General features: G+C 50.6%; 1 protein-coding gene and 1 long non-coding RNA gene across 10 annotated transcripts; one reads left to right on the top strand and one right to left on the bottom strand.

Moving 5' to 3' along the window:
* Nucleotides 1-17,491: 17,491 nt before the first annotated feature.
* Nucleotides 17,492-21,012, bottom strand: IRX5 (iroquois homeobox 5). The gene is made up of 3 exons (XM_062176418.1): nt 20,700-21,012; nt 19,144-19,549; nt 17,492-18,952 (listed from the first exon to the last, which is right to left on the bottom strand). Exons 1-3 carry the CDS (start codon nt 20,946-20,948, stop codon nt 18,144-18,146), a joined length of 1,464 nt encoding a protein of 487 aa, XP_062032402.1. The 5' UTR covers nt 20,949-21,012; the 3' UTR covers nt 17,492-18,143.
* A 2,234-nt stretch (nt 21,013-23,246) lies between these two features.
* LOC133748803 (uncharacterized) lies at nt 23,247-49,249 on the top strand. Of its 9 annotated transcripts, none has more exons than XR_009864497.1 (8): nt 23,249-23,334; nt 25,862-26,022; nt 26,622-26,743; nt 28,257-28,370; nt 33,055-33,217; nt 34,663-34,753; nt 45,446-47,699; nt 48,351-49,249. It is a non-coding gene; the product is annotated as an uncharacterized LOC133748803 (long non-coding RNA). The 9 variants fall into 9 exon arrangements; XR_009864493.1 differs by having other exon boundaries at nt 45,446-47,739; XR_009864499.1 differs by lacking the exon at nt 48,351-49,249 and having other exon boundaries at nt 45,446-46,754; nt 46,876-48,344.
* The last annotated feature ends 20,942 nt before the right edge of the window (nt 49,250-70,191 follow it).

Genomic DNA, 70,191 nt, shown 5'->3' with positions numbered 1-70,191 from the left:
TGCCATCTGCAGTGCCGCCATCCCTTATGGATACTGGTTCAAGTCCCGGCCGCTCTGCTTCCAATCTAGCTCCCTGCTGGTGGCCTGGAGAAGTAGCAGGAGGATGACCCAAGTCCTTGGGCCCCAGTACCCACATGGGAGACCTGGAAAAAGCTCCTGTCTCCTGGCTTTGGATTGGCCAGCTCCGCTGTTGCAGCCACTTGGAGAGTGAACCAGTACATGGAAGATCTCTCTGTTACTCTTCCAAATAAAATAAATAAATCTTTTTTTTTAAAAAAAAAAAAAGGAAAAAAAATCTGTGTGCCTATGGGCTGACAATATTTGAGAGGTTTCTATGAGCCAGGTCCTCGGCCACACCTCTTTTAATCTTCACAGTCCCTTGGAGACTAGCATGCCCATTTTACGGATGAGAAAATGGAGGCATGGAGTGTTTAAATTCATGCAGAAATCCTCGCACGGAGTAAGAGACAGAGCAAGTCCTCAGAGCTAGTCCTTTCTGATCCAAAAGTGTGACGCCTTGCCTGCTAGGTCACACCGCAGTGATGGGCTTCGGAGCGCTGCTGCCCCCCCCGCCCCCTCCCCCCACAATGTCTGTGCTTCCTGAGACTTGAAGACTGGGTTTCCACATTTCTGGAGAAGTCTCGCCCCGCCCCTTCTTAAACACAGCTGTCTCTGAGAGTGGGGAGGCGGGGTGTTTAAAACAGGAGTTGTTGAACTAATTGCCAATTATCTCTGAATAGGGTGTGGTTTCCATCAGCTGTGGGGGATTTTGGTCCCCGGCCATTGCCTACCGCTGCTGGTACTTGGAGTGCGTTGAGATATTCTTGGCCTCCCCCTTCATTTTTTTTTTTTATTTTTATTTATTTATTCTTTTTGACAGGCAGAGTGGATAGTGCTGCGGCCAGCGCATCTCGCTGATCCGAAACCAAGAGCCAGGTGCTTCTTCTGGTCTCCCATGCGGGTGCAGGGCCCAAGGACTTGGGCCATCCTCCACTGCCTTCCCGGACCATAGCAGAGAGCTGGCCTGGAAGAGGGGCAACCGGGATAGAATCCAGCACCCCAACCGGGACTAGAACCTGGTGTACCGGCGCCACAAGGCAGAGGATTAGCCTGTTAAGCCACGGCACCAGCCGGCCTCCCCCTACAAAGACGCACACCACTGCCTCGCCCTCTGCCATTCCCACACACCGCCGGGCCTGCTTCTGGGCTGACTGGCTGGCTTAGGAGGGCGCGGATCTTCTGATTATACCCAGTTGGGTCAAGACTCTGTCTCTCGGCCTCGCTCTCCCTCTGCGTGCCAGTGCACAGTCGCCATGGGGATAAAATCCTCCCCCAGGCCTCTGCACCGCGATGCTGTGTCCAGTACATTCTGACGTCTCCCTTGAACGTGGAAGGTTCTGGCCCCAACACGAGCCCGAATCCAGCAGAAAGCTCAGAAGAAAACTGTCTAATGTGGGATGCCAAGGAGCCCCCGGCACGGCTGGGCGATGTTAATTGTCCCTTCTAGCTCTGTCTGCCGGATTCCGGGGACGAGGCCGAGGGGCGATGCTTTGTAAATGTTAATCTGCTTCTGCTTAAGATAGCACGCTGTCTTTGATGTTCCCAAACATGTCGACTCCTATCTTGGTGCGAGTGTGTGGCCCAGACAGGCCGATCGCTTGTTTTGTCTGTTGTCTTCCTCCAGGAGAGCTCGCTGCTGATATGCCCACATCCACCTGAAACACGAGCAAGCCCCTCTGTGAAGCCAGGCCGCGGAGGTGCGGGCAAAGGCACAGTGACATTGGGCCACTCGGGGCCACCAAGCCCAGTGCCGGTCACTTTCTCATCCAGGACCCATTGGATTCCTGTCCATCACAAACTCCTCTGCCATGAGAGAAGAGGAAAAGGTAACACGTTCTTAAAAAATCCATTCATATTTTTATTGGTTAAGGTAACGTTCATTGCTGTAACCAACAAAACCAAAACTGCCTATTGGCGCGAACGTGCTGGAAACGTACGTGTTCCTGGATGTCAAGCCCCAGGCTGGTGGCTGCTCCTCTGCAGGGTGATTCAGGAGCCCGTCTCGTGGTCCTTCGGTGGTGAACACGTGTTCGCTGTGCATCGTTGCAAGCAGTGGGAGGCGGGAGACGGGCTGGGGAAGGCACACTCACGTCTTGACTGCTGTTGGCTGGAAATGACACAAAATCGCTGCCTATCCGATTCCGGCGGCACGAGCTGGCCACACAGCTTTATCTGCAAGAGTGGCCGCTTGTAGCTGCTCCCCACCAACGCCCTACAGCATGGAAATGGGGGCGTGAGTTTTCGGGCTAGTGGGAGCAGCTCCGTTGGCAGGTTGACATATGAGCAGACAGCTGTGCACCGCCAGCGGCAGAGAGCAGTCGGCTGGGGGTGAGAGGCACAGACTCGAGTTTCAGAATCTGACTCTGTCCATTTGGAGGAACCACTATTTTAGGAAAAATTTGATCTAGTTGATGATTTCTATGGATTTCAAGTGTGTCTGGAAGAAAATTAGGAGAACAGGCGAGTAGGGGCCTGTGTTCCTCTAATTCCACAATTAGCTGAGGTCAGCGTCCAGGAGGCACCATAGGAAGCCCTTGCACCGGGCCCCCCTCGGCAGGTGAGTATGCGGCCCCTGATCTGTGCGCGTGTGGATGTCCGTGACGATGGTCTGTGCCCAAGCTTCAGGAAATGCCAAACTCCTCTACTCCTCCATGTTCCAAGGTCATTTCCAAACCCCCGCCCCAGCCACGGATTCCTGTGCACTGGCTTCATCACCCATGGAATCCGAGTGAAGAATGTTCTATCCAGACGTGGAGCATTATGCTGTGAGCAACGGGCCCCAGACTGTGGGATCTCGTGAATTTCCATAAGATAATGAGCAGCAATTTCTGGGGGCAGGCTTTGTTTCCCGAGTGCAGAGCCCCGTGCGCGCAGTAATATGATTAGAAAGTTGGCCTGCTGAGGCCAACGCGGGGAAGGATGGATGACGGACAGCTGTAATTGATTGGCACAGGTGGGGATGCCAGGGGCAGGCTGGGTATCTCCTGCCAATGTCCACTTGGACATCGCTGAGAAGGCAGGAGACGAGCAATCACGGATGCCTTTTAATGGTCTGTTGACAGAAGATAAGGTAAGAAATAGACTTTTAAGACTGCTGGCAGAACAAGGCGGTAGGGAGCAGTGAGGGGAGGATTAAGAAGAAAGAGGAGGTGGGAGAAGAGGCAGAGAGGGGGAGGAGGAAGAGAGGAGGAGGGGGAGATGAAGGGTTCGGCAGGGATCAGTCAGGATAAGCTAAGGTCTGACGCTGTAACCAACAACCCAACATCTCGATGGCTTAACACAACAGAAGTTTATTTCTCGCTCACGGTACATGTCTATCGAGGGTCAGCAGAGGTCTCTGCTCCACGCTGTCCTCAATCTGGGACCCAGGCCCCTGGAGCCTCCACCATCTGGAACTTCATGGTGGCAAGGAAAGAGAAAGGGGTAAATCAAACACTGGGTTTGCAGTCACCACCCGGAAGTGAGCTGGGTCACTTCTAATCAATTGTTGGCAAGCAAAGTCACGTGCCATGCCTCACGAAGAAATCCCACCAGGTGCCGGAGAGCAGAAAAACCGGAATTCTGTGGCCAGCCCTGCTGTCTACTTCTCTGAGGATACCAGCATCCTGGAGCTGCAAGAGATCCATTCGAGTGGAAACACTTTGAACTGCAAATAACAGTGGGTGAGACTCAAGCTACTTAAAGGGACTCTTGACTCATAAAACCGCCTGACCAGAGGGTCCATGGACTCCACAGTGTCCAGCTGAGCAGCAGCCTCACGAGCGGGGGACGTGGCAGGGGCCCCAGCCTTTGAGCCCTTGACGGATAGGTGGGTCTTTTTTTTTTTCTTTTTTGACAGGCAGAGTTAGACAGTGAGAGAGAGAAATAGAGAGAAAGGTCTTCCTTTTCCGTTGGTTCACCCCCTAAATGACCACTACAGCCAGTGCACTGCACCGATCCGAAGCCAGGAGCCAGGTGCTTCCTCCCGGTCTCCCATGCGGGTGCAGGGCCCAAGCACTTAGGCCATCCTCCACTGCCTTCTTGGGCCACAGCAGAGAGCTGGACTGGAAGAGGAGCAACCGGGACAGAATCTGGCACCCCAACTGGGACTAGAACCCAGGATGCTGGTGCCGCAGACGGAGGATTAGCCAAGTGAGCCGCGGCGCTGGCCCCAGGTGGGTCTTGACAGGTGACTGGGCTGGCGCCTGGGAGAGGGACTTGAGAAGTGATTGTTCAGCCAGTGTGATGACCACAGCTCAGGATGCCCGGGGACAGGCTGGTGACACCAGAGAGTGGACTCAGCGTGCTGAGGGGCTTTGTGTGATGAAGAGGGAGGGGTTGGGTCTTCGATCTCCTGCAAGTACAAGCTCTGACTGGGTCACTCTCCTCCTCTACAACCTTCCACAGCTCCCCTGCCCCCGACCCATAAGGTAAGGACATGCAGCCAGGACGATGAGGGGGGCGTAGTGGCAGATCTTAGGAGGCTGGAGTCACAGGCCAGCAGAGAGAACAAGGGCCTGGAGGGGAGGGCGGATGACAGTACGCCTCGGGGCAGGGCTCTGTGAGAGACCACCCCTGGCATCCTCCTGCCTCTCTCGCCAGATAACACGCCAAGCAGAGCAAACAGCCAGTCCCTTACTCTACTCACATTGGAACTGAACCGCGGACAGCGAGAAACACGGCTCATGTACTAAGCAGCAAAAGCAGCCACCATCTCTCTCCTGGCCCCTTCTAGGCAAGGAAATGAAAGTCAGACATTCCTAGGCTCATCTCTCACTTCGACACCTACTTGGGCAAGTGAACCTCCTGGGGCCTCAGCTTTTTCATCTCTAAAATGGAGTCATAACAGCAGCCACGCCACAGGGTTTGATGAGGCTCTCGGAGAGCGCGTGGATAAAGCCTTTGGTACAACGACAGGCAGATACTAAGGGCTTAAGGAGGTAGCTATTATTGCTGACAATGAGATAATTGTTGAGGTGACCTGGGAACTCGGCAGCGATGCGATTAGCAGCTTTTAGGTGTTGCCATCCCAGAGTATCATTTATTCCACCCTGGAGGCAGAGACTGGGCTCGCACGACTGAGAAATGTCAGATGAAACAAACTCAGTTCAACTCAAGAAGGTACGCATTGTCATTTTCTCTTGCTATGAAGATCGCTAATTATAGATAGAAAGCCAGATACCACATCTTGAAAAGTAAACACATTTGCCTGTAGGAAAGACTGAACACTATTTAAAAAAAAAGGGGGGGGGGAGAAAAACCCGTTCTTTCTCCACAAGTCCCTGCTTGTGTGACAGAAGTCCATGGTGTCACCTCTAGGAGTTTCCATTATTCAGCAGTTTTAGAAATGAGTGATTGATGTAATTAAAGTTATTGGTAAAGAAAGACTCACTTACCGGGGGACAGATGAGTCAGCAGCAAGTTTAAGTAATGAAATAATGTTCCAAGGAGCGATTCTTAAAATAAGGCTTTTATTTTCCACTCTAGACTTCTTAAACATTGCCGGTCAGCAAAAAGATGTGAAGAAGTTAAGAACGGGGGGACACATTGTATGAGTTCTTCCATTTCTCTTTATTTTAAAATTTTATTTCAAAGGCAAAGAGGCAGAGACAGAGATCTTCCATTGACTGGTTCACTCCCCAAATACCTGCAGCAGCCCAGGCTGAGCCAGGCTGAAGCCATGAGCCTAGAACCCAATCTCCACCTCCCACCGGGTGGCGGGGATCCAGCTACCCGCGCCATCACCCGCTGCCTCCCAAGGAATGCCATAGCAAGAAGCTGCAGTCAGAAGCCGGGCCAGGTCTAAGACCCGGGCCCTCTGACACAGGATGAAGGCATCCCAATCACCATGCCAACCATTGCCCCTGCACAGCACAACTGAAAACTTTGATAAACGTTGTTGACAGGCAGAGGCGAAGGGACATAAAGAGGGAGACAGCGCGCTCCATTCACTGGTTTACTGCCATAGGTTTCAATGACCGGGACAGGGTTGGACCAGCGCCAGGAGCCAGCAACTCAATCCATGTTTCCCAAGTGGTAGCAGAAACCCAGCTCCTGAAGCCATCACCGTTGCCTTGCCAGGGTGTGTGTGTGAGCAGGAGGCTGGAGCAAGGAGCCGAACCTGAACATCAACGCCTGGTTCTCCCATAAGAGACATGGGCAGCTTAAATAAGTCCTGAACACTAGGCTAAATGCTAGCCCGCACACAAGTTCTGGAAATTCTCAGATAGGGGCCGTTGTGGGTATAATAGGTAAAGCCGTCGCCTGTGGCACCGGTATCCTATATAGGCACTGGTTCGAGTCCTGGCTGCTCCACTTCCGATCCAGCTCCCTACTGAGGGCTTGAGAAAGCAGCAGAAGGTGGCCCAAGTGCTTGGGCCCCTGCACCCCTGTGGGAGACCTGGAAGAAGCTCCTGGCTCCTGGCTCCCAGCTTCAGATTGGCCCAGCTCTGGCTGCTGCAGCTACTTGGGGAGTGAACCAGCAGATAAAAGACCTCTCCCTTTCTCTCTCACTCTCTGTAACTCTGCCCTTCAAATAAATAAATAAGTCTTTTTAAAAAAGAAACAAAAGAATTCTCAGATGCAGTCATTTTTCAATGATACGACACAGTCCTCCTCACTGAGTAGGGAAGGTTGGAGCTTACATTTATCAAGGTCAGACTTGTGTCTTGCACACAGCTCTCGCTCCCCCTCCGAGGCTGATACTATCATTATGCCCATTTCACAGGCAAGGACATGGCCATTTGCAGAGGGGAAGGGACTTGCTCAGGGCTCCAGAGCCCACAGTGGCCCAGATGGAGATGGCGGCTATGCAGGTGGCCCACCCTCTCTTCCCCACGGCTCCTGCGCTTCTCGCCTCCCAGTCTCCCAGCGTGTCACCTCTCTTGCTACACCCAGGATAACAGAGGGGGTTCAGGACTTGAACCTCCATCTTTCTGACCCCAGAGCCCATCCTAAAGTCATAGGCAAAGTCTTTGGGAATGCACAAGTGGCTGAAGGTGATTAATTTATCTTCATTTTCACTAACATCTGCTAACCACCCAGGACACACCAGACTCTGGGCTTCCTGGTGCTACACAGAGGACGGGGGCAGGAAGGGAGGGGATTGGAGGAGATCCCTCAGAAGGATCCATGAGACTCAGGGAGGGAGGTATGGGGCAGGGAGGTGTGGGCGGACTCGGAAGTCCCTCCCCTGGGTCCTGGGTGAAGGAGGGCAGGGCCAGCTGACCTGAGGCTGGGGTAAGGAAGGGATGCAGGGGGTGACTGCAGTTTTGGGCACTGTGAGTTTGAGCTGCACATGATCCTTCCAGCTGCAGGTGCACAGTCAGGTGGTTAGACACGTGGCTTAGAGCACAGGGGCGAGCCAGAGTGGGTGTCTTGGCAGGTGTGCCATAGCACTGCCAAGGGGGCATAGCCGAACTTCCAGGCAGAAAAGAGAGGACAAGGGGCGATGTGGGAGGGCCTTGATTTTGAGTGACATTTCAGCTGGGAACCCAACAGCCCCCATTTGTCCACACCACACAGTTGCCCTGAGTCACTGAACCTGGCTTCAGGAAGGAGCAGGCTGGAGCCCCCGACCTGTGAGCAAGGGAGAAAGGGGACATGAGAGGCTCCTAGGGTAGAAGCTCCTCAGAGACCAATGGATCCCTCTCCGAAGCCCACTGTGGCGTCTCCCTAAACACCAGCTCCCCCCAGCCCACTCCCCTTGCCCGGCAGAAAGACAGAAGGACCACGGGGTCCAAAGGCACACTCGGGTGTTTCTCTTGGCCTCTGACCCCAGAGTGATCACAGACGGGCACTGCACAACCAGATAGATGGGCTGTGCAAGTAAGCACCGCCCCCTACCACCCTCAGGTGCAGGGGATTTATTAAGAGTCCCCAGAGGCCACCGGGGAGTAGTGGGGCAGCAGGTGGGAGAGGGGAGGCAGCCGTCCTCAGCTCTGCCAGCACCCAGCTGTGCAACCTGGAGCAGGTTGCTTGATCTCTCTGGACCTCAGTTCCATCCCTTTAAAACAAGCAGTTGCTATTTCCCACAGTGTGGTGGGGACATGGCAGCAGGGACGAGATGATCTAAAGGGACTGCAGGACTCGGGGAGCCTGCAGAGCAGAAAGAAAGGGGTTTAGAGGGGCAGGCGTGGTGACACAGAGGTTGAGCCACTACCTGCAGTGAAATCCCAGATGAGTGCTGGGTGGAGTACCAGGCACTCCACCTCCAATCCAGCTCTCTGCTGTGGCCTGGGAAAGCCGTGGAAGATGGCCCACGTGCTTGGGCCCCTGCACCAGCATGGGAGACCTGGAAGCAGCTTCTGGCTCCTGGCTTTGGCCTGGCCTAGCCCTGGCCATTGTGGCCATTTGGGGGAGTGCAATCAGTAGATGGAGGATCTCTCTCTCTCTCTCTCTCCCTCCTCCTTCTCTTTCTGTATCTCTGTGTTTCAGGTAAATAAATAAATCTTTTAAAAAAATAAAAGTGGGTTGGGGAAGCCTCTGGGAGAAGCCAGACACTGAAATGCGCCGGCTGCCTTCCGAATCCAGGGTCCTGGAACGTCAAGGAGTTCAGTGTCTTAACGATGGTCTCCTGTCTCCATCCCTGCAGCAGGGCAGGTGTTCCTCTCAAATTAAGCCAATGGTGACAACCTTTGAAGAAAGGTATTCTGTAAATAGGAGCTCACCTGGTCAGACTACGACAAGGACCGGGAGGATGGGGCTGGTGTAAGTTTAGAGGAGCACTGAGGCCAACGTCCACACTAGCTCCTCCCACTCTTGGGCTAGCTCCTCCTCTTGAATCAATCCCACGGAACTTTCTGGAACATCCCATCTGTGTGCTCTAGGACTTGTCAGGATTTCACCATGTGGGAAGGGTAAAAAAAAAAAAAATGTTAAGTGAGAAAGAAAAGCCAAAATCTGGAGAGAAAAACAACTCTACCAACCAAAATAAACCAGGCCAACGATTTTTCCACCACCCTCTTTGCGGGTGCAAGGAGGTGCCGGTTATTGCAATCAAGCCCTTCTCGCCAAGTTGCCACTAATCAGCTCTTCTGTGCTCGAGGACAACTGGTCCTCAGCTAGCAATGAACGCTTTGCACATATGAGTACCTGGGGGGAGGGAGAAGGAGCCACCATGACCACAGGGTCTGGATTTAGATCCTGGGTACAAATAGAAGGCAAACAAAACAAACAACAAACAAACAAAAAAACCCTTGTGGTCCAGCCCCTAGAACGGTCTCAGGAACCATGTGTGGTGAGCCTGACGTCCAGCCACGTGAGCAGCGAGGACATCAGGAACATGCTGGAACATACTGGAACACAGAGGGTACTCAGCATCTAGCGGCTTTCAGAAGTGAGTACTTGCTCAAAAGATGCTGAAATGCTGTCCCTCAGGGCCTTTGGGCTCCCTTGGAGACAAAGCCACTGATAGTTTGCAGGGGAAAAGGATACCCAAGCTGACGCCTAGATACACAACACAAAAAGTCAGGAAAAGGATGGAGAAAAAAGAAAGGCAAACAAACAGAAAACACAACCGCCAAGGCTGAGATGTCGAAATGAAAAATTCAGAATCAATGCACAGACGATCCAAGACGTGGGGTCTTGTTCCTGCATGAGAGTTTTATTTGATGGGAGCTGCCCTGTGAAAGGAGTGCCGGCGCTTGCCCACGGGACGTGAGCTAAGTGTAGGTGGGTGGAAGTCACAGGCGGCAGGAGAGACGGGCAAGTGTTGGGGCGGGCACCCGCTCCGGCAGGGGACGGCAGGCGGCCCCACGTCCTCCTCCTCCCCCCCGCCAGCTCTTCCCTCATCTGTACTTCACACACGGAGTCCTGAGGAGGCCGCCATTCCCCCAGCAGTGTTCCAGAAGGGCTAAGATGTTTCCCGGCCCAGCCTAAAAATATCTCCCTTGACAGCCTGTCACAGCGTCTGAGATTCCACCATTATAAATTCATTCCTCTGTGTTGAGGCGTTTTGTTTCCAGGAGTTCTCGATTCAGATACAGGCATCCAGAGAAACTGTAGAGGTGGAGGAGGAAGAGGAGGAGGGGGAGGAAGGGAGGAGGAGGGGGAGGAGGCGGCTGCACAGGCCTTGCGGGGAGGGGGACCCCGGGGTTGGGGAGTGGGCTCCCGGTGAGGGCAGAGGCAAGTCACCTGTGCTGCCTGTACCTCAGCTTCTCCACCAGGAGAGACTGGGAGCAGGAAGTCACCCTCTGAGAATGCTTGACGTGTGTGCCTCCCGGGGCCAGGATGGCTCCACTTCCGACTCCAGCATCAGCCCTGGCCCCCGAACACCCATCCTGTCCACGGGAACAGCCCCTTGGGGTGGAAGGGCTGGGGGGCGGGTCACGGGGTACCTGACTTCCCTCCTCTGTCCCTCCCTCAGCGCCCCCCACTTCAGCAAAGGGCCCCCCTCTGTTTCCTTGGGTGCGAGGACTCCCCTCCTGCCCCACATCCAATCCCGCACCAAAGCCTCCCGATTCTTCCTGCAAAGCCCAGTGCACTTCTCCCCACCTCTCCGGCTCCCACCTGGGCCGAGGGGGCACGCGTGCTCTCTGGATCCTCCCGCAGCCTCCCAGCAGGGCCCGGCTTCCGCTCCCTCTGTCCCTGGAAGCTTGGCTCCTTGCACCTAGGGAAGTCTTTTTCAAGACATCAGTTAAATCCTCTCACTCCCCTCCAGACCCTCCCATGCTTGCCCCTTTTCTCCCTCTCATCCTAAATCCCAAAGATCAGGATCCACAAAGCCCCCTATAACCTAACCTTGGCTTTGCCTCAGCCCCGAGGTGCCCTCGCTGTTGCTCGTGCAGGCTCCTATCTCAGGGTCTCTGCACTGCCTCTTTAGGGCTCCCTTCCCCCACTATTCCCTAACTCCCTTAGGTCTCGGCTCAGACAACACCTCCTCCGAAGGCCTCCCCGACTGTCCTCACTTGAAGGGGCACACACCTTCATTGGTCTCGGAACTGTCATCAGCCGGACACCATGATGTCATTGTCACACTCTCTGGTTGACTTCCTGTCTTCTCTAAAGTGCAAGGCTCTGGAGGGCAGAGACCTTGTGCACAGCTGTGTCACCACCGCCAAGAGCAGCGCACCTGCCGTTTCGTAGTTGCTCAATTAACAGGAGTCAGAGGAAGACAAGGAAACAGTTTGAGCAGAGCTGCACTAGCACGAGGCCAGCATAGGCCCTCCCCTGGAGGGTCCAGGCCAAGGCTTCAGCAAGCCAAGGCGGAGTTCACTGCCGGGGATCTGTAAGAGGCAACATCACAGGGTGCAAGGCAGGCGCCGAAGGAAGGTGCTGCCTGCAGAGAGAAGAACGCAAAGTGAACTGGAGTTCTTGGGCTGCGGGGTCTTGCCTGAGACCAGTGGGAGAAGCCCAGTGCTGCAGGGACCTGCAGACCAAGGGCTTGGGAAGAGCTGGGGGAGCCCTGGACCATTCTGGGCCTAGGCAGAAACCCCAGTCAGTGGCTCACAGCTCAGCTCTGGGTAGGTCCCTCTTGGTCTGCCCACCTTCCGCACCGGGTTCCCCTCAAGCCTACAACCCAGGGAAGCGGGGAGGGTGCTGGCAGTGCTAAAAATAGACCCACTCTGGAAAGGACGCTCCTCCTGACTCAGAACCCAATGTGGTTGTCTCCCACCCTCTACCTTGACCCCCAGGCTGGGCCAGTGTCCCTAAAGAAATCTTAAGAGAGCATGGATGTAATAACCATATTCAAGGGTAAGTGTGTGCCATGTACTCTACTCTGATCCTCACAAAACCCCAGGTGGCATAGGCCCATTTCACAGGTGTGAACACTGAGGCTCCATGAGTTACTGGATCTATTCAAGGGCGCATGGCTATTAAGTGGCAGAGACAAGGCGGAGCCACCAAAGCCCAAGCACCCACGCAATCAGCTACAGTTTCTCTGGACAGCAGCCGATGCCCTCAGCTCCAGGTGGCCTTTGGGGGTGGAAGCTATGGACTGCCCCAGGCTGCCTCCCCTAGGCGTGGGCAGCCGGCACACAGAGAGCGATGGCGATGGCGGGGCGGCTACTGCCTGCAGCCCCCGGATCTGGGGACAGCCAGCAGGCAGCAGCCCGGGTCTGGAGGAAGGGAAAGCGCCCAGGGCCGGGCACTTGGGGACTTGGGGCATTCTTGAGGCGCTTGTCTGCCGTTGTGTTGAGCGCCGCCGCCAGGCCGCGGTGCGGACGCGAGCTCTGAGGCCCTTGTTTGATGAGCAGCGGCCAATAAATTCATTAATCATCATTTTATGCCTCATCAAACCCCCTCCAAGCCCCTCCATGGGAGTTACACAAATTAGCCCCTGAAAAGACAGTAATTTCAGTTTAGCGAGGTAAGTGCTTTCTGATGGGCTTGGCGCACGGAGCTCTCCTGACAAGGCCATCCATCAGCGCGTGGGGACAGGCGCGCTGCCTCCCACCCGGCCTGCCCGGCCTCGCCACGCCCAGTCTGGGGAACGGCGGCGCGATCCGGCAGGGGCTCGAAACCAAGGCCCTGCTCTCCCCTCCCCGCTCCTCCGCACGATCGTCCGCGGGTCCCTCTCTCTCCCGCCCACCCCCCAGCCCCATCCCAGAGCCGCTGGGCAGAAGAGAAACTTCGTGGGAAAAAACGGAGACCCAGCGCCGGGAATCGAACCTATAGACGGGCAGGCAATCAGCTTCTGGACTCTGGCCTGCAGCAGGCAGGAGCCAAACAGCCCTTTCTCCTCCGGGGTGCGTGGCTGTGTGCGACCCCCTGAAATGACCGGAGTGGGGGGTGGAGAGTGCCCACGGCATTTAGCGTGGTGGTGGGGGCGAGTCCATGGCTTGCAGCCCATTAGGGAGGAATCAAGTGCGCCCTCCGGGGACAGGGTAGGGGTGTCCTCCCGTGGTGAGGGCAGCTCCGCCGGACCCTGGTGGCTGCAGGGGCGCCCGAGCCAGATCCTGTTCGTGGCCGTTGCTTCCTTCTTTCGGAAACCGCCACCTGGGGTGGAGGGGACGTGGGGGTGGGGGTGGGGGAGCCGGGAGGAAGACAGGATTTTCTATGGAATTGGACAGTGTGACCCAAGCATAGAAAGGTGGGTAAGAACGGTGACGAGGACAGGCGACAGAAGAGAGGGCTGCGGCGAGGGACGGGTCTATGCCAGCGCGGTGCCCACGCCGCACCTCCTCCCTCTCGCGGCCTGGCGGCCACGGAACAGCCCACGAGGACCCTACCCGGCGTGCGGGGCCGGGGCCCAGCAGGTCGACGGCCGGCCGCAGCCCAGGCGGAGCCCGCGGGCCGGCGCGCCGCGGCTGTCGAGAGCCGGAGGAACGCGAGGGACGCGCGGCTCCGTCATTAGCTTTCCCTCCACGCGGCGCTGCATGCCTCGGAAAATAAGTTAGCAAACGGGGAGCCGTTTATCTCTTTTATCTTGGGGCCTGATCCAATTAAATAAGTGCACATTTACATTTGCATCCATCAGGCGGGAGCGCTGAGGGCCCGGGGTTTGCTCGGAGCAAATAAAAGCAGATTTCACTGGGAAAGTGGCGTTCGGGCGCGCTGGGCTCGTCCAGGCGCCGGGAACCAGCGATTGCCCGGCGGGAGGCCTTGGGGGACACAGGGCTGGGGGCTGCGGCCGACGGGAGCCGCCCCTCGAAAGGCCGGCCAGCGCCAGGAGTGCACCTAGAGCTACAGCCCCGCCCCGGAGACCACAACCTGGGCCCGCCCTAGTACCCCGGACCCAAACCGCATTTAATTGGGGGAAAACGAAATGGAGACCGGCCCTGGCCTGGTGACAAAGCGGGACTCGCGGGGTGGCTTTAGGGATAGTCCCGGAGCGCTGGCCGGTTTGGGGGGAGAGTGGGAGCAAGATTCCAGCCGGGCCCGATTTCCCTCTAGCGGACGGTCGAGCGGCGAGGGATGCGGGGAGCCGGAGGAGGGCGGACCCCGCTTCTCCCCGGTATCCCGCACGCGGACTGGAGCGGCAGATAGGACCCTTTAGAGCTTCTGGCGGGGTGGTGGGACGCTGGCATGGGCCCCCGCACACTTTAACACTCCGACCTCATCCAAGGCGCTTTCGACACAGGAAGTTTCGAAGCCATGGGAGGGTTAGTGTTTCTATAGATGTCCACCCCACAAGCCACACGGTATTTGGGGGTACGGTGGCGTGGTAGGCTCCCGATGCACCGCACTGTAAATCAAGCCCTGCAGCGCGGGGCCGGGGGCCTGGACGTCCCAAGACCGGCCTCAGGCGAGGTGCGCGCACCTGGGCGCAGCGGGAGCACGCGCGCACTGCCCGCGCCGCGCACCCCCGAGGTCCGCGGGACGCACGTTGCAGAGTCGACAGCGCATTTTTAAAACTGACTTCTGCATGCCTAGGTTGCTTGAAACAGCGCCGGAGGCGTGGGAGAAGCCGCGGTTAAAACTGTTTCAGCCTTTTGCGCAGCCCTCCCTCATCCCCAGCGCCCAGGATCGTGGCAAGCTGGGGAGGCGAAGGAGCCCAAGTTCGACCCGCTCTGGATTCAGAGCCAAGGCCGGGCTGCAGGTGGGGGCCCAGCCCTCACTCCCCCTCCCTGCGAACCTCGTGGCGCCGGGGGACCGGTAGGCGGCGCCCTTCCCAAACTGCGTCCGCAACGGCTCTCTGGGGAGCGCACCCGCATTCCTTTCGCTTTGGGCGCCCTGCACTGAGCTGCTCCGCGCCTCTGCCTGCGTGGGCAGCTACTTGTGCGCGACAGGTGGGCTGGGACGCAGGGCTTGGGCCAGAACCGCACTCGCGACCCTCTCTCCCTGCCAACCTTCCCGGCCCCGAGAGACGCGCAGCTCACGCGGAATGAGGGGGTTGCAAAGCAGGAGGCCTCGTGGCAGGCCCCGCACCCGAGCTGTGGGAACCTTTCGGGCTCTGGTACCCGCAGCCCTGGGGCAAGCAAGGAAACGGCTCCTCTCGCAGTTTCTCAAAACCTGCGTCAGCGCCCTGGGGAATGTTCTGGGCTGTTCCCTCCTCCATCCCAAATCCGATGAGGAACTTAATCCGCACAGAACGGGGGAAGGGTCTGAGCCCAATTCCGGGCGCTACCGCAGGGGATTGCTTGAGTAGAGCCCATGAAGGGAACCCACGACCTCTGTTGCTGTGGATCAGCGCCTCCTCTAGCCCTTCGTGGGGTCCGGAACTGGTCCGGCCAGGCGCAGGTGGCAAAGGTTCGCGCAGCCCCAGGTGTCTTATGCGCTGTTCCCCGCAACTCCAGCGCCCCAAAGCCAGGCTGCGAGCAAGCCCTGGTCCTGGCACTCGCTGGCGTCCCCTCGCCCTCCAGAACGGATCTCCTCCCGGACTCAGGGACCACACTGACACGCACCGGTTTCTGGGGTCAAACGTTTTCTAAACGCTTGCAACCCCGACTTGCCCCGCAGGCAACCTCCAGACTGGACAGTCAACATCAGGACACGCTGTGTGCTCCGAAATCCCGGGGGGCCAAGAAGAAAATTTCAGGTTTCCTCGTCGGGGCTTGCCCGCCAACGCGCGAAGAGAACAGCGAAGCCCCAGCAGAGACCAGCGGCGGGATGCGCGCGGGCAGGGGACCGGTCGCGGACCTGCCCGGTGGCGCGCCGCTCCTGAATGCGGAGAAGTGCCGCGTGCGGCTGGTGCGGGGCTCGCGCTCCTAGGCGGCCCCGCGGGCGTCCGTCTCCGGGCCCCGAGCCTCCGCGGGCCGACGCGGGAGCCCCGCTCCTCGGTATTTGCATATTCCCAGGACCACAGGGAGGCCTGCAATTTTCTTTTTAAAATCGCTGGGCAGGGTTTAGGGCGAAGGCTTGCAAAACCCCGCCGAGCTGACGTCTCTCGTGAGAAAGGGCCTGGCCTTTTCCTCTGACTTTTTGAGAAGAGAAGGTGACTCCTGGGGCTGCATTCAACTTGGGGGGCGGGGGGGGGGCGGGGAGCGAGGGCAAGTCATCTTCGGAATTCAATTGTTTTTTTTTTAAATCATCTATAATTAAAGGGACAAAATAAAATACGATCGTCTCATGCATATTTAATCATTCGCACTTCCAGCTTTGAAACCATTTTCCCTGCGTGAATTTGCTCGCTAACTTAACACCCCGAAGTCCACGGCTGCTCCTTACAACACTGGACAAGACAGCTTTCAAAGTTGTGCAAAATCCAAGACACTGAAAGCAGCCCCGTTGCAGGTTCATAACAACAACAACAACAAAAAAGCCAAGCATCAACTCTGGGGAAACTTTTGGGGTGTATTAAAAAAAAAACAAACCGGTAGGGTTTTAATACATCTTGAGCAGAGCTGCAAATATGTGCGTTTTGATGTAACCTAATTAAATCGGTGTTGTGTGCAAACACATTCTCTACACTGGGGCTCCAGTGTAACAGGGCAGATTAATTCCTCTCGCCGGGGTCTCTCTGGGCTGTGACAGCTCCCCCTCCCCCACCGTCAGGCCCCCGAAAAATTTCCCACGGAGCGAAGCGGGTCGGCGGCTCCGCATCTCTGGCGCAAGACGGGAGACGCCAGCACCACCGCGACCGAGCCCGCGTCTGCGGCCGCTCAGCCCCGGGGCGCAGGGCGGTCCCTCTTGGACCTCATCTAGGACTGACACGCGTCGGGACTGGGTCTGGGGACGAAACACGCGGGCTCACAACGCAAATCATTCAGGCTGATGCCGACGCGGCGGAAAACTACTTCGAGTAGCTGCGTGAACTCAGGAGTCCGCGCCGGGCCAAGCGCTCGAGCGACGACACGCCCGATCGTGTCCACAGCGGCCTCGTTTTCCAGGCCAACGGTCTGCGGCTCCCGAAGTCCACGCGTCCGAAACGAGGCCGGGGGTCAGCGCCAGCGGCCCCGGGGTCCCTGCGGGGGCCGCACCGCGTTCCCGCCGTGGCCGCGGCGCCGCCCCCGCCTCCCCGCCCCCTCCCCGCCCCCTCCGCCGGCTCCGGCTCCGCGCGCCGGGCTGGAAACCCAGGACAAGTGTGACACCTACCTGTGAAAGGGGGGAACCGTCCCCTCGCTCGTGCCGCGGCCCCGCGGGCGTCTGTCCACGGACGTGACCGCAAGCGGGGAGGAAGGGGTCGGCGCCCCGAGTGCGGGGGAGCAGAGGAGCCGGCGACGCGGGCAAGCCCTCCCCCTGGCACCCCCTGACGCTCCCCGCCCGGCATTAGCCCGCAGCACCTTTGAAATAGTAATAAGGGCTAAATCCGGCATAAAATCGAACTCATTAGCAGAGTTCACCAGCTGATTGCTTTGCATAAAACACGACACTGATTGGGAGTAATTAGGTTAAGCGCCGGCGCTGGGGTGGTGCGCGTCTCTGGCTGGCTCTGCCATCTTGGGTCCCTTCTGGGCGCGCGCTCTGCTCTCTCGGGTTCCTCCGGGGTCCGGTGCGCCCCAGGCCACCCGCGCCGGTGGTGAGCCCGACGTGCATTCGGGGCAGGGCTCACGGCCCGGTGGCCGTTTTTCCCCTGGCTCCCTGATGCTCCGTAGGACCCCTTCACTCCCCGCTTCGGAAAAAAAAAAGTTGCCAAGTTTGCACCTTTTGACCAAGGCAAAGGACAGTTTATTGAGGCTTCTAAAAAGTAATGAGTGGCTCTGAATATGTTAAAATCTCTTTTAATTAAATAGTTTGCGTTTTACAAAGGCGGCTGCAGTTTATTTTACTTTTTTAAATCTAAGAGTATAACCTGTTTCCTTTCTGTAATAATACTTTAGCTCATACCCAGAAAAATCGATAGGTGTAAAAAATTAAATTAAACTTGTATTTTTTTAAACTATGAAACAGTTTTTTTTTGGGGGGGGCGAGGGCAGAAACACAAATGTATATATTTATATTACAAAAAAAACATTAAATGCCTGTACAGGTGTCTTGATTTCATAATTTACTTCAAAGATATGGAATTATCAATTTAAATACAAAAATGCTACATTAAATATACAGAATAGATTTAATACAAATCCTTTTTTTTTTTTTTTTAGTTTTTCGGTTGGGTAAGACATGTGTGTGTGTGTGTGTGTGTGGAGATTGCGTTTTTATGCCAGCCATCTCCATAGACTATAAACTTTTGATAGGAGGGGTAGTTTATCTCTCTCTCTCTCTTTTTCGGTGATGGAAAAATAACTGCCAAGGCCATGTTTTTAATAAATTAGAGGAGTCCAGGCCCGGAGCAGCCCGCGTTAAATGTCCGACATACCTTTCTTCAGTTCATAGGCAGAGTCTTTGCACAGGTCTAGCTGCGACGCGCTCCGCAACACTTTCGGGTCCTTAGCCAAAGCGTCCGCTCGGTTCAACACCGTCTGGTTTAATCCATTGAAATGCGAGCCCGGGCCGGTGGCGGGGCCTGGCCCGGGCCCCGGGTGGCCGTGGAGGTGTCCGAAGGAGCCATAGTTCGTGTAGCCGGGATAGAAGGGCGCGGTGTAGTAGAGGGGCCGGGACAGCACCGCGCCGCCCGGGAACGGACACTGCGCCGAGGGCGAGCGCGGCGGCGGCGCCGGGGCCGGCGATGCGCGGCTGCCTCCCAGGCCTTGCCCGGCTACGGGCCCGGGGCACGGCGGGCACGGCGAGCCCTCGCCCCCGCCGCCCCCGTCCTTGACCTTGTCCGAGGATGTGGCGATCTCAGCCAGAGACCACAGTTTGGGCTTGGCGAGCACGGCGGGCGGCGGCGGCGGCGGCGGCGGTGGCGGCGAGTGGATGACCGAGGGCCCGCCGGGACCCGGGGGCAGCTCTCCCGCGGCCGGGTGCGGGCCGGGCGCCGGCGCGCCCGCCGGGTAGTGAGGGGCCGGGTCCTCCGCCAGCCGCGCGGCCGCCGGCCCAGCCGGGGAGGGCCCGCCGACGCGGGGGGGCCCCGGCAGGGTGTCGTGGCGGCCCTCGCAGGGCGGCTCCTTAAAATCCGAGTCGCTGAGGCTGCCCTCGGTCTCCTTGCCGGCGGGGGTGGGCGGCCCCTGCAGCCGCTCGCAGCCCGAAGCCGCCTTCTGCTCTGCTCCTCCTGTGGGCGAAATCCGGCTGTCAGAGGCGCCGAGGCCGCGCCGCCCGGGGCCCTGGGGTCCTGCTCGCGGACGCAGAGGCCGCCCCCGGCCTCCCCCAGTCCCCAGCCCCCGGGGCCCCGCGTGCGCCCCCTCCAGGACCCCCTTGTCCTTCTCACGCCCGCTCCCCGTCCTCTCTCCCGTGCGCACCAACCTGCTTCGGGGCCCTCGGGGTCGCCCTTGTCCTCGGCCTTCTGGGGCTCGTCCTCGTCGTTCTTCTCCAGGTCGATGTTCTCCTCTTCCTCTTCGTCCTCGCTGCGGTTCCGCGGCGTCCACGTCATCTTGTTCTCCTTCTTGAGGCGCCGGCGCGCGTTGGCGAACCAGGTGGACACCTGGGTGAGGGTCATCTTGGTGATGATGGCCAGCATGATCTTCTCGCCCTTGGTGGGGTAGGGGTTCTTGCGGTGCTCGTTGAGCCAGGCCTTGAGCGTGGCGGTGGCGTCCCGCGTGGCGTTCTTCCGGTACGCGGGATCCCCGTACGGGTACGAGCCCAGGGGCGCGGCGTACGGGTGGTAGCCCAAGGAGCCCGCCATGCCCGGAGTGTGGTCGTAGGGAGAGCCCTGCGGGGTACGGGCGGAGAGGAGGTGAGTGTCCCCGCGAGATGACGGACTCGCACTTGCACGGCGCCCCCCGGGGTCTCGCGGGCAGCGCGAGGCCGGAGCTCTGGCTACCTCTCCCCCCCCACCACCACGGGGGCAGGGCTCGCCGGGTCCCACACGGGAGAGACCCCTCCCCCTCGCTGGAAGGTCGCGGGGAACCCCAATTCCGGAGTCCAGCCCTTGCCGGGCCCCTGAAGCTGAGCGGGCCTCGGCGCCCCACCCTGCGGGCCCCCGCGTGCCAGGACACGTCCGTAGCCCGGTGCGCAGGGGTGGCCACCGCGGCCCGGTCCTCCGTGCGGACAGAGGCCTGGCCAGCGGCGGAGAATGCGCGGCGCGCCCGGGGAGGCCGCATGTTGGGCGCAGCAGGGGAAGAACAAGGGCAGTCAAGGCATTTTATTATTAATAATTATTCTTTTTAATCGGCAAAAAAACCCTCAAAACCCTCAAACGGAAAGCTGAGCTCTATCCCCGCACTGCCACCTCCAAAACGGCTAACCCCACACGCCGCAGCCACCGCGCTTTTCCAGAAAGTGCACCCGGCCGAAAAATCCCGGATGCACCGCAGCTCGGCCGACTTTTCAGAAATTTAATACCTCCAAATCGGATTGCGAAGATAGGATTACGGATTTGCAACATTTTGGAGGATTAATTAAAGGCGAGGCCAACCACATTTACATAGACTCAGCACGCTCCTGCTCGGGTTTCGGGTCCATTTCTTTGGAGTAACTTTTCCCAAATGGCCAAAAAAAAAAAAAAAACCCACCCAAAATTAATTAATTAATTCCATAAAATTGCAGGGCGGCCTGGAGCTCACGTTAGACCCGAACGCGGCCCTTTAATTGCAAAGACCTCTCCTCCCACCCCCACCCCCACCCCCAAACACCCGCGATCCGAGCGAGACGCGGCTTCTCTCCCTAGCAAGTCCTGAGCCCGAGGCCCGGGCGAGGCCGAGCGAGACAATCGCCCAAGTTTGCTGGGGCCGCGAGGCTCGGCGGGGCAGTTCGGCGGCGGCGGCGCCCAGGCCCGTGTCCCCCGGCGTCCCCGCCGCCCGGCCGCCCTCGTCCGCCGCTGGCCGTCCTCTGCGCCCCGGCGCGGCTCCCCGCTCACTCACCACGTACGAGGAGAAGGCGGCGGCGGCTGCAGCCGCGGGGTCGGCGCCGTACTGGAGGTGCGAGTTGTAGCCCGGCGAGGGCGCCGTGAAGGCAGTGGAGCCGGCGTAGGGCGAGAACGCGGAGCCCGAAGACGAGCGGCCGAGCTCATCCGTGCGGGGCCCCGAGATGACGCTGGTGCTGTACGCCGGGCACGAGTAGAGCGCCAGCGAGGCGGACGGCTGGTACAAGTAGCCCTGCGGATAGGACATGGCCACACACGGGCATGGGGCGCGCCGCGCCGCGGCCGCCAACCAGCCGGGCGGCGCCCTGCGAGGGCGAGCGGGAGGGCACCTGGCCTCTGGCCGCCCCGGGCCGCCGCTCCTCGGGACCCGGCTCTCGGGCCCGCGGCGCCTTCCTCGCTGGCTTCCCGCGCGCCTTCGGCTGCCACCGCCGCGCCCGCTCTGCGCGCCTCGCTCGCCCCGGCTGGGCTTTTTCCCCCTCCCCTCCCTTGCTGCTTTCTCTCTCTCTCTTTTTTTTTTTCTCCCCCCCCCCCTCGCTCTTTGCACCGGGGGGCTCTGCTTTTGGCTTCGCAAAGGTCCTGCCAAGATGCTAAGTTGGAAATTGAGGATTCTGACGCCTTGTGCGCGCTCGAAGCTCCTCCTTCCCGGGGTGTAGTCGGTGGGAGGACTGGCAGGAGCCTCGGGGCGGCCGCAGCCAACCCGGCCGCCAGGCGCGCCTCGCCCTCTCCCTCTTCCTCCCCGGCTCGGTCTCCCGCTCGCTGGCGCGCCCCTCGCCCCTCCCTCGCGCCCGCCTCCCCTCCGCGGCCCCCCTCTCCCCTCCCCCCGGTCTCCCCCCCCCCCTTTTCCCCTCCCCGCTCTCTCCCTCTCTTTTCTCTCAGACTCTCGAGCGCCGGCCCCAGGATGACAATCGCATCCCGGGAGCGCCGAGCCCTTCCAACTTTCCTCCCCTGCTAACTCGAGGCGGAGCGGCGGTCCTGACGCGCGGCCGCGGCTCCCCGAGAGCGGCCCGGGCCGCCCCGGAGCACAAAGGCGCCGCCGAGGCCGCTCGGCGCCCTCCTCGCCTCGGCCAGTCGCCGACTTCGCGGACTGCCGGTTCCCGGGGAGGCCGGGTTCCCGGGAGGTTCGTCGCCCGCCCCTCGCCGGCTTCTCCCCAAGCTGCGGGGCTCGAGGGCGAGCCGGGGACCCGGCACGCAGGTCCCTGGCAGAGACGGATGGATGCCCGCGCCCGGGGCGCAGGGACTCCGCAACGCTTTGCCCTCTGCGCCAGCAGCAGCAGCAGGTGGGCGAGCGCCAGGCCTCGGACGTGGGCACGTCCTCGGCGCGGTCTTCCAGCCCCCGATCCCCACCGGCCGGCCAAGGAGGAGACGCTGGAGGCCCGGGACGGCGGGGTCGCCCGTCTCCGGCGCAGCGGTGGTGGGAACAGGGGCGCTACAGCCCAGAGGTCTCCGGCCGCCCGCGCCCCGACCCGCGCCCCGCAGCCTTTCTTTCTTTCTCTCGGGGCCTGCCTTCGGCGGCTCGCCCCGCCAGGTCGGTGGCGGTGCAGGGTGCGGGCCCCCCGCCCCTTTTGTTCCACGAAGTCGCCTTCCCCTTCGCACGCACCCGCGCACCCGCCCAAGCGCCACGGCAAACACTCGGCCGAGCAGTGCCCAACCCAGCCACTGTTTGCTCAGCGAGGCGCTGGCGAGGCGGAGGCACACACAGCCGAGGCGCAGGCACGGCCCCTGCCCACCACAGAGCCTGGCCCACAAGTCGCCGACGCGCCGGGGTGGGCAGGGGGCGCAGGGGACCCGGCCCCGCGGCGGGCACGCCGCCAGAGCTCCGGGGACCGGGCACTTCGTGGCCTTTCACAGCTGGGGCCGCGCGTGACCCAAGCCAAACTGTACCCGAAGTTCCTCGCAATGACTTCGACGTGCGAGGTTCACTTTATTCGCGGAGCTCCAGCCCCCACGCTCCCACGCACCCACCCAGCCCACTGCCACCCGCTCGGCGCCGCGCCTCCACGCACGCGCGCTGGCCCCTCCCCTCCGCCCGCTCCCGGCTCCCAGGCTCCGCCCCTCACCTTCCCCCGCCCCCCAGCGGACCGAGCCTGGCCGCCTGCATTCCCCAAGAACCTCTCGGGCCGCCCAGCCCCTTTCCTTACACTGCCTCCACCTGTGATTGGACGCTGGCTCCCCTTGGCTCCGCCCCCCCAGCGGCCGGGCCCGCTTCCCTCCCTGTCCCAGCGCCCAACAGGCGGGGCTGGGCGGGGCTTCGGTGGCGCTATTGTCATGGAGACGGGAAGCCGGCCGCAGCGGCGGCGGGGACCTCGCGGGCCTAGGGGGGCTGCTAGCGGGGCCGGGACTGAGGAGAGGCGGAGCGGCCCGGACCGCGGGGACGTGCGGGGACGCGGAGCCGGCTGGTGGCGGCCTCCACGGCGGCACCGTCGCGGGCCCAGTGTAGGCCCCCGCCCTGCTCCCCGCTCTCGGTCGCCCCTCAGTGCCCGCCCTCGGCTCCGCCCGCGGCCGCCGCCGGCGCCGCCGCAGCCCCTCGCGCTAACGGTCGGCGACGGCCCGCGTGCGCCGCCCGCCGGGGGCTCGCGCCTGCCACGAGGGAGCGTCCGCGGCCCGCGCGTCCGCGTCCGCGTCGCGGAGCAGAGGTGAGCCCCCCGACCCGAGCCATGTGCCCCGGGCGGCGCGGGCGCGGCGCGGGTGGACGCCGCGCGATGGGCCCGCGTGGGAGTTGTTGGCCGGGGCCCCCGCGGGCGGGCGGGCGGGCGGGCGCGCGTGGGTCGCTCCGCTGCTCGCGTGCCCCTGGGCTCCGGGGCGGGCCGACCGCTTCCGAAAGGCGGTCTGTGCGGCGGGGACGCGGGGTCTGCCCCGCAGACAGCCTCCTCATTCCCTCGTCCGCCACTGTGGGCCGCGGGCGAGCCCCGCCGGGCTGCCCCGGCCCGCCTTCCCGGAGCCGGGACTGGAGAGCGAAGCGTTTCCAGCGGACGCTTCTGTCGCCGTGGTTGTCACCTCCGCTCTGCGTCAAATTTAGGGCTCATTTCTTAAGGATGTCTCTATTTTCTGCTTTATTTGCACATTGATGGCCGTGCTGCTCGGCTGGCCGCGGCCGCCCGCAGGCTGCGACAGGACGGGGACAGCGCCCGCCGCTGCGGCGGGGGCTCCTCTTTTTTGTTTTTGTTTTTTTTTGGCCGGTGAACACGAGGTCTGAACTTTCTGTATTTTGGCGACGGTGACGTCGCGCCCCCTTTCCCCTGCAGCGTTTCCGTTTGGGAGAGGCGGCCTCACTGCCCGCGCTCTGTCTCCACCAGCAGAGGTGGCATCCCAGGGTGCCCGGGGATCTTTTCTCCTCTTTCTTATCTTTCTGCCGTCTTATCTTTCTCAGTATTTTCACTTACACCAGGGGATCGGCTTGCTCTGATGTTGTTGGTGTTAAAAAAAAAAAAAAGAAAAAAAGAAAACCAAACCACAGGACCATTAAAAATTCATTTGCACACGACCTAAGGGTTTATTGGTTTGTTTGCCCAGATCCGGGGATGCCTACCTGTTAAAATGCAAAGCTCTCCAAAGTGAGACCCGCAGCTGTGCTGCCCGCACGCGGCCAGAGAGCTCGCTGTGCCAGGTTCGGCTGCACAGCTGGCATTGTTTCAGTGCGAAGAGAGGCCGTCCCTGTTGGTTCAGTGTGAAGAGCTGTTTCCAGGCGAAACTTTAAAGGCTCATGAAAGTGGCTGTGCTGTATGTGAAAGATCTCATCATTCTTGTGGGAGAGACACAACACCCACCCCTGGAAAGGCAACAGATTGCTCCTGTCATATCGCCGGGGCTGTGTTGGAGTGTACTTAAAGGATTATGATTGATAAGGCTGTCTTGCCAGCGAATGTTGACACAGGTGTGCATCGTTATCTTAATTAAGATCCCGAGAAAACGGTGTCTGTAAATGGTGACATAAGAAGGGCGGCATATATTTTTTTTTGTACAGTTTTGTTTTTGGAGATTTTTAATAGCACTTGAAGCCTGTCTTTGAGCTCCCAGGGTCTGTGAGCGCTCTGGCAACAGAAGTTTTCGAGAGGAATGATAGTTTAGCGTTAAGTGTTCTGGCATGCACCGAGACTACTTGTGGCTTCTTGGCAGTGCCTCGTGCCGGCTTTCTTTGTGCCCTACCTTTGTGGAATCATGGTGTCCAATTACGAAAGAAAAGCATAAAATAGAGCAGTGCATTAGTAAGTAAACATCTTATTAGTGTTCAGAATGAATCTGTAGAGAAAGGCGAGCTTAATGCGCAGAAACAGGAATAGAATAAAAAGGTAAACACAAGGCAAATTTATGTCACTTCATTTTTTTGAAAAAGAGAAACCGTCTCCTGGAATGTCTTAAGGATCTAAAATCACTTATTTCTCCCCTCATCAGGTACTTAGCTACAGTGTTTACAGAATGCCTTGTTTTTATTTCTAAAAACAGAGGGACATTTTTTATTTCTCCCAAAAGCATTGTTGTGTAAATTGCAGTGGCTGAGCCAAGTGAAGTTGGTACATTTAGCCCCTTGATGACTCAAGGATCTGAGTCACAACCTGGGTGACCTGGGACTGTCACCGTCCTCTACCCCAGCTTTTTGGATGCACAAACAATGACAAGACAGATGCTGTTGACTGTTGTACTCTCGGCTTACCCAGGCCCTGATGCCCTGTACCATAAGTCTTATATTAGCATTCCCACCCCCTCCTCGCAGCTTATGATTTCCTGGAAGCTGGGTGTCGATCATCAGTGTGTGGGTAAGATGTGTGGTTTTCCTTAATAGTAAAACTCGGCGCAGAGAGAGGAAATGAAAGTGGAGGAGCCGCACAGGCAGCTGATGCCAGAAGCCAGGTGTGGAGTCACAGTTCCTTCTTGACTCCGAGGCTAATTAGCTGGTTAGAATTACACGGTAAAGCGAAATCAAAGAAAGACTTATTTAGATTTGTTTGCTGACACTAAAACAAGAGCGTTAATTTTGAGATCGTCGCTGTGCCTCCAGTTCTGTCTCTGGCATCTGTGATCGCCATCCTCACGCTGTTATCCATGTGTATTTTCAGTTTTGATATGTTGTGTGAAAAGGCATGAAATAGGAACATGAACTAAGTACCTGTCACCTATTTGAGGCAACAAAAACAAATCATTATTAGTATATGATTACTTACACAGTCTGGAAATCTTGGAGCAAATTTAAATGTCCTTTGGTTGAGAACATGGAAAGAAACGAGGTGATATAATCCTGAGTGCGTTAAACACACCGCCGAGCTTCGGAACAGTGCTTTAACTCTACAGATCACATCCCTTTTCCGTGGTGGTGGCTCAGTCTGCAGGTTCTCTTCAATTTCTGCATTGTGTTGCCTCCTGTATTTTTTTAAGTATCTTTTTTGTTATATTTGTCAGCTGTTTTGTAGAGAACAATTTGCCTTAATAGAATAGCAGCGGTGCAGCTCTAAGGACATGTAAAAGCTGTAGTTTTTTTTTCCGTATTCAGTACTGACTCTGGGTTGCGTTCACAGCACTGCTCTGAAGTGTGCAAAAGAGGACTTACTTCTGAACAAATATGCAGAGCGGCAGTATAACTAAGCACCAATTTGGCTTGGTATATTAACTTAGATGCTTCAGAATTGAAAACCAGTATATTCTAATGCAGTTCAAGTTTAAGTCTTTATTAGTAAGGATGCGCTTAACATTTGTTCAAGAGAAGGGAATATAATTTTCCCCTGCAGTTGTCATTTATGTAATCCATTTTTCTAGCCTCTTCTCAGGCTAATGATATCCCTTATCTTGATACAGCTTTGACTTGTTTATTTGCCATAATATGGAATGATACCTTGGAGAAAATTAGATTAGATATTCACATCTGATATCCCAAAAGTATTACTATTCATCTGTGTTTCTTTAAACAGAATCATTTCCATTTTCTGTGCAGGTGATAAATACGATGCGTCCATAATACACACGGAGGTGCTCAGCTAAGTTCACTTCTGAACTGTGGGGTTGCTCCAGATGTTGGTGAAATCTGTCCTTACACATCCCAAGTCCCATCTGCAAGTGAGTGTCTGCCCCCGGTGGGTGTGTCGGCAGGTGGAATAACCCTGACACAGGCTTCTGGCCAGAGGGCGAAGTGCAGAGTGTGGAGGATGTCACTCAAGGCCTTTGATTATTAAAATGGTAATATTCGCTTTAAAGAAAGCTGCAGTAAATAGGGACACTTGATTTATGGATGACACAGAATAAGTTATTTATTTTTAGTTATCATTTATCCTGGAGTTACATTAAGTGATTTACCTTTTAACAATATCGATGGATAGTAAAATTTATAAACTTTGTGCTTTTCATAAAAAATCAAAACTAAGGTTATGCTATTTCATAGAAATAGACTTATTTAGGGAAATAATTCAATTATACTAAGTCACAGCTTTAAAATTCTTTTAATTCCCTTGTTCTTTTGAGAATGAATTCAGGGAGGGAGGAAGATTAGGGTAGGTGGTATCACTATGCTTTTAAAATTATATATATGAAATTTGCTCCCTTCATTTAAATTAAAAAAAAAAATTTAAAAAGAATGAACTTAGTGGGAGTATCACCTCCAGTATTGGGTGACAAGCTCTTTTAGTGACAAAGAGTATACAGGCCTATGCAAAACTTGTCATTTCTCATCAAATAGAGGCTGGCGAGAACAGGTGGATAGGAAAAGCCACGGGGAGGAACTCTTGCAGAATGCTGGCGTTGTCTCGTGGGCAGGTCCTGGCAGACCAAGGGCCCAGACTGTGACACAGAACATTTTGTTGAGTAAAAATGATGGTTGCGTGGCCAAAAAAGCAGCCGATTTTACAGAAGGCCACTGTGGGCAGCACGGCCTCCGGTAGAAGCGGTGCTCCGTGCGGGTGCCATGAGCCCCCCAGTGACGGTGCGCAGCGTGACTGGGTGTGCGAGTGTCTGAAGGCCTGTCCCTGCCTTCCTGCGCTGTGGTTGTAACTGCGGGAAGGCGGCCTCGGCTCCCACTGCCCTGCAGCATCCCCGAGAGCTGGAAGACATAGGAGAGAGGGCCAGAAACCCGGACGTGGACGCGGGGAGCAGCCTGCTTTCCCTTTGTTTGCCTTTAAGCTTAGTTTGTTGTTTTGTTTTTAAATCATGTGGAGAGTTGTTGAATTTGAAGTGGAAGAAGATCTGGGTTTTTGTTTTATTTTATTTGTTGGCCTACTAAGGATAAGTACAAGGAAAAGCTAAACATCTATGCAGATGGGTTGACGTTTCCATCTGCTGTCAGCCAAATTGATTATGAAGGTTCGTATTTCATACATGTTGAAAATATTCCAGTGTATTACAGCACTGGTGCTCCTTTTATGTAAAAGTAGATGTTTGTGGGAGAGGCCTCACTCTTGAAAACGTGAAGAAAAGATGTCCTTTTAGCAGTAATGGCTGATGGCTGATTAATTGAGAAGGTTGTAGTAAATGTTCTCTGGTGGAAATAGCTGGAGTGTGCCATTTTGAGAAATGCATTTGAGAAATCCAGGAATAAAATCAATGTAAGTGTTGATAATTAAATTGTGATTCCATGCAGGAAGGACGTGGTGGGAAGCTGAAGCTAACCAGTGTTGTTTCCTCTTTAAGAGCCTGCAGTCGCTAGCAAAGCTGCTGGGCCGGCTGTTGGAGCGGAAGGTTCTGGAGACAGCAGGTAACACTGTCTCTGCTGAGACCGCGCTCTGCTCCTCATGGGCCTGAGCCTTTGTGGCAAACCCCGCTTTGTCCTGCACACAGCGACTTCTTCCGTTTGAGTTGTGGAAAGGCCCTTATTTTCCTCTGCTAAGTTTTTGAGCCTGTTTGTCCCAGGGCTCGGAGCTGCTTTTGGAGAGCTGAGAGATGTCATGTGGGCGTACTCAGCACCCTTAAAATAGCCTCTCTCTGAGAAGGAGGGCCGAGCTGCCATCCTGCACAGCCACAGCGGCTGTCGTGCAGTGTGTGGTGGCTGGGCATGCAGTCCGCACGCTGTGGAACTGTCCTCATTCACCTCGCTTCCTTGTCACCTTCCGCCACCCCCCACCCCCCAGGGGGACATGTGTTCTCTGCCACAGCCACCAGCCACCAGCCACGGGGAAGCCTGGGCTGGCAGCGGGCTCCAGAGCTCGGCCAGGCGGTCACTGGGCCCAGCTTGGGGAGTTCTGGTGAGCCGGGCCGAGAGCGCTCTTGCTGGTTCAGGGCCTTCAGTCCCTTTGCCTTTTCCACATGGTCCTTCCCCCCCCAGAGGTCAGCTTGCTCCTCGCCCTGCAGCTGTTGCAGGCGTTCACGTGGAGTGCTGGACTGGGTGTTCTTCTGGATGACACATCTGTAATGTCCCTGGGAACTTTTTCATTTCCCAAAACCTAGTGCTCATGAGCGTGATGAATGGGTTTGATGTTCTGGAAGAACAAGCTGGGTTCCATTTGTGTCTGCCAGGGAGAATTCTGTCTTCTGATGGTGTATTGGCACGTTGAATATGCAGGTAAAATTAACAACAGCCAAAACTCCTTTGTAGAAGAGTAATTGCGATGTCTGTGAATGCATGTGCAGACTTCAGTTGTGTAATGAGATTTCTGTGTTCCTTTTAAAAAAAAATGTACTTTTCTAGTCATTAAGAATATCTGCCCCTGAACTATATCTGGGGAGGAATAGTAATACAAGAATGGAGGGCTTCATGATGTTTAATTACATAATTAGGAAATCGATAAAAACGTGGTAACAAAACTCAGTTTCTCCCATTAAAGGAACCAGCATACATTTGAAAACAAAAACGTTCAGGCAGAGCACTCTGTAAGTCCAGCAGTGTTTGGGAAATATACTAACCTCAGGGTCACCTGCTCATGCCTGTATAGCTCTGGGGAGGTTATAAGCAGCCGAGGAAGCCACTACAATGTAGAGCAGAAGAAGAGGGTGATAGCAGGAACAATTCAGTGTTGTGACTGTGACCAGCTTTCACCTCTGTGTACTTGACTTACCACTCTGGCTTTATAAATATCAGCGTATGTGGTCTTGACCTCTGGGATACCATGTTTTGTCTTTGTTACATAGAACTATGGGTTGTCTGCAAGCCAACTTATTTATTTTTTGTAATTTTTATTCTCTGTAGGGAACTTTTAAAATAAAAGGTTGACGTGACTTAGAGAGTAAAATTTCAGTCATGCCTCCGAACACAGACATGCGGCCTTGACTAATTGAGAACTGTGGAAGGGGGCAGGTAGAACCTTTTTCGGCTGAAACGCACTAATATGGCAGCCATGGAGAGCCCGTGTTTGTTAACATAATAGCGACGGCGTTTCTCCTCCTCCTCCTTGTGGTTTTGTCCAGCGCGATGTTCGGTGGCAGTTGCGCCGACTGCTAAGTGTTTAAATGATGACACCATTATGTGAAGTGGTTTTGAAATGAGAGACTCCAGCCAAGAATTACATCTGCTCCCATCTCCTTCAAATCATACTCTCTGGCAGTACAGATGATGATTGATTTGTTTGTGACAGATTGCAGGAAACAGTCATTGATTTTTCAATATTTTACCTTAAAATTATTTACAGTTGCAACCATGGGGAGGTATTTCCATGGGCTGTCAGCCCTGAAAGACTAGGATAATATTCCCTGCTCTCTGACAAGACAAATTACCTGTAATGAGTGCAGTAGCTGAAGGGTATACTTTTATTTTAAAATATGTCAATAACCCCAGTGACTAAACGAATATTGATTTAGCATAATGAAGCCTGAGTAATGTGAAAATGAGCTTTTTCAAGGGGCACGGTGGAGACGCTCTTTTCAGCTGGTGGTAGGAAGCTCCCCACTCTCCTCCTCTGGAGCCGGCACGAACGCAGTTTCCTAAGCGAGCGATCAGGAGCCACAGTGGTGTGTGTGATCACCACAGTCTAAATATTTTGCCCTTGCTGTGAGCGGTCTTTTCACGGCTTAGGAGGAGCCTCAGAATGTTCGTGGGAAATGCATACTGTGAAAAAAACTAGGCACAGGTTTCAGAAATCTTTTTGCACCAAAATGAGCTTACCTTTTCATTCCATTTTTTCCCTGAACTTTTTGAAGTACCTTCCAATTTGGAATTTTAATTTTAACCAGAATAGCTACTACTTTGTCTGGTGTTAGTTTTAACCAACTGAATATTTTTACAATTTCAGTACAGGTGTTTTTCATTGGGACCTCTGGTAATGAATATGAAAATGCTGTTAGCTGTGTGTACAGTTATTTGTGGATGAAGTCATAATCGTATTAAGACATTTCACATGGGTTATTGTTGTAGTTAATGTGTCCCATTTTATGGTAGAATAACTCTATTTCTGCACTTCCGATTGCTTTTAGTGGGAATAAAGATTAATTTTCTGACATGCTAATTTTTGAAACAGGGCATATTTTCAGTTTTGTCAGACACTCTCCCCTCTTTGTATGTATTCAGTTTTTTTTTTTATGAATTAAGGTCGCAGTATACAAGATCCTTCACAAAAGCATGACATGTAACAAACAGTGTGTACCTTTCTGTTTATGGTCTATAAGGTGACTGAAGATTTTATGCCTCAGTTAGCATTTCCATACCTAATTTAATAAGGAGCAAATAGGGTAAACAGTACGGACTATATATAGCAGAAAAGTAAGTATTTGAACAAGATGTCAAATTGACATTTCATGGGAACCTAACTCATTTTATGGTAACTAGTGGAAATAAAAACATTAAAATCCATAGGTAAAATCCCTTTAGAAATTAAAAATGAGTTCTGATATGCAGGAAATTCAGCTGACTCTTTGTGGGTGCTAGTTCTCTTGTAGCACAGCATTGGAGATTTTGAAATGAGATGGAAAATGTGAATATATTTTAAGGGAAACATAGGGTAAGCTGTAGGATGCAGAATAATCTTTTTTGTTTTCCTCCAGGAATTTTCCTAAGGGCGTGACACCGAGGATTTCTTGTCGCTTGTCTTAATTGTGTCCTGAAGTAAACTCGGTGCTTTGCAAAATATTGGACCTGTGCTTTGATAAGCCTTAGATTTCATTTCTGTATCCACCTCCTCACCCCAGTTCTTGCCCTTTTTCTATGAAAGGACTTTTGAAATGCAGAACTATAAGGCATATGCCATCACCATAAAGAAACCAGGAGCCCAAAGCCTTCAATCATTAATTCGGATGATAAAATGATTTCAGTATGATCAGTAGTGATCACAAAATATTTTAAAATTTGTAATTAATAATTATATGTATTTGGGATAGAGTGTAACATGCAGTATGTACACACAGTGTATACCGATTAAAATCGGGTAATCAGCACTTCCCCTTCTATGACTTGACTTTGTGTTTAGAGATTTGGAGCTTCGTTCTTCTGTTTGTTCATAAATATATGCTAGTTGACTGTGTACCATAGGCTCCCCATGTGCAATGTAACATAGAGTTGTGTTTTTTTTTAAGTTGATGTAATATCCTTAGAATTATTTATGTTCAGTCAAAAAAAGATATGAATTTTTTTCCTCAATAATTTTTTAAAATCACATTTTCTTCAGACAAACCTTGCTTAAGAAAATCCTATGTTGTTGGTTACTTTATTTTGTTGGAGTAAATAAAATATATAGTTAATACCTCATGACTCCATCATTTAGTTTGAACCTATGTGTTCATTTTACGGTATGTGTGGAAAACTATTTATATGGGTTAAATTTTAAAAAATACGTAGATAAAGCTTTTTCTGGTGAAGTTCTCCTTTGGATACTATGCCTTTCTCCATTGCTTTCCTGCTCCTGTTCTCCTTGGGGAGAAACCATGTAAAGTATTTTTAAATAACGCAAGTCGTTGCCTGGTTAAAACATTTGTTTTTGAAAAGGCTAAATACTCCCACTTTAAAATCTTTCTTGTATTTGTGTCATTTAAGATAAACCGTTCACTTTGATACGGTACTTACCAGTCTACTTAATTTTTTTCCATAATTCACTTGACTGTATTTCGTCTGACCTTCTATAATAACTTAATGAAAGAACAAATCAGCATATAATTCTATTTTCCCTCTGACCTCAGCTGGCTGTAGAATTGCACCACTACTTTTGGGGTGCAATTTGATAGTTTGTGGGGACTGCAGTTTACAAATGTTCAGTGAGTCGTGGCAAATGGGTGATCAAAAATGTTTTGAAGTAAGCAGTTAGAAGAAACACTTCACCCTTATTACTAAGTTATTAAAATGCCTCCTAAGGTAGCATTTTTAATTAGTGTACATAATTGATTAGTGATTTGTCTTCTCCCAAGCATGAAGCAGCATGGCAATGGTGAGTGTGATCAATGAAGTATAAGATCTCAGGGCTGATGGGGACAGTGGTCGTGAATGCTCATGACGGCTGAATGCTGTTTGTTTTTTCTTTTAGATTCAGCTGTCCATCTCTGAGGTTTCCTGTGATCTGTTTCAATCTAGCTGCAAAGGATGTGGAAGGATCAAGTACCCAGGTGGTTGAAACATGTTTTGAAGGTTCCTGTCCATAAACTATTCAATTTTTCCAATTAAAATCCTCAGTTGCCCTGAGGAAGAAGGTGAATCTCTTGTTGATCAGCAGTTTCTTGAAAATGCTTAATAGTGTAAAGTTATTACCAAGTATTTCCTGTTTTACTCAAGGTATAAGAAAAATAAAACAATTTATATGTTGACTTTTTCCCTAAAATGTCTTTATTAGATTGAATGTTTATAGCTAACAAAGAGGATTAAAAAAACCATTTTCTCCATCATAGTAATTCTGGCAATCACATATCATTAGAGCAGGTTTAAAACCACTTGCTACTATGGCTTTATTATATTTATGGGAGAAGAAAGACTAGAAGATTATGTGGATGTATATTTTAATTCTCTATATTAATCTTGTTGGAATAGACCATTTCTCCCTTAAACAGATCTGTTAGCTCAGTTCAGTTACAAGGAAAAGCCACCTTAACTTGGAAGAGCATTTGTTACGTGACTGAACATTTGCTGTATGTAAAGAAGGCTGACATGCAGTTCTGTCACCAAGTTCCAACATTTGGGTAGACTGAGTAATGACAGATGGGCTTGCAGTTAGGAATTCCTTCTTGTGGCCTTTGTAGCAGCTGTGGGGAGCCGGAAGGACTCCCGTGCGCAGGCAGGCCGGGGGCGGGGCGGGGGCCCCTGGTGTGAACACCCGGGAGGCATGTGTCTGACCCCCGCAGCCCCTCAGGAGGGAACCGGGGAGCTACCTGCGTGCTAAGGACACTTGTAGAAATTGCAAGAACATTTATTAGGCTAAAATATTTCCTTTTCCATTTTGATTTTTGATCAAACTGTGTTTTTGGATAACTGTAGGTTCACATCCAGCCGTACACAGTAAGACAGGTGCTCTCCTGACCCTTTACCCAGTTTCCTCCAGTAATGACATCTTCCCTGGCCACGGACGCTGATGCAGTCAAGGGAGGAAGCGTTTGTCCCTTTATAGCCACACCTACTGCCGTCCTCACCCCCACTCCGGGTAACCTCAGCTTCTCTGATCAATGGAATCACAGAGTGCAACCTTCTGGCCTGGCTTTTTCCACTCGGCGTCATTTCCCGGCATCCCTCTGGCGTGTGTCAGTGACCCCTTCTTGTGGGGAGCCTCTATGGCCTGGCCGTTCCACAGTTTGTTTACCCATTTGCCACTTGAGATTTAAGGCTTCTTTTAGCTTTTTGTTTTTTAAATTATTATTGTGACCAAAACTCTTAGAAATATTCATGTAGAGGGTTTTGTGTGTGAATTGTGGGTCATGTGCTAATTATATAGAATATTTCTTTGGAAAACAAGAATTGGTGCGGGGGAGGGCGGGGAGTGGGAGGCAAGGGGGGACATCTAGATTTTTGCAGTATTTTTGCTTTAGATTTGCTTATGATTTTAAAATATACACTATTTTAAATAATTTGTAGCCAGACATAAGAATATCTTCTTTTGAATAAGGATTTTTTTATTTGCTTTTTTATTTGTTTTCATTTCATTTGAAAGGCAGAAAGAAGCAGAGATACAGAGAGAGAACTTCAGCCTGCTGGTTCACTCCCCAAATACATCAGCAAGCGCAAGGCCAGGTGAAGCCCAGGTACCCGGAACTCAATCCAGGTCTCCCACTGGGGTAGAAGGGACCCAAATACTTGAGCTGTCACCTGTTACCTCCCAGTGTGCACATTAGCAGGGAGCTGGATCAGAGGTGGAGGCCTCCATGTGGGCGTCCGAGGCGGCATCGTAACTGCTGTGCCAAAAGCCTACCCCTAGATTCTGTTCTTACTTTAGGGAAACAACATTGGAAAAATTGGCTTTTTTTTTTTTTAGCAAAAACTTTCTATGGAAAGGAATAAAGATACATATATGAAGAGGGGCCTTCAATATATCTGATATGGAGAAAGACATCAGATACAAAAAGAGGCAAATTTACAGTGTGGTCTTTTTGGAATTGGGGTGGAATCTGGTCTTACTAGAATTCTGTGGGGGATCAAAGGGACATGTCACTGCCCGAAAGTATATTTAACATCTTCCTCGTCAGAAATGAGGCATAGAGTTTTAAAAGAGTAATTTGTGAATTTAATATGGCGGTTTGAATGAAAAACAAGTGGGTACGCTTTCTCGTGAAACTGGGAAGAGTCCATGTATGCATGTGTGTGTGTGTGTGTGTGTAGAATGTGTTTTCACCTTTTTATATTTGATAAGAAGGAATATTTTATTATATTTGATAAGAAGGAATAAGATATTTTATGCTTTGCTGTTGTCTTGAATGTGAATCTATAAAACTAATGCTTTTTTAAAAATTTATTTTTGGTTTAAAGTAGCAAAAAACAACTTTTGAAGGGACTTCCAGATTAAAATGAGACAGTGACATATAGATTAAAAAGTTAAATGAGAATACATTTGTAAAGTTACGCAGAGTTAATAGCTTTATTAAGAAGCTATTTTGAGCAAACTAAAAAAAATACAAATATGCCTGTGAGTTCTGTTAGAAGCTCCAAGGTTGTAGGCGAGATCGGAGAGCAACTGTGGGCAGCGCGCATAGGGAGCTTTGACACTGCCGAGGCCCCTTCCACTCGGAGGACAGAGGCCGTGAGTTCCTGTCAGTTTCTTTGCATTTATACATATCATAGATTTTTGTTAAAGGGGTTATAAATGACAAAAATAAAATACTCATGAGTTTCTATGTAATAATATTTTATTGCAATATCCCAGCTATCTGGTGTTGCCAATGACAGGACCAAAATGTGTTTCATCAAAGGGCTGTTTAAGGCCAGGAACTTCAAAGCTGTGCATATACATAATGGCAAAGCATCCTGCCAGCATCTTGTAATGCTGTTTAGGTAGCAGTTAAAAAATAAAAAAAATATGGTATCATTTTAGACACTTTAAAATTTTACAAATACAATCTATCATAGGTTGGTCACCTCTAGACTTCCTGACTGTAGTGATGGCTGTGATGTCTGGGTATTATTTTAAAATATCGGCCGGCGCCGCAGCTCACTAGGCTAATCCTCCGCCTTGCGGCGCTGGCACACCAGGTTCTAGTCCCGGTCGGGGCACCGATCCTGTCCCGGTTGCCCCTCTTCCAGGCCAGCTCTCTACTGTGGCCAGGGAGTGCAGTGGAGGATGGCCCAAGTCCTTGGGCCCTGCACCCCATGGGAGACCAGGAGAAGCACCTGGCTCCTGCCATCGGATCAGCGTGGTACGCCAGCTGCAGCGTGCTACCGCAGCGGCCATTGGAGGGTAAACCAACGGCAAAAGGAAGACCTTTCTCTCTGTCTCTCTCTCTCTCATTGTCCACTCTGCCTGTCAAAAAAAAAAAAAAAACAGGCACTTTATAATTTTGTCTATAATTGTTGACATATTTTCTTCACAAAATGGTTTTGGAGCATCTTAGTGCTAAGTTATTTTAACCATGTGCCATCTTTAAATTCGACGTCATAGATGTTCTCAAGTGTGAGTGGTAAGACACGCTGCCAGGCGGCTTTGTTTTTTTTCCAGGAGCCTCTTTATTCCAACTTCTTCCATACTCAGTGCCTAAAAACAGCAGAGTGGGAGGAGATGTTCTGCTGCTGGGGAGCCAGTCCCGGGAAGCTGAGCCAGCTTGTTAGTAAGTGAGCGTGAGTGTTCAGGCTTCTCTTCCGACCCCAGAGCAAGTGCCGCCGTCTCAGAGGCGCTGGCCCAACTTCTGGAAGTTCACTTTGCAGGTGCTTGTATCACAGCCCTATTCTTAGTCATATTTTATTCTCTACGTGTCAGAAGCAGATGTCTACTTGCCATTTGCCCATGTCATGCAAACACTGTGGCACCAAATATGGACACAAGGAGCAAGCCTCGGCGTGTTAGTCTCAGAACTGGATTTTAGCCAAGAGAATGTCCCACGTAGTCGTGGTTACTCTCGTGTCGCTGCTATGTTTTGTCATTGTAATAAATCCATAAATAAATTCCCTGATTCAGCAAAGTGGTTTTGGGCTCCAGCCAGGAGGTAACATGGTAAGCAGCGTGCTGCCTTTCCCCGTGGGGCATGGGGCTTAGCATGACCGAGGAGACAGAGCCATGAACAGAGCATGTCACGCATGTGATGATAACAGGGGGAGTTCAGGTGCCATGGCAGTCACTCACTGAGCCTGATGGAGGAGAGGCTAGGTCCAGGGACGCTTCTCGGAAGGATAGTCGTGGGGTCGAGGCCTGGCAGGCAGAAGGCTCCAGGCAGAGGGAGCCCAGAGCAGATGCAAGGAACAGTGTCGCCCTGGGAGCCTGGGAGTGGCCCAGCCTGCGAGGAGCAGCAGGAGGTCCGCGGAGACAGGAAAGAGCTTTTCCTGTGCCTGGTGGGGGCACTTGAGGTCGGCCTGCACCTGAGCGGCTCTGCTTTTGCAGATAGCAGTGCGGCCATGGTCACGGGGTTTGGAGGGGCACCCGGGAGAAGCTGGGCTGGAGAGAACTGTACCTGCTCTGTGTGCGCTGAGCACTTGGTCTTCAGGTGGCTCGTGGGACGGCCGCGGGGTTTGGAAGTTGCCGCGTGCTCTTTGATGCTGGCGGACTTTCTCAGGACATGCGTTTTCCTTCATTTCTTTCACGCTGTGTCTTGCTAAGCAATGCCGGGGTCACCGCCTGTGGAAGGCAAGGCTGGAGCCAGGCCGTTGGCTGTTACTGGGCAGAGTTTGTTCTGAAACAAGTGAAAAGGAAGGCAGGAGAAAGGCGGCTCCTGGCTCTAGCTGTCCCCAGCTGAGGGTAGGACATGTCAGCTGTGCCCAGAGGCGGAAAGATACAAGGGGGAAGCGTCGCCGAGCACAGGAGATCTTCGTTTTCAGGAGCTCCGTGCCTTCAGAGCGCAGCGTGGGCTCAAGTGACTCGTTCGTCTTCAGGTGTTCACCTCCGTGGCTTCATCTCGGTCTCACCTCCACCAGCGGTCGTTCCAGAAACACTTGGTACTTCCTGGGTGCTGGAGCGGAGCCACGGGCCGTCCCTCACACAGGTTACAGTCTGGCTGGCGGACGGTACAGCCCCGAGGGAGCTTTTGGATTTTGTTCCTGTCTGTGTATGCTTAATATGATTAAGCTGGCCTGAGGACGACTTGTGTCCAGTCTTAGAATAAGGAGCATTTGTCCTCCAGAGGGCACTGCCATGTTCCCAGGTGTAGGAGAAACAGGAAGCAGGGGCGGGCCAGGCTGCTGTGGCTTCTGCCTGTCGGAGCTCCTGCGGAGCCAGCTGGGCATGGGGAACAGGGACTGCGGAGCGCAGCCAGACTAAGGAACCAGGGCTTTGCTCAACAGGGTGAGCGTGGGAAAGCTACAGACGGCACACGCAGGTCTTAGAGTTAGGTGGAGGGGGTGGGGGTGGGGGGGACCTGGTACTCTTTGGAAATGTTTGCTTCCACTGCCTTGAAATCCACTGAGAAGCTGAACTAAAAGAAGCTTTTAACTGTGAAAACCAAAGGAGACAATTTGTGGAGCACACCACAGAGCAGTGTCCCTGGGTCTGTTGTGTGCCCAGGCGTACCTCTGTCCTGGTTTTTCAGAGAAATGGCGAGCCTGTCTCCTGTCCAGCTGAGCACCTTTTTCCCTTTTCTCCTGATTTCTTACCTCTGTTCTATATCTGAGCATTCTCCCCCTTCACGGACTTTCTTTCCTCGGTTGCTCCATCCTACAATATCCCCTCTAGACCCCTTCTCTCCTTTTCTGCCCCGCTCAGAACGCTTTGCCTGCCTCACTGCTGAGCTCGTGGAAGCTGCGTTTGCAGCGATGCGTTTCCACATCAGATCTCACCACTGGTTCTCCTTCGTCCCCAGGCCCCTGGGAGTCCTGGGTATCTGAAGGCCCCATTGCCGACTGAGGTGGTTTGCGGTTGTGTGCATGGCAGAGTGTCCTAGCTTCTGAGATGCCACTGTGCCTGGGCTCCACCTGGGCCCTGACTGTCGCTTATGCTGGCCACGCCCTTGTGTGCCCCTGGACATGGTGCTCTGCAGGTGCCGCCCTCACCTCCCCGATCCCTGCAGAGCCTGCTCCTTTCTCTGCCCTCCTCCAGTTCTGATCTTGGTCCATGGCATTGCTTCTGCCTCAGTTTCCCAGTCGGTCAGTTTGGGTCAGTTCTATCTCCTAAAGCCTTTCGAAGCTTACTCATACCTTTGTCTGTTTCCACTATCACAGACACTTGGACAGATAGCCGGGGGGACACCGAGCTGTGAACTCAAGGCCTCTACCCACAGTGGCTCTTCAGTGGGGTCCGTGGACTGACAGCCTGCAGACTTCTTCTGAGTGGACTCTCTAAAGCAGCTGTAGTCTTCAGCAAAGCCAAGCAGAGGTGCAGAAATTTCCCAGAATACCCCAGCTCCCCTGCATGCGAAGCCTCTCCCCTTATCAGCCTCCCCACCAGAGTGGCACATTTGTCACAGTGATGAACCTGCACTGACAACGTCACTATCACCCCAAGTCCACGGTGTGCGCTGGGGTCACTCTTGTTGTGCACACACTCTGTGGGGCTAGACAAATGGGCAGTGATGTGCACCTACCATTATAGTGCCATGCCCTAAAACTCTTCTCCGGTCTGCCTGTGCTTCCCGCCCACTCCCTCACTCCTGGCAACTACTGATCTTTGCATTCTGTAGTTCCTCTTCCAGAACGTCATTGAGTGGGAACCTCGTACTGCACGCAGCCTTTTCAGATTGGCTTCTTCACTTAGTGACATGCATTGTTTGCTCTGTGTCCTTCTATGACTTGATAAACTAACTTCCTCCCGGTGCTGGATAAGGTTCCATCTCTGGATGTACCATAGTTTTCTGTTCATTCCCCTGCCTAAGGACATCTTGATCGTTTCCGCATTTTGGCATTGATGATTAAAGCTATAAGAAACATCTGTCTATGGGACCAGCGCTGTGGCATAGTAGGTTAGGCCTCTGCCTGTGGTGCCAGCATCCCATATGGGCACCAGTCCATGTCCAACTGCCCCTCTTCCAATCCAGCTCTCTGCTAATGCACCTGGGAAAGCAGCAGAGAATGGCTCAAGTGCTTAGGCCCCTGCACCTACATGAGAGACCCAGAAAAAGCTACTGGCTCCCAGCTTTGGATTGGCTCAGCTCTGGCTGTTGTGGCCATTTGGGGAGTGAGCCAACAAATGGAAGACCTCTCTGTAACTCTTCCTCTCAAATAAATAAATAAATAAATATTTTTAAAAATCTGTCTACAGGTTTTTTTTTTTTAAGATTTATTTTTCTTTTTATTTGAAAGGCAGAGTTACAGAGAGAGAGAGAGGGAAAGACAGAGAGAAAGGGATCTTCCATCTGCTGGTTTACTCCCCAGATGGCTACAACAGCCAGGGCTGGGCAAGGCCAAAGACAAGAGCTAGGAGCTGCTTCTGGGTCTCCCATGTCAGTGCAGGGGCCCAAGCACTTGGGCCATTCTCTGCTGCTTTCCCAGTTGCATTAGCAGCGAGCTGGGTTGGAAGTGGAGCAGCTGGGACTGGATGAACCGGTATCCACAGGGGATACTGACCTGCACTGGCTTCCGTATGGGATGCTGGCGTTGCAGGCCGCAGCTTAATCCACTACACCACAACATCGGCCCCTGTCTGCAGATTTCTGTGTGGATGTAACTTTTCAGCCTCTTTGGGTAAATACCAGAGTATGAGTGGAAGTCAAACATTGAATGGATATGTAGTTTTGTTAGGGGCTGCTGAACTCTCAATGGCTGCACCATTTTGTGTTTGCAACAGCAATGAAGGAGAGTTCCTGTTGCTCCACATCCTTTTCAGCATTTGATGTTGTCAAGTGTTCTGGCTTTTGACTGTTTTTAAGAGTGGAATCTCTTGTTTTAATTTGCATTTCCCTAAAGACCTGTAATATCTTTTAATATACTATTTTCCTATTCTTTCCAAAATAAATTATTTTTTTAGCCAGGAAAATTTCTTTTTTTTTTTTTTAAGATTTACTTATTTATTTGAAAGAATTACAGAGAGACAGAGAGTAATCTTCTGTCCACTGCTTCACTCTCCAAATGGCCACAATGACTAGAGCTGGGCTGGTCTGAATCCAGTAGCCAGGAGCTTCTTCTGGATCTCCTTTGTGGGTGCAGGAGCCCAAGAAATTGGGCCATCTTCTGCTACTTTCTCAGGCCATTAGCAGGGAGCTAGATTGGAAGTGGAACAGCTGTGACCTGAACCAGCACCCGTATGGAATGCTAGCACTGCAGGTGGTGGCTTAACCTGTTATACCACAATGCTGCCCCCCCCCCCCCAGATTTTATTTTATGATGAGCACTTAACATGAGCTCTGAACTCTTAATTTTAAAATGCACAACATGGCATTGTTAACAGTAGAGACAATATTGTATAAAAAATCTCTAGAACTTGGTCATCTTGGGTAATTGAGACTTGATGCTCAGTGGTTAGCAATTCCTCATTCTCCCTCCCTCTAGCACTGGCCACCACAATTCTCTCTGAGTCTGTGATTTTGAGTATTTTAGGAACCTCACATAATTGGGATCATACAGTATTTGTCCTTCCGTGACTACCTTATTTCACTTAGCATAATGTCCTCCAGGTTCATGCAGGGTTTAGCATGTGCCAGAATTTCCTATTTAGGTTGAGTGATATGCCACTGTATGTGAATATCCCATTTTAATCCATTCAGCTGTATGTGACACATCTTGACTATTGTGACTTGTGCTGCGTTGAAGTGCTGTTATCCTTTGGAAATCTTGGTTTCAATTCGGTAGGATAAATACCCAGAAGTGGAATTGCTGTGTCAGTTTTTCAGGAATCTCCATACTTTTTTCCATACCATTTTGCATTCCCATCAACAATGTACAAGGTTTCCAATTATTTTTCTTTTTTAAAATTTTTATGTATTTACTTGAGAAACAGAGTTGCATATAGAGAAAGGGAAAGACAGAGAGAAAGGTCTTCCGTCTGCTGGTTCATTCCCCCAAATGGCTGCAAGGGCTGGAGCGGTGCCAATCTGAAGCCAGGAACTTCCTCCGGGTCTCCCACATGGGTGCAGAGGCCCAAGCATTTGGGCCATCTTCCACTGCTTTCCCAAGCCATAGCAGAGAACAGGATTGGAAGAGGAGCAGCCAGGACTAGAACCGGCACCCATATAGAATGCTGGTGCTACAAGTGAAGGTTTTAGCCCACTACGCCACAGCGCCAGCCCCCCAATTGTTTTATTAAAGATTTGTTTATTTATTTATTTGAAAGAAAGTTAGAGAGAGGAGAGGCAGAGACAGATCTTTCATCTGCTGGTTCACTCCCCAAATGACTGCAATGGGCAGGGCAGGACCAGGCCTAAACCAGGAGCCAGGAGCTTCATCCAGTTTTTCATGTGAGTACAGAGGCCCAAACACTTAGGCCATCTTCTGATGCTTTCCTAAGTGCATTAGCAGGGAGCTGGATTGGAAGTGGAGCAGCCGGACTTGAACTATGTCCATAGAGGATGCTGGCACTGCAGGCCGGGGCTTAACCTGCTGTGCCACAGCGTCGGCCCCCAAGGTTTTCAGTTCCTTCTTTTCCTCACCAACACTTGTCATTTAGGTATTTTTGAAATAGCTTTCCTAACAGATATGAGGTGATATTTCTTTGTGGTTTAGAGTTTTGTTCCTTTGATGGTTATTGGTATTGAACATCGTTTCAAATACATGTTGGCCATTTGTTGTTTTCTTTGGAAAAATGTCTATTCAATTCTGTAGCCAGTTTTTAAAAGTGGTTATTTTAATTTTTGAGAGACAGAGAGCTCCCATCCACTGGCCCATTCCCTGAATGCCCAGGATGGCTGAGGATGAACCAAGCCAAAGCTGAGATCCCAGAACCGAATCCAGGTCACCTGCTGCCTCCCCAGTGTGTGCACTAGCAGGAAGCTGCCGTCAGGAGCAGAGCTGGGACGTGACCCTGGCGCTCTGGTCGGGGATTCTGGGTGTCCTGAGCGGTGTCTTAGCTGCTGGCAACACCACTCCTAGTCCACTTTTTTACTAGCTAATTTGTTCTTGTTTTTGTTTCTGTTTGCTATATAGCTGTAGGAGTTCCTTACATATTTCTGACGTTCACCTCTATGTAACATATGGCATATAGATATCTCCTCCCACTTTCTGTGCTGTTTTTTTCACTCTTGATTATTATAAAGAACCCTCTTCAGTTTAATAGTCTCATTGTCTAGTTTTGCTGCCTTTCGGTGTCTTCTGTGCAATTGTCGCTGAGACAGTGTCACACAGCTTCCCCCACGTGTTCTCCTAGGAGCTTTAGAGGTCCAAGTCTTACATTTAAGTCTCTACTCCTTTTGAGTTAATCTTTGTTTATGGTGTCATCCTAAGGCCCATATTTTATTCTTTTTCACGTGGATATCCAACACCATTGTCGAAGAGACTATCCTTTACTCATTGTGTGTTCTTGGTGTCTTGTTAAATGTTAGAATATTAGTTGACTCTATTGGCATGATTTGTGTCTGTGTATTTTCTTTGATAAAGTGTCTGTTAATACCTTTGACCCTTTTTTTAAATTGGAGTGCTTATTTTTTTTTTTTGCATTTCAGGACTTCTTTGTTTATTTTAGTTAATAGTCCTTTGTTGTTTGCTCTTCTGGGCCTTTTGGTCTCATATAAAGACCAAATTTGTCATTATTAATAAAATAGCCTACTGGGATTTTGATTGAGATTATGTTGAATCTCTCAATCAAGTTAGGAACAGCTGACATCTGGATGATATTACATCTTCCTATCCATGGTCATGGAATATCTCTCCATTTTTTTCATCAGGGTTTTATATCTTCCCTCATATAGATCTTGTATATAGTTTGTATATCTTTGTATATAGAGATTATACCTAAGTATTTTATTTTGGGGGGGAATTGTGTTTTCAATTCCAAATTTTACTTGTTTATTGTTGGTATGTAGGAAAGCAATTGAATTTTGTGTATTAACCTTATATCCCACTACCTACCTTGCTATAATTTTTGTTATTTTTATACTTATTCTTTTTTATGCTTACTTTGGATTTAATTTGCTCTTATTTTTCTAGCTTCTTAAGGTAGAAATTTGGGTTATTTCTTTTAAATATATATTTTCCAATATATGTATTCAATGCTATACATTTTTCTCTAAGCACTGCTTTCTTTGCATTCTACATTTTTTAAAAGATTTATTTATTTGAAAGGCAGAATTACAGACACAGAAAGGGAGAGACAGAGAGAGGTCTTCCATCCACTGGTTCACTCCTCAAATGGCTGTGACAGCCTGAGCTGGGCCGATCCAGAACCAGGAGCCAGGATCATCTTCTGCGTCTCCCATGGGGTTGCAGGGGCCCAAGGACTTGGGCCGTCTTCCACTGCTTTCCCAGGCCATAAAAAGAGAGCTGGATCAGAAGAGGAGCATCCAGACACAAACTGGCACCCATGTGGGATGCCGCCCCATAGGTGAAAGTTTAGCCTATGACACCACAGCGCTGACCCCTTGCTTTCTACAGTTTTTATAAGCTATGTTTTTATTTTCATTTAGTTCAAAATATTTTAAAGTTTTCCTTATATTTCTTCTTTGACCCATGTTTTATCTAGAAATGCATTGTTTAATGTCCAAGTATTTGAGAAGTTTCTAGATATGTTTCTTTTTTTGACAAGCAGAGTGGATAGTGAGAGAGAGAGGAGAGACAGAGAGAAAGGTCTTCCTTTTTGCCGTTGGTTCACCCTCCAATGGCCGCTGCAGCCAGCGCATTGTGCTGATCCGAAGCCAGGAGCCAGGTGCTTCTCCTGGTCTCCCATGCGGGTGCAGGGCCCAAGCACTTGGGCCATCCTCCACTGCCTTCCCGGGCCATAGCAGAGAGCTGGCCTGGAAGAGGGGCAACCGGGATAGAATCCAGCGCCCCAACCGGGACTAGAACCCGATGTGCCGGTGCCGCAAGGTGGAGGATTAGCCTGTTAAGCCACGGCGCTGGCCTTAGATATGTTTCTGTTAATGATTTCTAGTTTAATCCATTGTGTTCTGAGAGCAAATTCTGTATTATTAAGGTGTGTGTTATGGCCCAGAGTGTTTCTGTCCTGATGAATGTCCCATGGCCGCGTGAGAAGGACGTATGTTCTGCTGGTGTTAGGTGGTCTATAGATGCCTGTATTCTGTTGATTAATGGTGGTGTTGAGTTGTCCTAACTAATTTTATGCCTGCTGGATCCATATATTTGTGAGAGAGAGAGAGCTATTGAAGTCTGTAAGAGACTTCATGTCAGCTGTGAGAGTAGATTCCTCTATTTCTCCTTGCAGTCTGTCAGTTTTCACCTCACATTTTTTTTAAAAAAGATTTATTTATTTATTTGAAAAGCAGAGTGACAGAGAAGCAAAGGCAGAGAGAAAGAGAGGTCTTCCATCCACGGATTCATTCCCCAAATGGCTGCAACAGCCAGAGCTGGGCTGATCTGAAGCCAGGAGCCAGGAGCTTCTTCCAGGTCTCCCAGGAGGGTGCAGGGGCCTAAGGACTTGAGCCACCTTCTACTGCTTTCCAAGGCCATGGCAGAGAATTGGCTTGGAAGTGGAGCAGCTGGGACTTAAACTGGTGCCTATATGGGGTGCCAGCACTACAGGCAGTGGCTTTACCTGCTATGCCACAGCACCGGCCCCCAGCTCACATAGTTTTGATACTGTTTGTTAAACACATACATGTTAAAGATTATTATGTCTTCTTGGAGAACTGACTCCTTTGTGTAATGTTTCTCTCTATAACTTTCTCTGAAATCTACTACATCTGAAACTAATATAGCTACATCTGCTTTCTTTTGATTAGTGTTAGCATGGTATATTTTTATCTATCCATTTATTTTATTGAAGAGACAGAGCTTCTATCCGCTGATTCACCCCCAAATACCCACAATGGCTACCAACTGGGCCAAAGCCATGAGCTAGCCAGCCTGGAAACTGAAGTCCACAGACAGTGTCTGGCAGCCCATGACAAACTGAATGTGGAAAACACGAGACGCTTTTAGAGACTTAGAGAGCAATTTCACATTCTTGTTACCCACATGTATCTTCTGTATTTCCTAAGACAGCACACCACACCAGCAACACATAGCCGGTCTTCCACTGCAGATAGGAGAAGCATGGAATCAATGGTCAACAAAATGAGGATTTGGGGTGGGGACTATACCAAGCTGGGTGGGGGAAACAGAGAAAAGGCTACTGATGGCTGGGGGGTGCAGGGGAGTAGCTTTCCAAGGGTTCCTAACCCCACGGAGAGAACATCTACAGCAGGGGTCAGCCAACTTTCTCTGCCAAGAACCAGAGAGTATTTGGGCTTTGTGGGCCAGAGATCTCTGTCACAGCTGCTTTGTCATCGCAGTGCAAAATCCGTCGTAGACAAGTGGGCACAACTGCCTGCCTGTGAATCTTTCAAGAAAGTGTTCCAGCAGCAGTCAGGAAACAGGCTCAGGCTGCCTTCACGTCGCTGACATGCGCTCGCAAGGAGAGAGAATGTCCTCTCCTTCGTTCTCTAAGCGGGCTCTTGGGGGCCTTGCTGGGTTTCCCTGTAGACTTTCTAAACCCCAGTTCTCTTCTCCCCCAGAAATATAAAGTGAATAATTTGCCTGTACGTGCTGATCAGTTGGTGCAACTTGAAATAGCCTTCCCCAGTGGAGTGCAAGGTGTGTAGCCCATCCCAAGCATACTTTAAATGTTCATCAAATCTTCAACCCTGACCTTTATGAAACAGCGCGGAAGTTTCTTGCTAGTAAACTCTGCCGTGATGTGACTCTGTAATGTCAGCACGTGTTTTGATGGGCCGTGGGTGTCTGGAGCCTGGAGAGGAGAGGTTGGCTGGTCCCAAACTGGCAGAAGGCCTGATGCTTACAAGATGTGCGTGTCCATGCTGTCCATCCTCGCGATTCAGAGACCACCGGGGGACATGCAGACTTTGATACCTAACCGTACAGCACATCAGCTAAGCCGGTAGGCACTGAAGGCAGACATGCATGCCTGTTTCTGTGGCAGTATCATCTATTAGAATGGCCATGTACATTTATCAACGTAAAACAATGGTGTCACTAAAACCCTGCCATGGCCAGTATCAGGGAAACGGGTGAAGAAAGTCTGCTAACAATATGGATAGCTCTTTGTCACCGCTCTCTGTCCCCAGGGGGCTCATCCTTCACTTTTTCCCCAAGGCCACAAATCAGGATAGCCTTTGTTGGCCTGGCTGAATGTGATCACCTAGTAGGAAAGCTGTGACTCTGACGTGCTGGTGCTGCTCTGAGTGTCTTCCCGGTAGCCAGTCTTGTATTCTGAAAGGAAAGCCAAACAGGACAATGTCCACCCAGCAGCCCGTGCTCAGGGGCAGGGGCAGAGCGCGCGTAACAGCATTTGGCAGGTTGCTCTCCTTCAAATTTCCAGTTCTTCTCTTTGACTTTGTTATATTTTGTCTCTAATGACCCCCAAGAAAAGTTGATGTAATTCTTGAACTCATTTCTCGTTTGTCTGACAGCCAAACAACTTGTAAATTGTGTTTCAGTTCAACCTGCTATGTCTTTATGATGCACAGTTGAAAACAGGAGGTGTGGAATACTACTGGCTCCCCCAGTTGTGTGCGTCAGGTTTGTTCCCCTGCACTCACTTCTCATGAGTGCAGTGTGTGTAAGTTAGCACTTTTATGTCTCTTTTCTCAGCCCTTATCTTTGGACATTGAGTTTTTCATTTTGAATAAATTTATTTTCAATTTTGAAGAGCATGAGTTTATCTTAGTTCATTCGAATGTTATGTACTTTTATGCTGAATTGTTTACTATGGGTTTGGTTATTGGCCTATTTTATTTGTCATTTTATGGAATACATATTTTCAGTGGAGACGCTTAGGCTAAGCTATATTTATTTATACCACAGTACATTAACCATAAAACTATCTAACTACAGTAAAACCACAATAATCTGGAACCCTTAGGGAGTGGGTTATTGAGGATAGCCAAGTTTTAAGAAGTAGCATTAACTCTTTGTGATGGCAGTGTTTCCAACGCGTGTCTTGTCTTTCCTTTTTATCCCGCATACGATATGCTGAGTCTCATTCAGTTGTGATAGGAAGACTACTCATCAGTGAGGACTGAACCGTGTACCTCAGTTCTCGTCGAAGGACTCAGGCTTTTTGTTTTGCTTCGCCTTGTTTTAGTTTAGGTTTGGCTTTCGTGTGCTTTGTGTTCAGTTCTAGTTCACGTTGGCATTTCCTAACATTTCTGTTTCTTCCGTTGTTGCCAGCTCTATTTCTCACTGGCCCTACCTGTAGGGCTCCCTCTACCCTTCAGATGGCTGCCTTTACGCGTCTGTGGACTTGGAGACCAGGTAAAGGAGCTCGGTAGAAGAGAGCCAGCGTGAGAAAGGGCTTCCGGAGCCTTCTGGGGGCCAGATGTGCGCTGTGCACCAACTTGCCAGCCGTTCTTGTCTCTGAGAAGCCTTCCTCACCAGCACGTCCGTTCTCTGTGTGCCGAGATGGGGAGATCCGCTCTGCCTCTTCCCCTCAACATTCCTCTGCACTGCTTGGCACTTCACCCGGCTAATCCTGGCCAGGCTGGGGTAGCCGAGGGCCTTGAAGGTGAGGCCTAATGGAGCTAGTTGCACACACCTTAGAATAGAGAAGCAGGTAGGAAGCAGGCCTCATTTTAAGTTAACTGTTTGTTACAGAATGCCCGTATTATGATAACATCTTGCTAATGCCCCTTCTCTTCTTTATCCTATTAATTCTTTTTCCTTTTTAAATTAATAAGCCTTAAACACATGTTCATGTGGCTTGTAATTTACTGGAATTAAAACTAACGCTTAATGGCCGGCACCGCGGCTCAATAGGCTAATCCTCCGCCTTGCAGCGCTGGCACACCGGATTCTAGTCCTGGTCGGGGCGCCAGATTCTGTCCCAGTTGCCCCTCTTCCAGGCCAGCCCTCTGCTGTGGCCTGGGAGTGCAGTGGAGGATGGCCGAAGTGCTTGGGCCCTGCACCCACATGGGAGACCAGGAGAAGCACCTGACTCCTGGCTTCGGATCAACACGATGCGCCAGCCGCAGCATGCCGGCCACGGTGGCCATTGGAGGGTGAAGCAACAGCAAAAGAAGACCTTTCTCTCTGTCTCTCACTGTCCACTCTGCCTGTCAAAAAACAAACAACAACAAAAAAAAACTAATGCTTAGTTTGAAAAGGCATCTCTAGTCAAAACCCAGCACCCTCAGTGATTCATTTTTTTTTTTTTTTTGTTATGCGTGTAATTAGGGCTGCATTGCATGCTTTCTTTACCCAAGGTGCTTTGCGCACTACTGATGACAGGTGCTTGGGTAAAGGTGCTGGCAGATGACCATTAGGCTGCAAGCTCTGGGAGGCTGATGTTTGCGAGCTGCTTCAGCTTCTCCAGCGTGTCCATGGTCGTTTTGCCTTGGATTTCCAGAGCAACCTGGGCATTACAGGGTCCCTCATGTCACAGCCAGGACCCCAGAGGTGCAGAGTTGTGGAGTGTCTCACCCAAGTCCCACTGCTGTCAGCATGCTCAAGTTTGAGCCCAGATCCTCTGCTACCAAGGCCAGTGGAGTTTCCCATTCGTCCTCAGAACTCGTGCTGGTGGGGTAGTGAGTGAACCCTAGCGCTGGCTGTCCAGATTGGGGCTGCCAGCCCCCAGAGGACATGGAGAGCCGGGCCACCCAGAAAGAGAGAAGAGGAGCTCGATGACAGGGCATGTGGCCCCGAGGGGACGACGCCTCATCATCCCCAACAAGCCGGCATCCTGCTGCTGCGCCGCCATCACAGGTGGAGGTGGACACTGCTCACAGGGATCTGACGACCAGCTCCACCTGGCCAGCAAGGTGCACCGATCGGGGGCTGTGGGGCTGCATGCAGTGCTCTGTCACCGTGGGGAGTGCTCGGTGTCCAGGGAGCTTGGCGTGCTTTTGTCTACTGTGTTTGAGAAGCACGTTAGTAGCCAATGAAATTATCATTTTTCAAAACTGTACAGAAGTAGGAATAACTTCTGATCATTTCTTAATACAAACACTATCTGTGCCACTGGCTTCAAAATTTATTTTTTAGATTTTAAAATATAACACTTTTTTTTTTTTTTGGCCTGGATGAAGTCATTGGCAAAAAGAGTCTGTCTAACTGGATTTAATTTGTGATTTATAAATTCTGAGTTACTGTTTTAAGAATTGTTGATTATAGTGGGTTGTATAAAGCCAGTGTTTTTGAAGAGCCATTAAGACCTTATATGCCATATGGATTAATAAATACATTTTAAGCAAATTCATGTTTTCCTTTTCATTTCTGTGTGTGTCTGTGTATTTGGTAGTGGACTGGATTGCTTCCTCAGAAGTCAGCCCAAACCCAGAGTTCTAAAGTACCCTCATTATCCAGTTTAGTTTAAAAAAATCAGAATTTTAGGCTGATCTATTTATATTAACTGACTACTGCTATCAAGTTAATCCTATAATAATATGCATTTCTCAAAGATGTTACCAAAATCTCAGAAAATATTAAAGATTTAAACCCTAAAGATTGGTAGGAGATGATTAAATTTTCCCTCTTACTTCCCCTGTCTCCCGGAGTGATTAGTTTCACTTTCTGCGCCTGACTCCATGGCCGCAATGCTGCTGCTGAGATGGCCTAATTCGCTGAAACCTGTTTCGGGGATCATCTCTGTGAGACAGACAGCTGCCGTGAAGGCATTCTCTCTCCAAGCATGGATTTTAGATTATGGCCAATCAAGACCCGGCGCTGAGGAACACCTGTCAGAGGCGTTTTTCTACAGGAGATGGTCTCTTTCATCGGATTTCATTGTGCTTCAGAAAAAGGTTCCTTGTAAAATGTGGCATCTGCTCTTATGATTCATCCTTTTCAGCTGAAACTCCAATTTGGAGCTTATTTATGACATTGTTCTATGGTGAAACGAGAAACCGCAACAAAGTGTTTAGAAAGGAAGGACTTTCCCAGACTTGGAGTTCCTAACTTTCCCTTGTGAAAAGAAAATCCAAAACTTACTTTTGAACTTTTCTACGTGACCGTAATTAACAGTAAGAATGAGCCTGAACAAGGATTTAAGAAGGGGCAAACTTTCAAAATGTTTAAGCTTAATTGCGAAAACACAGAAGGCAACCCCGGGGAACTTCGCTGTGTTGGAATTTGTTGCATTTATCTGTGAACAGTGCCAAGTATTATTGGTGCTGACTGGTGTTTAGAGAAACTGCACTTGACTTTGAACTCGGCTCTAATTAGAGGCACCGTTAAGTACATAAAACGCAGGTACCTTCTCACATCTGCAGACTATATTGAGTGTAACTATTAGAAGACAAACTTCATCTTGCAAACTGTAATTTAATGGTATAACAGTGTGCAGACCAGAATATCAGTTAATTTTCAAAACATTTTATTCTACACCAATTAGCTCAGGTCCTGGAGGGCAGAATGACAAGAGGTTACCCGTTCACTATGTATTTAATTAATTGAAAAATGCTCAAATTGCTTTTACAGTTGTTATTAAAAAGTAGAATCAGTGTTGCCAGTGCTCAACCATAATTGGAACCCCAGGGAATTAAATATTTAGCATTAGTAATGTAACAGCACTTAGGACACAAATTTCTATTTTCGTAATGAAAGCTATACACTGTGAGTGCAAGCGGCTGAAACGACAGCTGTGACAAGTGAAACGGCCTGGGATATTTCAATAAGACACCTCATTGGACAGCAAGTCTTACCACATTACTCGTTTGTAAAGGATCTGCAAGTTGAATTCCCAGTAGAAACCCGTTACCCAAGTATTTAGATTTCTAATTGCATGCAGGATGAACAGTTGGGCAAATGTCTTGCCATAAGTGGCTGAAACGTATAGCGCTTTCTAAATAATCCTATATAAGTTCAGGCCTTTGTCAATTTAAAAATAGAGGGGCTGTCAGGGAATAAAGATCTTGTTTGTTTTAAGTTTAATTACATTTTAAGCATAAATGCTTCCAGTGCCACAATGAGAAAAGTTGGAGATGGGGCTCATTAGCGCTGCAGTGGTAGACGGCCAGAGGCCTCAGGGATTCACTCTGTAAATTAACTGGATAAAAGTACTTGGTTAGGATATGGTTGATGGCTGAGCTGTTCTTAAAACCCAGCTATAGAGCTGTCTCTCACTCCTGTTTTCATTCTAAACAGGCCCTGTAGAGACTTTACCAGCGCCTGTTACAACTGTTCAACTTGTCAAAATGTATTATGTTACTCCACTAATAAATAGTATTAAAGGGTATTTGACTTCATTTCTCGTTTTCAGAGGGGATCAGGTTGGTAAACACGACTGGCTTAGGTTGGCCTCATTTTAATTTGTTTATGTCATCTAAGGAATATGGAAGGTCTGTGGTTGGAATCTACAAACACTGCCTTCCTGGAGATGTAAAAACGTAAACATTGTATACAATGGAAACAGCTGATGGAGACGGTGGTAGAATTTTTGTCCTTGAAACAGGTATGACTTTGGCATTTTTATCCCACGTTCAAAGTTTTTGAAAACCCCAAAGCTGAACTGATGTTCTTTGAAGCATGACTAGACTAATTCCTTTGCCAGTCACCCCATCTTTCCCTGAACAACAACAACCAAAGGTATAGGGATAAACTGATTTCATAACATCTCTTGTTCACCATTGTGCCTATGTCAATTTCTGGTGGAATTCTGATTGTGAATTATTTTTTGTAGTTTTTAAGAATACACACATGCTCACTTTAAAAGAAAAGAGAGAAAAGAAAAACGTAGTTTCTTTGGTAAACTCTCCCTTTGGTCCTCTCCTCCAGTCATTTCCCTGCCGTCGTGGTCACCTTTGCTGACGCTCTGAAGAAATCCTGTCATAACATTTTCTGAGCATACTGTACTTGTACACACCCGACTGTATTTACACACATGTCTCACACTGGGCATATCTGAAGCGCATGATTCAGATCATTACATAGAAGTCTGTGTTGCTTTTTTTCCTCACTTTGTTCTTTTCCTATTTTGGTGCCTCAGATCATTCTCACCCTTTAAAACAGCTGTTGTTCTCCCACATCTTGAAAGTACAAAATTCATTTGTCTGCTGCCCCTTGATGTCACTAAAGTCACATCCAGCTTTTGCTATGGCACATATTATAGTGAACTTCCGAATGTGTGCTGAGTGTGTGAATTTATAGTGTGTGAGTGGGTGCACCTTTGTGTGTGTGTCTTAGTAAGGCGTTGACCTACCTTTTGTTGAGTGATTGCTCTGTGTCATACACTATTCAGAACACTCTACGAGTATTAACTCACTACTCACCAATAATAAAGAGTTAGGATGTATTATTATCTTTACTTTCCATATAGATACGAAGCAGGCACAGAGAGGTTAACGTGCCCAAGGCCACACAGTGAGTAGTCAGCAGAGCCAGGCTTCAATCACAGCAGAGTTTGAGTTCTTGGCCAGGAGAGTGTGTCTATGGGAATCCCTTTGTTTGTTATTTGCCTTCCCTTACTAGTGCCTTTGGGGGTGGATTTACATGTTTATTACATTTCTTCCTTTGAGGGTGGATCTGTTCATGTTTTTTGCTCATTTTCCTGTAGGGTTGCCTTGTCAAGTTACCAAAGGTCTCAATTACTATGGTCATTGACTCTTTGTTATACTTTATCAGATACTTTTCCTCAGCCTGATTCTCATTTTGTTTTGACTTTAATATTACCATGTTTTGCTTTGTGGATTAGATTTTAGGCAGCCTTTCACCACCCCTAGATTGCAGGTATGTTTTCCTACATCTTTTGTTCTACCACTTTTTTTTTTTTTTTTTTTTTTTGACAGAGTGGACAGTGAGAGAGAGAGACAGAGAGAAAGGTCTTCCTTTGCCGTTGGTTCACCCTCCAATGGCCGCCGCGGCCCGCGTGCTGCGGCCGGCGCACTGCACTAATCCGAAGGCAGGAGCTATGTGCTTCTCCTGGTCTCCCATGGGGTGCAGGGCCCAAGCAAGGCAGAGGATTAGCCTATTGAGCCACGGCGCCGGCTTGTTCTACCACTTTTAATTTTTTTTAAAGTTTTGTTCTTTAACACACATGGGACTTATTTGGTTATGTGACAGGACATAAATATCTCAAAAACATCCACAGCTTTCTCTTGTAAACAATCCATTCTTTTTCCTCCATGGCTTGAAACATGACTTTTGTCTAGCACTATATCCCACCTATCTGTGTCTTCAGAGTGCCAGTTCTTTTAGAATATTGTATTTATGGGCTATTTAGGTCTAATCTTGCAACCTCACATGACAACATTAGAGACGTTTAAATCTTAACTTTTTAAAAATGTTCTTTATCAGGGATCATTAAATTGCAAAAGTAATACATGTTTATAAATTAACAAATACAAATAAATGAAAATAACAAATAGTTTAGAAAGCTAGAAGGTTGTAGCAGCCAGAGTATGTAGTTTTGTCCCTTTACAATCCCTACTGCTTCTACTTTATTCCTCTAATAGAATTTTTGGTTCATGAGGATTAAGGATAATTTGGTTCACAGTATTAAGATTATTATTAGGGGCCAGTGATGTGATATAGTGGGTAAAGCTGCCACCTGTGCTGACATCTCATATGGCCACCAGTTCGAGACCTGGCTATTCCACTTTTGATCCAGCTCTCTGCTATGACTTGGGAAAGTAGTAGAAAAGATGGCCCAAGTCCTTGAGCCCCTGCACCCACATGAGAGACCCGGAAGAAGCTCCTGGCTTCTGGCTTCGGATCAGCCCAGCTCCGGCCATTGTGGCCATTTGGGGAGTGAACCTCTTCTTCTCTGTAGCTCTGACTTTCAAATAAGTAAATAATTCTTTTAAAAAAAAGATTATTATTATACCTGTTAATGTATTTCTAGGAAAAAATAGTAGGTAAACTTGTACTTCATTAATGCTTTAAAAAATTTAAAGCTAACAGTGGCCCAATTTTCATATTTGGTTATTCCATATGCTCCACCAGATCCATTACAGACTCAATATTTTCTAAACAGTTATATTGGGACTCCTCAAAAAGTTAATGGGAAATGTGCATCATGAAAAACATACATGTATTTCAAAAATTTTCTGCATCAAAATTTCTTTTAGTTCTTTATTCCATGAACTCTTTGAAGTATCTTTGTATATATCAGATAATAATAATTCTCCTTTGGTTATTTGGTTTTTCTTTTCCAAAAAACTCTCTCCAGGGAACTTTTCTCCCCTTCTTTAGTTTGGATTTATTGATTTCTTGCTTTATCTCCAGGCCATCATCCTGAAACTTACCTTTGTGTTTTCCTATGTTGGACTCCCTCTCTTCTTAGTTTTACCTCTTTTTTTCTTTCTTTTCATGGAGCGCATCCTCTCATAGCTTTTTCTAAATAATTAGACGTGAAGTACGGTTGGTATCACACTTCTCCAAGAGCTGTCTCTTGCACTCTGTTCCTGATCTGCAATAGCCTGTTCTTATCATAGATAAGGCAGCTCCTTTTACTTCTCTGAGGTTATTAATAATATGACTTTACACACTATTTTCTTTCTCAGTTTCATCCAGCTCCCCATTTTCTCTCTTTAGGTCTGACTGTTTCATATTGGAAGATGTTCTCAAATGTCTTACGGTCATTATAGTAAGTTATAGTAGTTAGGGGAAGGGAGTACCAAAAAGCCGAGTGGAAGCTCTGTGTCCCTGTGGAGTTGCTGGCAGATGAGTTCAGCTGCAGGATGACCAGGAGGCAAGGCACTCTGGCCACAGGGGACTCTTCAGTTTTTAGGGTGTGGAAGTCTGTCTTTAGGGTTCACTCTCAAGAGAAGAACTATACAATCTCCTATTTAAGAGGCACCACTTAGTTGCCCTGTGCTAGAAGCAAGGAAGAAGAGAATCAGCAACCTCACCCTCTGGTGTACTTTCTAATTTCTGAGTCTTGCTCCAGCCCTTTTCTATGCCTGGTCTGTCTGTCTGTCTGTCTGTCTCTCTCTCTCTCTCTCCTTGGTTTCTTTATTTGAAAGAGCTACAGAGAGAGATGGAGAGACAGAGATCTTCCATCCACTGGTTCATTCCCCAGATGGCCAGGAGCCAGGAACTTCTTCCAGGTCTCCCACGTGAGTGCAGGGGCCCAAACACTTGGACCATCTTCCGCTGCTTTCCCTCGCGCACCAGCAGGGAGTTAGACCAGAAGTGGAGCAGCCATATGGGATGCGGGTGCTGCAGATGGGGGCTTAACTTGCTCTGCACCACAACGCCGGCCCTAGCACCTGGTATCTCTGAATCTGGATCCTCTCGTTTCCTCTCTCCTATCCAGATAGTTGCCCGGATGTGTGAGAGGGGCTATCTGGGAGTCTGATAGCCACACACGGCGACCTTCAGCCGCTGTGTTGGCCCTCAGTCCCTGCTCAGCACCGGGCTGACGCCTCCAGTCCCTGCACCTTCTTCAGGTGCCATGGCTTCACTGTCACTGCTGCCCTCTGCTGAAATTCATTTACTCTTTAAAGCTATTTTATTGTTTCTCTACCCACTTTGGCCTGCTAGGGTGGTTTTGATTTCCTTTTTTAAATATATTTTTAAATAAGATTTATTTATTTATTTGAAAGGGAGTCACAGAGAGGCAGAGAGAGAGGGAGAGAGAGGTCTTCCATCTACAGATCCACTCCCCAAATGTCCACAACGGCCGGAACTGGACAGATCCGAAGCTAGGAGCCTGGAGCTTCCTCCGGGTTTCCCATGTGGGTGCAAGGGCCAAAGGAATTGAGCCATCTTCCACTGCTTTCCCAGGCCACAGCACAGAGCTGGATTAGAAGTGGAGCAGTCAGGACTTGAACCAGCACCCATATGGGATGCCAGCACTGCAGGCAGCAGCTTGACATGCTACATCACAGCATCAGCCCCTTAATTTCCTTTAAAAGTACTTTGAGGGCCCAGCACTATGGTGTCATGGGTAAAGCCGCCACCTGCAGCGCTGACATCCCATATGGGCCCTGGTTCAAGTCCCGGCTACTCCACTTCCCATCCAGCTCTCTGCTATGGCCTGGGAAAGCAGTAGAAGATGGCCCAAGTCCTTGGGCCCCTGCACCCATGTGGGAAATCCGGAAGAAGCTCCTGGCTCCTGGCTTCGGATCGGTGCAGTTCCAGCCATTGTGGCTAATTGGGGAATGAACCAGTGGATGGAAAATTTCTCTCTCTCTCTCTTTCTCTCTCTCTTTCTCTCTCTCTTTCTCTCTCTCTCTCTCTCCCTCCCTCCCTCCCTATCCCCCTCTCTCTCTGCCTCTCCATCTCTGTGTAACTTTCAAATAAATAAACAAATCTAAAAAAAAAAAGTACTTTGATATATAGGTGATCTCTTCAGCCATCTCTTTTGCTTTGTGCACTCATAGCCTTCATATGTCTGCATGCTATAGTTTGGACTTGGCTCCCAAAGCCATGTGAACGTTAAGCCCCAAGTCATAAGTTAGTGGTACTAGCAGGGTGTGAACTTAATCTGTGCGGAGGTGGGGGTTGGTGGGAGGTGCTTAGGTCTTTGGGGTCATGCCTTGGGAGGTAGGTAGTCCTCATAAGAGGGTTGGTTATAAAAATCACACTGGACCCAGCTATTCACCCTGCTCCCTGGCTCACCCTGAGATTCTTCCTCTGCGTGCACTTCGCTCATCGGGTGCCAAATCAACAGGGCCATCTGAGCTTGGACCTGAACTTCCAAAGCTGTTAGCGAAATGAACTTTTCTCTTTACACAGTTGTCTCAGATATTTCATGGTGGTAACCCAAGGCTGATGAATATGCTGCATGATAACTGTGGGGGGATTTAGGAAAGAGGAGGTTCAGTGTATACAGTGCATTCTCCGTGGGTAATTTTCAATTAGACACCCTCCATCTGCTCTCCACCTTCCAGAAATGCCCTCAGTGTCTGATTTATCGAGGTTTCCTTTCTTTTTTTTCTTTTTTCTTTTCTTTTTTTTTTTTTTTTTTTTGACAGGCAGAGTGGACAGTGAGAGAAAGAGAGAAAGGTCTTCCTTTGCCGTTGGTTCACCCTCCAATGGCTGCTGCGGCTGGCGCGCTGCGGCTGGCACACCACGCTGATCTGAAGGCAGGAGCCAGGTGCTTCTTCTGGTCTCCCATGGGGTGCAGGGCCCAAGCACTTGGGCCATCCTCCACTGCACTCCCTGGCCACAGCAGAGAGCTGGCCTGGAAGAGGGGCAACCGGGATAGAATCCAGCACCATGACCGGGACTAGAACCCGGTGTGCCGGCGCCGCAAGGTGGAGGATTAGCCTGTTGAGCCACAGCACCGGCCGAGGCTTCCTTTCTTGCACTGCAGTGCTGCCATGGAAGTGTGTGTTTATTTCATCCTTTGGTTTGTTTGTTTCATTCACCATCTGGAATGAAAGTCTGCCATGCTTTCTCACCCCTCCCAGAATAGTGTATTGACTCAAACAGTAGAGAAACATTTCAAAAAACTTTTTGTTTTGAAAATTTTTTATTTATGGAACATTTGCTAGGATAGCTGAGTTCTTTTGTAGTTTTCACTTTGACTACACATTTTGTTACATCCGGTTTCTCCCACTCTGTCTCTTATTGATCTCATGACCTTCCATCCCTGAAAACATTAAAAGTACAACTATGAAATTCAGGAAACGTGAGATTGATGCACCACTGTTGTCCATTCAACTGCTAATGCAGATTTCACTGTTTGTGCAACACTTGGTTTTGGTATTATTTCTTCCAGTGCCTGAGCCACTGAGGCTCACTCTTTACTTGCTGGAGCAGTCCTGGTATTGTTGCTGTTGTTAACTTTCCATGACACCTACATTTATGATGGATCCAGGCCAGCTGTATTTTTTTTAAGATTTATTTATTTATTTGGAAATCAGAGTTACACACAGAGAGAAGGAGAGGCAGAGAAAGAGAGAGAGGTCTTCCATCCGCTGGTTCACTTCCCAGTTGGCCATAATGGCCAGAACTGCGCTGATCCAAAGCCAGGAGCCAGGAGCTTTTTCCGGGTCTTCCACGTGGGTGCAGGGGCCCAAGGACTTGGGCCATCCTCCACTGCTTTCTCAGGCCATAGCAGAGAGCTGGACAGCTGGGACTTGAACCAGTGTCCACATAGGATGCCGGTACTGCAGGCAGCGGCTTTACCCACCATGCCACGGTGCTGGCCCCTGGGCTAGCTGTTTTGTGGAACCTCCTTCTGTATGTGTTTCTCTGATGCTTCCTCAGGATTAGATACAGGAAAACCCCAGAAGTGACTCTGAGTTTTTCTCTCAAAAGCAAATAATGCGCCTGTGTTGCAATTATGATGAGTTTAGTGTTCACCCCTTCCTTAAGGTGGCTCCTATTAGGTTTCTATACTGCAAAGTTTTCTCTTTGCAACGAGTGATAAATCTGTGGATGCATACTTTGAGTCTATGAATATCTATCGTAAAACAATTCAGCTTTAGAGACTCAGCATTTTTAATGAGCACGGAGTCTCAAATTATGTTGGCAGTAGTTAACATGATTGTAGGGGCAGGAGTTCGGCTCAGTGGTTAAAGTGCTGCTTGGGACACCCACATCCCCTATCAGAGTGTGTGGGTTCAAGTCCCAGCTCCGCTTCTGATCCAGTCCCCACCAATGTGCACCCTGGAAGGGGGCAGATAATGGTTTCATTTGTTGGTCCCTGCAAAGCACATTACAGTTTGGTTCTACTGGAGAAATGATGACTCAAACAGGTCCTTTACAGCTAACTGTCTACTACTACCTACATGGTTCCACACCTTGAGGATGGTCCTTCCTGTTACCTTGAGTAAGGAGCCCCTCTCTCGGGCAACAGCACAACGTAGGGTTCTTCAGGGTGTTGTATTTACTGTGGACAGGGTAGACTTTATAAGCTTGTCTCCGTTTTTCAGCAAGTGGAAACAATGCATCTTGAGAAAATAGTCTTTCTAATTTCCACAAAGTTCCCATTGACTTTAGCTGTAGGAAGTGGATTATAATCATTTCTTTCTCTCAATAAAGTAAATGACAATGTTAAGGCAACAGCTGAGAAAAGTCAGTAATGTTAGAGCTACATGACTAAGACCATTAAATAGAAGGGATTTCTCATAGGAACGTGCTGACGGAGGAGGTAAGAAATTAGAAGATTCTCGGTCCGGGATTTAACTAGCATCGTCTAGGACCAGAGAAGAGAAAGAGCGGACATGTGCGTCGGCAATCTCCTTTAGAAGGATTTGGAAGATCATGAATTGGTCTGATGGTTATGGGTGTAACAAGTTTACAGGGAACAAAATTAAGCAGGAAAAAAAAAAACAAAACAAAAAAACAGGCCGGCGCCGCAGCTCACTAGGCTAATCCTCCGCCTTGCGGCACCGGCACACCGGGTTCTAGTCCCGGTTGGGGCGCCGGATTCTGCCCCGGTTGCCCCTCTTCCAGGCCAGTTCTCTGCTGTGGCCAGGGAGTGCAGTGGAGGATGGCCCAAGTGCTTGGTCCCTGCACCCCATGGGAGACCAGGAGAAGCACCTGGCTCCTGCCATTGGATCGGCGCGCTGCGCCGGCCGCAGCACGCCAGCCGCGGCAGCCATTGGAGGGTGAACCAACGGCAAAGGAAGACCTTTCTCTCTGTCTCTCTCTCTCTCACTGTCCACTCTGCCTGTCAAAAAAAAAAAAAAAACAAAACCAGATTAGTACCAGAGTCAGAGAAATTCCTATGGCTAAAGCATCGCAAGAAGCGGCATTGGGGTGCATGAGAAGTGCAGGGTAATGAATGGGTCCGCAAAAAGGAGATGGGGACTGTCTGTAGACACAGCAAGTAGATCTGTAATTTTGGTAACAGCTCACAGTTATTACACGTTTGCTGTTGCCTAGACACCATGCAGTATCATGTACTTCCCATCAAGGGGTAGGTTAGTGTTACAGGTGAGAAAGCCGAGGCTTAGAGAAGATGAGTTGTCACCGGCGTTCATGGAATTTGTGAATGGGGCACCTAGGGCTTGGACCCACCTCTCTCTGATGCCAAAGCTCCCGCCAGAACAGCCATTCAGAACTGGTTTACTGTTTTCTTCCTGTACATTTCAGCCTCACAAAATCATCGTCAGGGCTCGTCGTGGCGTGTCAGAGAGAGACAGGCTCCTGAAGTCCCTCTGGTTCAAGCTGTGCCGACACAGAGCAGGACGTGGAAGCCCAGCGCTTCCAGCCACCCGTCACTTGCGCTGTGAGTTGTCATCTTGCCGGGAACCCTCACAGGAAACAGTAGGACTGGAATCTGCAGCTTACAAAGGCAAAGCAAGCACAAAAGCTGACCCCAAATCACTTTTGGCAAATGCGCACAGCCCTCTGTCCCCAGGGTAAAGGAAGCTGTGTGTTGGAATAACTTAAACACGTCCAACGCTTAGCCTGAGAACGAGACCTAGGGAGGCCTCCTGACATGTGTTTCCTTCTGAGTTACAATTAACTCAAGACAGCTCCTATTCCAGCGGTCAGCTTCCCAAATCCCCTGTGCTCTGAGTTAAACACAATACTCTCGTTGCCCAAGGTTGCCGACTCGCAGAACCACACGGAGTAAAAACAGCAGAACGTGGCTCCGAGACATTTCCAACTAAAGTCACGAGGCACTTCTTCCCAAACCTTCTCTCCAAGTTCGTCTGCTGCCTCCCACAGTTCCTTGGGTTTGACAAGATCTGAGGACGGGGGTGGGGGTGGGTATCCCTGACTTCACATCCTGGTGATGTTTTTGTAGCTGCCCCATGTGGCTCCGGGTTAAGTAGCTGAACATTCCTGCTTGCTGGCAGCCCAAGCCAGCCCTCCCTCCTACAGGGCACCTTCGGACTTCAAAGAGCCTTCCTTGGGGCTGCAGAGAGAGGACATGGCACGTGGGACAGGGCTGCCACAAAGGCTGCTCAATTCGTTCGCTGCGTTTGTGCTTTCTGGTCGTTGGAACCACGCGGGAGACTGCAAGGCAGAGCAATCTGAGAGCTTCCTCCAGAAGAGTTGCTAGAAACCCCGAGATTCGAGTGAGAGATTGCGTTCTTCTCAAAGCCACATTTTTCAAAGCAGAACTTGACACCATTTCAGATGGGAGTGGCCCTGGATCAGACGCACTAGGTGTGCTGACTCGGTGGAAGGAAGTCCTACATAGAAAAGCTCGTCTCTTTGCAGCCTTTTCCATGGTCTGGCAGCTCTAGTGGCGGTGGGCATGGCCGGCCAGAGGAGGCACAGAAATGTGCCATTTACAAACCCACACCGTGTACAGCTGGAGATCATGAGCGAGGCCGCGCTGTCTGTGAGTGGCTGAACTGGGGGCAGCCTGGCGACTTCAGAATTTTTTCCCGAGTTTCCAGAACCGGAAAGAGCCTTTCAGGGCTTCTAGATAGATTCCTATATTGAAAACGAGAGCCACAGAATCCGATTTTGTTTTGTGCAACTTGGATGAACACTTAAAGTAATATTATGATTGACTTTTGTTAAACTTGCACCAGAATTTTTAGCTCAGAACAATAGTTTACCACATGAGCCAGCTTACTAGGGTTGTTAGCAAAGTTTGTTAGGTTGAATGAACAGTAATGGCCTGATTTGTACTTTAAAATGCAGTCAGTCATGTGGGGACCTGAGCTCGAGACCCTGGGCATCACGTGTTGGGACATGGAGGACCCTCCTCCTCCAAGTTCCTTCCGCAGTGGTACATGCTGCGTCTCCCTCTTTTGCATAAAGATTTATTTATTTACTTATTTGAAAGGCAGAGTTACAGAGAGAGAGGGAGAGACAGAGATCTTCCATCTGCAGGTTCACTCCCCAAATGGCTGCAACAACCGGGAGCCAGGAGCTCCTTCCGGGTCTCCCACATGGGTGCAGGGGCCCAAGCACTTGAGCCATTTCCCCTGCTTTCCTGGGCGCTGTGGCAAGGAGCTGGATCAGAAGTGGAGCACCCAGAGCTCCGCCTGGCACCCACGCGGGATGCTGGCGGCTTCACGCACTGTCCCCATACCGAGACTTGGCTGTGACTCACTGTGGCCGTCTCGAGGAGGAACGGGTTAGGGCCTCTCAGCAGCTGCTGCCCTTCGGGGGTTTCTGGGGGGCCTGCTGAGTGGGCTGTGAGTCTGTCTCAGTCGCTGTCCCTGTCTCTCTCCCACTTCTAACCGTGGGCTGGACTGCAGCCCGAGCTGAAAGCTGGAGGTTTCTCTGGGTGACATTGTTCAGTCCACTTAGGGCCAAAGCCAGATTCTCAGACTTCTCCACACCCTTCTTTAGACAACTGCGCAGGACACATTGGAAGCAAATGCACCCCAGTGGTCATCTGCAGGGGCCTTCTCCAGGGGGTCCCCCAGGGTGGGAGCCAGCTCCAGGGGGTCCCCTGGGGGCGGGAGCCAGCTGCTGCCACATTGTCGGCACAGAGGAGAACTGAATCGGGGCATTACAGGGCCAGCGTGTTCCCCCAATGTTCCTGGATACCAGGCGGTGGGCCGCACACCCCATGGCCTACTCCGCTCTGCCGTACGTAATGTGGGTTTTTGAGGGCTGAGTGGTCCCTGCCGATTACAGAACCACTGAGGCAGCAGAGGTGTGGGCCACAGATCTGTTGTTTGGTGGCGAGCAAGAGGCTGCCCCAGCGGCTTTTTGAGGACAGACAGGTCTGCCTCTGAGAACCTGTGGTCCCGTGGATTAGCCAGCTCACGTTTGAGAGCAATCTGGCAAGTGATTCGGCGGATGGTTTCTGTTACCTCAACACACGGGGTCTCCTGCGTCCTTAAGCAACAGCTTAAATCACAAGAACTGCACGTATGAAGAGAAGCATTTACTTCCAGGGGATGCACAGCTGTTAGCAGAGAACTGGAATATACCAGCAGGAGCAGCTGTCTGACTCTCAGACAGGCCTTAAGATTAGCTGAGGATCGGAGGGGCCCGTAGCCCACATGCAGATCCAGGATGGTAAGGACGCAGCCCACTGCTGTCCTCCTCCTGTGTCCAAACAGCAGTGCCTCGCAGACAGGGCCTTGGACCTTCTCCACACCCGATTCCAAGCGACCGGAATTGGCCCTGGAGGTGAAGCTCACCCGCCAGCTCCGATGTGGGGAGCACCGTTCAAGAGTATTTCAGTGCAGTACTGACTTTCCTGTCTACCCCGATTTTGTTGGCAGACTCCCATGCTCCCTCATCACGACCTCGTGTGCTGCTGTCGAATCCGTGTCAATCCGCAGCCCACACTTACTATGTGCACTCTGATAGCTACAAGGAAGGAAAGCAGCTTCTGAAAGACACATGTGGCTCCGGCTCCTCGGTTTGATGCACTACTATAGCTGACTTCTAGCCAGCGATAACTAGACTTGGTTCGTTATAACCCCGACCCCCAGTCAGCCTTTTAAGACCAGGTTCGTGAAAGGCCTAGTGGTTAGAAAGGAAGCACTTGCTTTCCATCATGTTTGAACACTTTCGGACGTGTTTCCTTTGAGCCCAGAGAGCGTAAGTCTGCGTTCACAGCTGAACTGGTGGTTACGTCCACTGTCCGGGCCCTCGGTGTTTCCCGGCAGCACGATGATCACAGCAAGTGTGTGCGTGCTCTCTGGCCGCCAGGCGGGTGGCGGCTGTGTGTTCCCGCACAGTCTTGCAGGCCAGAACCCACGCCTGGGGGGTCAGGTGGTCCTGTCTCCTGTGAGGCCTCTTGCCCTGGCTTGCAGATGACGGCACTCTTGCCGTGTCCTCTGGGCACATGTGTCCCTGGGTCCCTCTCTAAGTCTAGGTGTCCTCTTCTTAGGGCACAGCCATCCTGTCAGTGTGGAGCCCACCCACAGGGCCAGGTCTTAGTTTCCTTGTCTCAGTAAAGGCCCTAGAGGTTAGAATTTCAGCAAACAGAAGCAGGTGGTGGGGTGGGGGTGGGGGAGCGTGATTCAGGCCACGACAGTGCTGACACCTCACAACAATTTTTGTAATAAAGAGGTCATCACCACTTAAAATGTATTTTTAATATTTTATATGTAATATATATTTAATATTTAAATTTTATATACATTATATATTTAATATTAGATTTTGTGATATTGTTTATTTTTATTTGAAAAGCAGAGTGACATCGAGAAAGAGAGAGAGAGATACCTTCCACCCCCTGGTTCACTCCCCAAATGCCCACAGCAGCCAGAACAGGGCCAGGCTGCACAACTGGGTCTCCCAGCTGGGTGGCAGGCACCCAAGTGCTCGAGCCATTATTTGAAGCCTCGCAGTAGGAAGCTGGCTGGGAAGCGGAGGTGAGACTGACATGGTTTGCAGGATCCCAGGCGGCAGCTTCACCCGCCGCATCAGCAGTTTAGAGACAGAGCAACAGGTTCCGAGGGGCCAAGAGACCAAGAGACGTTCCGAGGGGCTAAGAGACGTGCCCGCTGCGGCTGTGAAGCAAGCCTCACCTGCCTTTCCCACGCTGTGCGTCTCAGACTCGGCTCTGAATGTCTGATAACGCTGAGGGCAGGGGCTGAGTTTTTGTGAAAGTTCTCAATTTCCTGCAAGGGCAGCGTGCATGGTAAAGGTGGCAGTGGAGCCCCTGTCCTTTACCCTCTGTGTTACAGGCCCCCCCCCCCCCCCCCAGGCCAGGATCCGGCAGCTCTCTGGCCCCTGGTTTTCTCATTTCTAAAATTTCACAACGGAACAGTCTTTGTTACTGCTCCATTTTAGCCTTTGCAAGTATAATTAAACGCTGTATTTCAATCTATATATTGTCACAGTTTTAAATAATCATTTTTGTTGCATTGGCAGGAGACCAGAGGCCCGTGTCGTGTGTCAGAAGGGATTTAATTCATCTGCTGTGTGTCATGAACGTCACACGGCACCGAGAGTCAGCCCCGCAGAACTTGATTTTATCACGTTGGGCATACCAGGTTTTTTTCTTGAAGTTGGGTGACCTGCTAGCTAAATAATTTTCTGGCAAGTCCTAAAGGACCATAAGAGATGGGAATTATTCCCTAAAAACCAGTTTTCAGATGTTCCTACCACTTAAGGGGTCTGCAGACACTCTGCTCTGCGGAGGCCTAAAGTGGACGCGTGGCGTTCTGCCAGCTGCTGCCCACCGAGCCGGGCTGCGTGGCAGGAGACAGCTGGCCAGCCCAGACAAGCCCTCTGCTGCGCCTGGGCTTCTGTCGCTAAAAACAAGTGGAACCAAAGTCAAATGCATCCCATCCGGGAACGTGAGAAACACTTTGTGTGTCCTAAGGGTTGGGCAGACAACTACAGAATCTTGGTATTCTGTTATTAATTCTGTAAATATTGCCTTTTTATTTGCAGAAAATTGTGAGTTAATTGAGTAAATTATTTTGATAAAGACATGAAGCAAATTCTCTTTCTCCTTATCACCAATGATTCCTATTAGATCACAATTACCATTAGAGAACTCTTCAGAAGGTGCGTTGTGCTCATTAAGGAGACTGTTAAGGAAGACTTAAAATTAACCTCCAGGAGTTTGGATTTCATGCCGCTGCTGTGCAGTCTCAGACGTGTGTGATGGGCAGTGAGAGTTGCGGAGTTTTCCGAGCGTCAGACTCTGGAAGGCGGCATGTGACTGCCTCTGCAGGGCTCAAGGGGACAAATGCAACTGACTAGGGGGTGAGGGAGCACCCCGTCCCCGGGGTCTGTGCGTAAAATGACGCTGAGAGAGCAGCCACGAAAGCAGGAGCAAATGAGTGGCATGTGTATCTTTCCTCCTTCCAGGTTGCCATGGAATAGTCCTACTTCCTTGTCTTGTCTTCCTTCCCTCCAGGAGTTACAGGCTAATTACATCATACTTAAATAATATCATCCAACTCCAACTCTCACAGTACACATGGTTGAACAGATGTAACTGAATTAAGGGTGACTTTATCACAGGATTGTCATTAAAATTATAGCAAGTTGCATTAGAGGGCTATCCTGTTTTTAAAACATAGATACTTAAATTGTCAACAAAAAACACTTCAGTTTATTGCTCATATGGCGTGCTGGCCGAAGTCCCTAGTTTTCCTTGGCTGCTGGGGTAAGCGTAGGGAAGTGGAAGAGGCCTCTGTCCAGGCACCTCCCTGGGATGGGGCTGCTTGGGAATGAAGGTTAGGCTCCTGTAGGTGGGTTCCCATGGCCCAGGGACACCCTAGGGCTCTCCCAGAGCGAAGGGTTTGCCCCCTGATAAACAGACACCCCAATTCGCACACTAGCTAGCTCCCTGCAAGTGCGGTGCTTACTCCCTCAAGGCCTGGCGCCCCTGCAGTTTAGTAAGCCTTGCTAATGGCTCAACAAGTGAAAAGTTGTTGGCTTCGATTAAAATCGCTGAACAGCTTGTTGAGTGTCTACTGGGCATTGTACGCTCAGGCGTGTATTCTTATTTAATCCTGGCAGCAATACCGTAAAGTAGGCGTTATCCTCATTTATAGACGAGGACGTGGTGAGTGGCAAAGACACTTGTATGTGCTGGGCCAGCCCTATTCTGTTTTCTTCTTTGGCAGCAACAAGACTGCACTACCCAGTGTCCTTACCTTATGGGTAAGTGAGATGTAAGCGCGTCTTCCAGGCTGAGCACGGCCCAGCGGGCCATGTGCATGCTCCGCACTCTCTCCCCCAACCCTGCTGTGTGATGGGCTGCCATCGTCCCCAGTTCCAGGCATCCTGGGTGGCCAAGGCATTACAGCCACCTTGGTGAGTGACCCAATCCACAGGGGACTCCAGGTGAGCAGAACAAGCCTTTTATATATATCACCACCGATATTTAGAGGTTTCTTTGTTACTGAAGCGTAATCAAGCCTAATTTGACTAATACATTGAGTCCCAGAGAGAATGAGACGCGTCCTGATTTCATGGATACTGGTCTGGAACTGTCACTCATACCTGTGACTACAAATCCCTCATTGTCCTTTCTTCCGTTACCTCTTTAGTCAGGACATGGAGCAGAGCTGAAGTACGCCATGCACGTGTTCATGTCCCTAGAGGAAGCTGACATGGGACATTACAGCGCGGTTTCCTGGGGTTTTCTTCCTCCTCACCAGTCTGCAAGTGAAGAGAGAGGAAGCTCATGGAGGGATGGGTGAATGAATGTCTGAATGATGTTTATTCCCCACCCCCTTTTTTTTTAAAAAAAAGAACGGCTTAATTGTGAGTGACTTGGGAAACCAAAGTGCTGCCCTGTTTGGACCCAGATGGTCCACACTTCATTTCCAAGGGGCACGTGGCTTGCTTGGAGGCACACAGCCACACTACCTGGTTGGATGCATTTTATGACCAGTGAATTCACAGATAGCAAAGGAAGGGCAGAACTCTAAGGTCCCTGTGGGCCTGTGCTTCTAAAAGTGCAATTCCCTGGAGTTTCAACCCAAGTCCAAAGGCATCGCAATGCTTACCCGAAAGCTGGTGCAGCCCGGACTGAGTCTCCCCAGACTTGCATGTGGTTATTCAAAGATCTGGTGATTTATTGGTCGTATTTAATGTTTCCGGGTGTTGAGAAAAGGAAGATCTGTGAAAGAAGTGGCCCTACCCTGCAGGAGCTAACCAGCTAACAGTGAGTCCGACGAGTGCACTTTCGCAGTGCAGCACAACACAGTCTACATGTTCCAGATACAAGCACGGGAGGCGATTAGGAGGAAGAAGCAGGCCCCCTTACTAAGCTGGGGTGCGTGTGGGAGAGTAGGGTTCCCACAGGAGTAGCCCCTAGGCAGGATCTTGGAGCCCCACTAGTCCTGCTGCATAAAGTTGGGGGACTGGCGCTGTGGTGTAGTTGATAAAGCCACCCACTGCCTGCAGGGCTTGCATCCCATATGGGCGCCGGTTCAAGTCCCTGCTGCTCCACTTCTGATCCAGCTCTCTGCTATGGCCCCTCTCTCTCTCTCTCTCTGCAACTCTGACTTTCATATAAATAAATAAATCTTTAAAAAAAAAAAGAAATTATAAAGTTGGCATCATTCTGACCTTGGGATTTTCTAGGGCAAACATCCTTACCCGCGAGGCCTTGTACCCACGCAATCCATGGATGTATCACAAATTTGGCAAAACTCCCCAGACCGGACTCAGAATGTTGTGTGTAGCTAAGTTGCTGCAGTCATACTTGCACCAGATTCTCCAAGGCTCCCGTGACCTCCAAGAATGTTCCCAGCCTTGCTCCAGAGGACACAGGGGTTCTTGAAGGAGTCCAGCTACATTGGGGGTTGAGAAGTCTGCCTGCAGTGACACAGTGGTGGGATGAACTCCCACAGCACAATTTCACTCCAAAGAGCTTTCCCAGGACTTAATAAGACAAAATTGCTAACAATCTCAATGCCAAGGCATTGCTTGCCCACATCATATCCACATCCTCTCATAATCACTTTTCCAGAAAATTCAAAAGATAGACACACAATGAAAAGGCTTTTTTCCATCCCTCACCCTTACCACTCTGTCTTTGTCTCTCTAAAGGTAACCGCTATTAACTGGTTCTTGTATTTCCAGGGGGAAAATATCAGTCACATATTAATATGTACATGTTTATTTAACCCTAAGGGATCAAGTTGTATACAGCAATCCGTCCCTCTCTTTCCTTCTTGGTGTTTCTGAATGACTGGCACATCTCAGAGATCACTGGGTATCAGCACATGCTCACCTAGTTGATTCTCCGTATGCCAACAAGGTGGCCTTCCCTTGTTGGCTTGCACTGCCATGGGGTACCCCGGCCCCTGGCATGATGCTGGCTGATGTTGCTTCAAGGATGTCTGCTTACAAACAATGCTGCATTGCATATGCCTAGCCATCTAGGTGTTTCCTAGAGGAAATCCCAACAAGGGACTTGCTGGGTAATTGGTAAGCACATTCATAATTCTGATAGATGCTACCAAACTGCCCTTCAAAAGAGCTGAGCTAGTTATCACCCATGGTAGATGAGAATGCCTATTTCCACACACATTTACCATTATTCGGTATTTTAATGTATGCCAGCATGATAGGTAAGAATTACTCCATCATAGTCACTTTGAGCATCATTTCATACACTTAGTCAGCGTGTTTCTGACATCTGTGTGTGGACATCCTGTGCCCATTTTCCAACAGAACGTGTCTTTTTCCAGCTGAATTCTATATCAAAGGAATGAGTCCTTCTAATACACGTGTGTTGCAACTAATTCGCTTGGTTGAATCTTTGTCTCTTGTCCTGGGTTGCGGCTTTGGTGCCATGTTAAAATCTTCAGTTTGTATGTATTTA

This window comes from Lepus europaeus, chromosome 19, assembly GCF_033115175.1.
Source record: "Lepus europaeus isolate LE1 chromosome 19, mLepTim1.pri, whole genome shotgun sequence".
In the NCBI taxonomy this organism is placed as follows: Eukaryota; Metazoa; Chordata; class Mammalia; order Lagomorpha; family Leporidae; genus Lepus; species Lepus europaeus.
Note: the sequence above shows the minus strand (reverse complement) of the source record. Positions and strands in the feature narration are given on the sequence as shown.

Bases quoted from the DNA above. Each gene is read 5' to 3' on its own strand.
- IRX5 (XM_062176418.1), bottom strand. From the start codon at position 20,948: ATGTCCTATCCGCAGGGCTACTTGTACCAGCCGTCCGCCTCGCTGGCG. The intron at 19,550-20,699 runs GTGAGTGAGCGG...CGTACCCCGCAG, and splicing joins CCGCCTTCTCCTCGTACGTG to GGCTCTCCCTACGACCACAC. The intron at 18,953-19,143 runs GTTGGTGCGCAC...TTTCGCCCACAG, and splicing joins CCCCGAGGGCCCCGAAGCAG to GAGGAGCAGAGCAGAAGGCG.